At 46.8% G+C, this 70,283-nt stretch overlaps 2 protein-coding genes, 1 long non-coding RNA gene and 2 pseudogenes across 9 annotated transcripts; 3 read left to right on the top strand and 2 right to left on the bottom strand.

Moving 5' to 3' along the window:
- Positions 1 to 20,718: 20,718 nt before the first annotated feature.
- LOC112428765 (U6 spliceosomal RNA) lies at positions 20,719 to 20,811 on the top strand (annotated as a pseudogene).
- Positions 20,812 to 22,205: 1,394 nt separating this feature from the next.
- Positions 22,206 to 24,863, bottom strand: LOC139355464 (large ribosomal subunit protein mL42 pseudogene; annotated as a pseudogene).
- Positions 24,864 to 27,330: 2,467 nt separating this feature from the next.
- LOC139355465 (uncharacterized) lies at positions 27,331 to 45,751 on the top strand. The gene is made up of 3 exons (XR_011606146.1): positions 27,331 to 27,455; positions 44,509 to 44,678; positions 45,642 to 45,751. It is a non-coding gene; the product is annotated as an uncharacterized lncRNA (long non-coding RNA).
- Positions 45,752 to 45,878: 127 nt separating this feature from the next.
- Positions 45,879 to 59,987, bottom strand: CCDC32 (coiled-coil domain containing 32). Of its 5 annotated transcripts, XM_011759150.3 has the most exons (5): positions 59,656 to 59,987; positions 59,205 to 59,339; positions 57,070 to 57,325; positions 49,946 to 50,102; positions 45,879 to 46,852 (listed from the first exon to the last, which is right to left on the bottom strand). In XM_011759150.3, exons 2-5 carry the CDS (start codon positions 59,205 to 59,207, stop codon positions 46,696 to 46,698), a joined length of 573 nt encoding a protein of 190 aa, XP_011757452.1. In that variant the 5' UTR covers positions 59,208 to 59,339; positions 59,656 to 59,987; the 3' UTR covers positions 45,879 to 46,695. The 5 variants fall into 5 exon arrangements, with proteins under 5 accessions (XP_011757452.1, XP_011757489.1, XP_011757492.1 ...); XM_011759187.3 differs by lacking the exon at positions 59,205 to 59,339 and having other exon boundaries at positions 57,070 to 57,320; XM_011759190.3 differs by lacking the exon at positions 59,205 to 59,339 and having other exon boundaries at positions 59,841 to 59,985.
- A 4,180-nt stretch (positions 59,988 to 64,167) lies between these two features.
- LOC105492155 (RNA pseudouridine synthase domain containing 2) lies at positions 64,168 to 70,004 on the top strand. 3 transcript variants are annotated; one of them, XM_071067092.1, is made up of 3 exons: positions 64,168 to 64,557; positions 67,452 to 67,748; positions 69,070 to 70,004. In XM_071067092.1, exons 1-3 carry the CDS (start codon positions 64,198 to 64,200, stop codon positions 69,802 to 69,804), a joined length of 1,392 nt encoding a protein of 463 aa, XP_070923193.1. In that variant the 5' UTR covers positions 64,168 to 64,197; the 3' UTR covers positions 69,805 to 70,004. The 3 variants fall into 3 exon arrangements, with proteins under 3 accessions (XP_070923193.1, XP_070923192.1, XP_011757441.2); XM_071067091.1 differs by having other exon boundaries at positions 64,168 to 64,620; XM_011759139.2 differs by having other exon boundaries at positions 64,168 to 64,803.
- Positions 70,005 to 70,283: the final 279 nt, after the last annotated feature.

Raw genomic sequence — 70,283 nt, 5'->3', positions numbered from 1 at the left:
TCTCCTCTTTCCTTGGTTTCCGCTATAAGCCTTCAGTAAAATCCACCTGTGCAAGTGGATTCTTTTGGGAGGGGTGAGAGAATTGGTAAACCCTGCTTCGAGGATACCATAGGGAGGAATGTAGGTTGCAAAACACCCACATCTGAGTTACTTCTGTAATGTGCTTTGCACAGTCCTAGGTTCAGGGTATGTGCGTAATAAGTGACAGACATTTTACGTCGTGTTGTATGTGTGCACACATTCTGGTAAAAACTTGCCTCACTCCACGCCGCAGCCTCATGTCAGCGGCCCAGTACGAGTGTTTCTATGACAACCATGGCGTCTCTGCGCCTTCAAGGTGGGCGCTTGTGAATGGGGATGTGGGTATAGTGGGTTCCAGTTCCGCCTCGCCAGTAGACCAGCAAATCCTCCCTCTTTTGGAGGCAAATTATTCTCTTCCACTCGCCACTTAGCTTCACGCTGGTCGTAGGCGCCGGGCAGTGAGCCGTGTCTCCGCTCTCCTGTCCCGCAGCGGCCGCGCAGGTCCAGGGCCCACTCCAGAGGACCTGGCCACGGTGGCTTCTCACCCCTGCCGATAACAGGCCCCTGTGCGCTCCGCTTGACTCCAGCGCGGCCCCAAGCTCCCAGGCGGGCCGGGGGCGTCCTCACTGCGCGTCCTCTGCTCATGGCTCTGGCCTCACGCCTCAAGCCGCCGCGTGAGAGCCGAGGAGCGCGCAGGGGCAGGTTCCCTGGCCGGACGCTCCCTCCCCAGGGCCCCGGTCCGGGTCAAGGTCTCGGCTCTGCCCGTCCGCAGCGCCGCCCCCTGGCGCGGAGCCCTCGGGAACGTGCTGGCCGCCCCAGCGCCGACCTCGCGCAGCCGGTTCCGCCGCTGCCGCCAGGGCGGAGACTGGCTGCCCGCTTGGACCCGGCGGCAGGGCGGAGCGGAGGCCTCGGGCTGGGCGGCCGCGCGGTGCGGGCTTGTATGTGCCTTCCATCTCGGCCCGTGGGGCCTGCGCTCTGCCTGATCGGACGGAAAAGAACGTTTTAGATTGGAGTTTTAAGACTACTCTCCCGATGCCGCTTGAACTGGGTACAGGCGTGTGTAAAAACAGGGTCACAGGCTCAGTGCGTTTAGTGGTGATGCAACTGTGGCTGAGCGCCAAGCCTCTGGCAGGCGACGCCCCGGCAGGCAGCCCTCCAAACCCACAGAGGAGTGTGACCCCTCCCCATGTCTGCATCCCACCCGCCTCTGCCCTCCTCTCTGCTCCTCAAACCTCTACTTTGGGGATAAGTATTAACTCTCCTGGCTCTAACTCATCCCACCTGATGAATGTCCCTCAAGGATCTGGGGTTGCCCTACACGTGTTTGGGCCCTCTTTTTTCGGGCTTCTAGCTTTAGCCATAGACCTTGGTCTTTGTCCTACTTTCTCCTCCACCTCACCATCACCCTGTTTTCCCTGTGACCCAATCTCTTTCCAACGCCCCTGTCCCTTCATCAGCCCCAATCCTGATGCCTGAGCAACTTCATTAAAAGTAACTACCATCCACCATCAGCCCAGGATCACTCAGCTCCTTCAGCTGTAACCCTAGAATTCAACTCTCACAGCCATCCTCGCCTTCATTTTTTAGACTTCACAATTCTGTGGTTATTTCTGGCTCTCTATTCCCCATGCTCACTAATCTCCATCCTTAACATGCCCCCACATGCTGACCTCCAACTTTTTTGTCTTCATGGTCCCTGACTCAGACCTTCCCTCCTGAGTGGGGCCCCCACTTCCCTTGAATCTGGGATCACTGGCCCAGCCCAGCACAGAATCTTCTGATGTTGGCCTGATGGAGTTTGTGTGTCCTGCTGGTGTCCACATGTTGAGACTCCAGCTGCTGCCCTGCTCCGGGCCCCAACCCTGGCCTGCATCCTCATGTGTGCTCCCAAACCTGCCAGCCACAGTCCACAGAACACATTCCAGCTCCTGCTGCTTCTGCCGAAGGAATTAGAATCCCATTTCTTTTTTTCTTTTTTTTTTTTTTTTTGAGACGGAGTCTCGCTCTGTCGCCCAGGCTGGAGTGCAGTGGCCAGATCTCCGCTCACTGCAAGCTCCGCCTCCCGGGTTCCCGCCATTCTCCTGCCTCAGCCTCCCGAGTAGCTGGGACTACAGGCGCCCGCCACCTCGCCTGGCTAGTTTTTATTTTTTAGTAGAGACGGGGTTTCACCATGTTAGCCAGGATGGTCTCGATCTCCTGACCTCGTGATCCGCCCGTCTCGGCCTCCTAAAGTGCTGGGATTACAGGCTTGAGCCACCGCGCCCGGCCCCATTTCTTTTTTTCTTCTGGTCTTTTTTTTTTTTTGAGACAGTCTTGCTCTGACACCCAGGCTGGAGTGCAGTGGTACCATCTCGGCTCACTGCAACTTCTGCCTGCTGAGTTCAAGCAATTCTCATGCCTCAGCCTCCCAAGTAGGTGGAATTACAGGTGGGTGCCACCATGCCCAACTAAATTTTTTTTGTATTTTTACTAGAGACGAGGTTTCACCATGTTGGCCAGGCTGGTCTCAAACTCCTGGCCTCAACTGATCAGCCCATCTCAGCCCCTGAAAGTGCTAGCATTACAGGTGTGAGCCACTGCACCTAGCTGGAACCCCATTTCTTTTTTTTTTTTTTTTTTTTTTTTTTTGAGACGGAGTCTCACTCTGTCGCCCGGGCTGGAGTACAGTGGCCGGATCTCAGCTCACTGCAAGCTCCGCCTCCCGGGTTTACGTCATTCTCCTGCCTCAGCCTCCCGAGTAGCTGGGACTATAGGCGCCCGCCACCTCGCCCGGCTAGTTTTTTGTATTTTTTTAGTAGAGACGGGGTTTCACTGTGTTAGCCAGGATGGTCTTGATCTCCTGGCCTCGTGATCCGCCCGTCTCGGCCTCCCAAAGTGCTGGGATTACAGGCTTGAGCCACCACGCCCGGCCGGAACCCCATTTCTTAATCTCATCTGCCATTAAGGGTCCTGCATCCTCCTGGGTCCTCCTGGGACAGAAGTTTTACTAGCCTTCATGGTGAAGGAGGAGCAGCGCTTAGCCTCATCCTTCCTCCTGGCACACCCAGGGGTGCTATTGGGTCAGCCAAACATACCCCCAAGAATTGGTATAGGAAACAAAGGCTGGTTTGATCTTTGGAGTCTTGGCTGCTCCTGTTTCCTAAAATTGATAGTGACTACATCGTCACTCTCTGAGTACCTACTGAGTATAGTAAGGGACTCTCAGAAGGAGAAAGCATTGTCCTCTCTCCTGGCTTAACTAAATCCTACCCCTTCCATCAAGGCCCAAGTCCTACACATTGAGGGCTTAATTAGAGCCTGCCTTTATCTCTCGCTGTGGTCTTCTCTGTCATTGCTGTTTCCAGAAAGAGACAGTGATGTCAACTCTCTCCCTCTGGTCAGCTCTGGAGCACCAGCCACATCTTAAGCTGGACAGCCAGTCACATGCCAAGGGAGGCTGGGCTTCCATTTCCAGGGGCTCTCAGGGTGTGTGTTGTGGATATGTGCCCAAGAAGGTGTGTGTTCATGGCTCTCTTCTGCCCCAGGAGGCCTCCGCGGAGTTGTTCTTGGCCCATCGCTGAGGACACGCTGTGTCCTGCCTGCCTCTGGATTCTGGATGAGAGCAGGAGTCTATCGTGTTGGGAATTCACACTAAAATACTGCTTCCCACATTTGAGGATTTCTTGCACCATGAAAGACTTTGGAGGGAGGGGCCAACAGGGGATGGCTAACTTTTTACTTAGCCAAGCAAGTTCATTCAAAATAATTACTATTGGCTAGATGCGGTGGCTCGCGCCTATAATCCCAGCACTTTGGGAGGCCAAGGTGGGCGGATCACTTGAGGTCAGGAGTTCGAGACCAGCCTGGGCAACATGGTGAAACCCTGTCTCTACTAAAAATACAAAAATTAGCTGGACGTGGTGTCACGTGCCTGAAATCCCAGCTACTTGGGAGGCTGAGGCACGAAGAATTGTTTGAACTGGGGAGGCGGAGGTTGCAGTGAGCTGAGATCCTGCCACTGCACTCTAGCCTAGGCAACAGAGCGAGACTCCATCTCAAAACAAAACAAAAAACCACCATCTACTATCCTATCAGTTAATAAATAAACAGACTTTATAATTCCAAAAATATGGAAATGACATCATTTTAGGATTAATTTACTTTTTTTAACTTTTTGTTTTAGAATAATTTCACACATAAAATTTGCTACAATAGTACCATGAACTCCTATATACTCTTCACCCAGATTCACCAATTGCTAATGTTTTGCTATATTAGGTTTATGAGTTTCTGGTTTTTTAAATTTTTTTTGAGACAGAGTCGCACTCTGTCACCCAGGCTGGAGTGCAGTGGCTCAATCTCGGCTCACTGCCACCTCTGTCTCCCGAGTTCAAGCAATTCTGCTTCAGCCTCCCAAGTAGCTGGGATTACAGGTGTATACCACCATGCCTAGCTATTTTTGTATTTTGAGTAGAGACAGGGTTTCACTATGTTGGCCAAGCTGGTCTGGAACTCCTGAACTCAAATGATCTATTGCCTTGGCCTCCAAAAGTGCAGGGATTGTAGGCATGAGCTACGGTGCTCAGTCTTGGTTTACAATTCTCTCTTTCTGCATTCACACACACAGAGAAAGAGAACACACGTACAAGACAGAATACTCTCTGTTTATATAAATTACTGAATTATTTGAGAGTAAATTATAAACATTGTACCTCTTTACCCTGAAATACTTATGTACTATTACCAAAACCAGGAAACTTAATATCACTGATATAAAATTATAATCTACATAACTGATTAAAATTTTGCCAATTATCCTAATAATGTCCCCTCTCCCTCCCCCTGCTGCTACTTCTCTCTCTTCTCCCCTTCTCCCCCTCTCCACCCTCCTTTTCTTCCTCCTTCTCTACACTCTCTTTCTCCTCTTTTTCTTTTCTTTTTCCTCTTCTAGGCATTGCTTTCTCTGGCCCAGGATCCACTCTAGGATCACACGTTGCTTTTGGTTGTCATGTCTCTTCAGTTTCCTTCAATCTGTTGACAGTTTCCTCAGGTTTTCTTTAGTCTTTCATGACATTGACGTTTGTGTATATGAAAAGTATAGACCTGTTATTGAGTAGAGGGTCCCTCAGTTGGAGTTTGTCTGATGTTTGCTCATGGTTACACTCAGGTAATGTGTTTTTGCCAGCATACCACAGAAATGATATGTCATGACATCAGAAGGCATATGACATTGGTTTGTCCTATTTAAGAGATGTTAACTTTGCTCTCTTAGTTAAAAGGGTGGCCACCAGATTTCTCCACTGTCAAATTACTATTTTTCCCTTTGTAATTAGTAAATAATTTAAGTGGATTAATAAGTCTTTTAAAGGAAATAAAATCTTCATTTTACATCTTCCTAAGTGAGTCTTTTTTTTTTCTTTTTCTTTTTTTTTTTTTTTTTTTTGAGATGGAGTCTCGCACTTTTGCCCGGGCTCGAGTGCAATGGTGTGATCTCGGCTTGCTGCAACCTCCACCTCCCAGGTTCACACGATTCTCCTGCCTCAGCCTCCCGAGTAGCTGGGATTACAGGCGTACCCCACCACACCTGACTAATTTTTTGTATTTTTAGTAGAGATGGGGTTTCACTGTGTTGGCGAGACTGGTCTTGAACTCCTGACCTTGTGATCCGCCCGCCTCAGCCTCCCAAAGTGTTAGGATTACAGGCGTGAGCCACCACGCCCAGCCAATAAGTCTTTTAAAGGAAAAAAGGCTTTTTGAAAAATTTATAACATAATCGTTATTTTGGACTGACTCTTAAAAACCCTGGCACGAGGATGTGAGCAAATTACTCATTTATCTATCAAATCCTTGAGTACTGCATGTGCCAGGTACTGCTCCAGACCCTGCCTTCTCCATCTAACTCCCTCTTTAGTCATCCTGGACAGACTGGCCCCAGGCTTGGGTCCCCAAAGCCATTTCTTGAGCTGCTTGAAGGCAGGAACTGATATAGAGACACAGCTGCTTGAAGGCAGGAGCTGATACGGGTAGTGGTTCTGGAATCTAGGGTACTCAGAGTGTAACAAGGAGACCTGCTCTCAACTCTATGGATACAGCAAGGCTCTTCTGTGATGAAAGAAATAATATTGCTGTCATATGTGTTTGTATTTTAATTAACTTTCTCTGAGTTACACTGTAGTAACAAATAACCCAAAACTCTCAGCGGCTTACAATAATAAGGATTTATTTCTTACACACATTTTATGTCGGCTGTGGTCATTGATGGTTCTGCTCTGTGTTGTCCTCTCCATTCTGGGATCTGGGCAGAAGACATAGCCTCTGTTTGGAACATGTCATCCTCATGGCAGAGGGAAAAGGAAAGTGATAGAAGTCTGTCATAGTTCTTAAGCCTTCTGCAGGAAAAAGCATTGTCATTTCCACTTATATTTATTGGCCAACGCAAGTCGTGTGACCATGCCCACCATTAATGGGACAGTGAAGTGTATTCCTCCTAAAAAGGAGTGTTGCAAGTCACATAGCAAAAGGAGAGGATTGTATAATCACCTCACAGGAAAGGATAGAATAAATCAGAACCAATAATGCAACCAACTATGGTAGAATTCTTTTTTTTTTTAATTGAAACAGAGAGTTTCGCTCTTGTTGCCCAGGCTGGAGTGCAGTGGTGCGATCTCGGCTCACTGCAACCTCTGCCTCCCAGGTTCAAGTGATTCCCCTGACTTAGCCTTCCGAGTAGCTGGAATTATAGGCACCCGCCACCACGCCCGGCTAAGTTTTTGTATTTTTAGTAGAGACGGGGTTTTATCATGTTGGCCACGCTGGTCTTGAACTCCTGACCTCAGGTGATCCACCCGCCTCAGCATCCCAAAGTGCTGGGATAACAGGCGTGAGCCACCGCACCCAGCTGGTATAATTATTTTATACAGGTTCTGTGGACCAACCTTCCAATTTACAGAAAACAGAAAGGACCAGAGGAACAAGTTAAACAACACGATGAAGAAACAGTCAATCCAAAATGTGGAACATTCTGTAAGAAAGCTGGCCCGGAGTCTTCAAAAAGACAATGTTACAGAAAAAGAAAGAAGTGACTCTTTCAGCTTAAAGGATACAACAATTCATAAACTTGGATTGAATCTGATTTTTAAAAATCTGTAATTAGGGACAATTGGGTAAAATGTTCTATAAACTAAATATTAAATGATATTAGATAATTATTGTTAACTTTTTAGATGCGATAATGGTTTGTAGTTATGTAGGGGAATGTCCCTCTTTTAGGAGATACATGCAAATATATTCAAAGGTGAAGTGACAACATTTGCAATTTACTTTCAAAAGGTTAAGCAAAAAAGTATTCATGGACGGGCCAGGTGGCTCATGCCTATAATCCCAGCACTTTGAGAGGCGGAGGCAGGCAGATCACCTGAGGTCGGGAGTTTGAGACCACCTGACCAACGTGGAGAAACCCTGTCTATACTAAAAATACAAAATTAGCTGGGCGTGGTAGCGCATGCCTGAAATCCCAGCTCCTCGGAAGGCTGAGATGGGAGAGTCGCTTGAACCCAGGAGGTGGAGGTTGCGGTGAGCCGAGATTGCGCCATTGCACTCCAGCCTGGGCAATAAGAGAGAAACTCCGCCTCAAAAAAAAAAAAAAAAAAAAAAAAAAAAATTTCATATATAAAGAGAGAGAGCAAAGTTTTATAATGCTTAAAATGTTGAAGCTTGGTGGAGAGTGGAGGGGTGTTAATACTATTCTTTCAAATTTGCTGCTTTTGAAATTCATAAAAATAAAAACAAGTAGGAGGGAAAGTATATAGGTGTAGGGTGTAGTTGTAATTTATAAAAATAAAGCGTCTTGAGTTCTGTGGCCTCACATGTGTAATCCCAGCACTTTGGGAGTCTGAGGTGGGCGGATCGGATCACGAGGTCAGGAGGTAAAGACCAGCCTGACTGGCCGGTTGCGGTGGCTCACACCTGTAATCCCAGCACTTTGGGAGGCCGAGGCGGGCGGATCATGAGGTCAGGAGATCGAGACCATCCTGGCGAACACGGTGAAACCCCGTCTCTACTAAAAATACAAAAAAATTAGCCGGGCGTGGTGGCGGGCGCCTGTAGTCCCAGCTTCTAGGGAGACTGAGGCAGGAGAATGGCGTGAACCCAGGAGGCAGCGGAGCTTGCAGTGAGCGGAGATCGCGCCATTGCACTCCAGCCTGGGTAACAGAGCGAGACTCCGTCTAAAAAAAAAAAAAAAAAAAAAAGACCAGCCTGACCAACATGGTGAAACCCTGTCTCTACTAAAAATACAAAAACTAGCCAGGCATGGTGGTGGGCGCCTATAATTCCACTACTAAGGAGGCTGAGACAGGAGAATCCCTGGAACCTGGGAGGCAGAGGTTGCAGTGAGCCAATATCGCGCCATTGCACTCCAGCCTGGGCAACAGAGCGAGACTGGGTCTCAAAAAATAAATAAATAAATAAATAAATAAATAAATAAATAAATAAAGCTCACTTTAAAACGTTTCTACATTTATCTTAAAGGAACATGAGGAGGATGGCCGGGCGCGGTGGCTCAAGCCTGTAATCCCAGCACTTTGGGAGGCCGAGATGGGTGAATCACGAGGTCAGGAGATCGAGACCATCCTGGCTAACACATTGAAACCCCGTCTCTACTAAAAAAAATACAAAAAACTAGCCGGGTGACGTGGCGGGCGCCTGTAGTCCCAGCTACTCGGGAGGCTGAGGCAGGAGAATGTCGTAAACCCGGGAGGTGGAGCTTGCAGTGAGCTGAGATCCGGCCACTGCACTCCAGCCTGGGCGACAGAGCCAGACTCCGTCTCAAAAAAAAAAAAAAAAAAAGGAACATGAGGAGGAAAAAAAGTTATTTTAAAAAAGAATAAAATGTTTCTGAACTTACAGTATTTTTAAACTCATTATAATTTTCTCTATTTGTTTAATCTCCACTAACATGAGAAAGCCCTTAATTTTTATTTTATTTTATCTTAATTTTTTTAGAGACAAGGTCTCACTCTGTCACCTAGGCTGGAGTGCAGTGCCACGAATCACAGCTCACTGTAGCCTCGAACTCTCAGCACTTTGGGAGGCTGAGGCAGGAGGATTGCTTGAGCCCAGGAATTCGAGGCTGTAGTGAGCTATGATCAACTGCACTCCAGTCTGGATGACAAAGTGAGACCCTGTCTCAAAAAAATTAAATAAGATAGAAAGCCTCCTAATTCAGCCTTTCTAGAAAGTCTTTTTTTTTTTTTTTTTTTTTTGTGAGACGGAGTCTTGCTCTGTGGCCCAGGCTGGAGTGCAGTGGCCAGATCTCAGCTCACTGCAAGCTCCGCCTCCCGGGTTCCCGCCATTCTCCTGCCTCAGCCTCCCGAGTAGCTGGGACCACAGGCGCCGCCACCTCGCCCGGCTAATTTTTTGTGTTTTTAGTAGAGACGGGGGGTTTCACCGTGTTAGCCAGGATGGTCTCGATCTCCTGACCTTGTGATCCGCCCGTCTCCGCCTCCCAAAGTGCTGGGATTACAGGCTTGAGCCACCTTGCCCGGCCGAAAGTCTTAACTAATATATTGTATTATATGAAACACCTTACAAACTTCATATCCACTTTGTCTTGGGAATTTCACTAAGAAAATTACCGTGGATTTCTGTAAAGATTCAGCAACAAGGAAGTGCATCCCAGCATTATTTACTTCAGTGAAAAAAATGGGTATAATTTAAATGTTCCAACAATAATAAACTATGGCCCAGTCACCCAAAGATAGGAGTACAATACAGCCATCAAAAATGAAGTTGTGGGCTGGGCATGGTGGCTCTTTCCTGTAATCCCAGCATTTTGGGAGGCTGAGGTGGATGGATCATTTGAGGCCAGGAGTTTGAGACCAGCCTGAGCAACATGGCGAAACCCCGTCTCTAGAAAAAATACAAAAATTAACCAGGGGCGGTGGTGCATGCCTGTAATCCCAGCTAACTCAGGAGGCTGAGGTGGGAGGATTGCTTGAGCCCAGAAGTGAGCCAAGATCGCGCCACTGCACTCCAGCCTGGGCGACTGAGCGAGACTCCGTCTCAAAAAAAAAAAAAAAGAAAAAGAAAAAAACATAAAAATGGTATTTGAAGGAAGGCTACTGAATTACCAAATATTTTCTTCTGAAGAACATGAAGGAGCCCCCCTTGTGGGTGCCCGGACCCTTAATCAGAGCTGAGACCAATCGGAGCCGCAAGGTGGCAGTGCTGCTCGCTGAGGCTGCCCTTGGGCTGAGCTTGGGCCAGCCCCTCGCCCGGAGAGTGCCCCCTCCCCCAGCTTCCCTTTTACCCCAACACACACGGACACCCCCTGAAAGAAGAGACAACCTGGTGTGCACAGCTGCCCCGCCCCTCTCTGCACCTAAGTCGAGGGTGACAGGGGAGTGGAGACAACAAATTGAGAATGTCCTTTCCTTGGAGGAAACTGGGAGGCTTCCCCTAACAACTTTTGTCTCTAGATGTGGCTCCAGCTGCCAGATATTTGTGTGTGTGTGTGTGTGTGTGTGTGTGTGTGTGTGTTCTGCATATTTTGCTTATTATATCATTTTTCTTGGATGTTGTGTACTTGTTTTAATGTTTAGAACCTGTTCATTTATTTCAGGACAGTATGTACAGAACACAATGTTGAAGAAAATACATTTACTTTGTACCCAATTCTATGCATATTTTCTTCTGCTTTTCAGTCCACACATTGTTCAACATATTGGAATTCCTTTCTATACCTGCTTTGAAGCAGAATCAATGCACTATACTGATATAATTTCAGCAAATAACTCAACTACTGACTGAATGCATAAATGGCATCATTTTGCATTCTGGTCTGTAGGCTTATAATAAAAGTACTTCATCTACAAAGCAACAATGCAACTTTATTTATAAAATCATTTTCCAATTAAGAAAATACTCAGTAGTTTATAAAAGTGGACATTTGCATAATCTTTTTCATAATTCATGGAATTGTTTAAAGTGTAAAATTCACTGTTTTTTAGTATATTCACAGAGTTCTACAACATCATCACAATCAATTTTAGAATACAATTGAATCTTGAACAACGTGGAGGTTAGGGCTACCAGCCTCCCTGCAGCTAAAAATCCATGTATAACTTTTGACTCCCCCAGAGCTTAACTACTAATAGCCTACTGTTTACCAGAAGCCTTACCGATAACATAAACAGTTGATTAACACATATTTTGTATGCTGTATGTATTATACTCTTACAATGAAGTAAGCTAGAGAAAATAAATGCTATCAGAAAAATCATAAGAAAGAAAAAATATGTTTACTATTCATTAAGTGGAAGTGGATCATCATAAAGATCTTCATCCTTGTCATCTTCATGTTGAGTAGGCTGAGGAGGAGGAAGAAGAGGAGGAGGAGGAGGAGGAAAAGGGGTTGGTCTTGCTGTCTTGGGGTGTCACAGTCAGAAGAAACTTCGTCTGTCAGTGGACCAGTGCAGTTCAAACCTGTGTTGTTCAGGGGTCAACTGTATTTTCATCACCCCCAAAAAATAAACCCTATATCCATTAGCAGTCACTCCTCACTTTCCCCTGTGTATTTGCCTATTCTAGACATTGCGTATAGATGGGATTATATAACGCGTGGTCTTTTGTGACGCTTTTCTCACTTGGCATAATGTTTTCAAGGTTCATCCATGTTGTAGCATGTATCAGTACTTCATTCCTTTGTAGTGCCAAATAATATTCCATTGTATGGAGTTTTATTTATCCATCTATCAATGGATGGATATTTGGGTTATTTCCACTTTGGGCTACTATGAATAATACTGCTATGAATATTCATATACAAGTGTCTGTGTGGGATATACCTGGGAGTGGAATTGCCACATCATATGACTGTTTTCCAAAGTGGATGCACCATTGTACGTTCCCACTAACAATGTATCAGGGTTCCAGTTTCTCTACATCCTAGCAGGTTCTTGTTATTGTCTGTCTTTTTGATAAGAGCTATCCTAATGAGTGTTAAGTGTATCTCATTGTAGTTTTGATTTGCATTTCCATGATGGCTAGTGGCCATTTCCATATCTTCTTTGGAGTGATGTCTGTTCAGATCCTTTGCCCATTTTTTAATTGGGTTGTCATTTTATGATTGAGTTGTTAAAGTTCTTCATAAATTCTAGATAGCAGTCCCTTCAGGTATCTGATTTGCAAATATTTTATGCCATTCTGTGAGCTGTCTTTTCACCTTCCTGGTGGTGGTCTTTGAAACACCAAAATTTATAATTGTGATAAAGTCCAGTTTATCTATTTTTTTCTTTTGTCACTTGTGCTCTTGCCTATCCCAAGGTCACAAATATTATTCCTATGTTTTCTTCCTATATTTCTTCTAAGAAATATATGGTTTCTCCAAAGTAATGTGGGTTACAAAAAAACAAAAAAAAAAGAATAAAAGAAATATATGGCATGTAGGGTGTCAGATGGGGTCTAACTTCATTCCTTTGCAATTGGATATCCAGTCGTCCCAGCACCATTTGTTAAAAATACCATTTTTTCTCCATTCAATTGTCTTGGCACTCTTGTTGGAAATCAATTAATCATAAATGTAAGGGTATATTTCTGGACTCACAATTCTATTCTATTGCTTTATGTCTATCCTTATGCCAGTACCACACTGTCTTGATTACTACGGTTTTATAGGAAGTTTTGAAATTAGGAAGTGTGAGCCCTCCAACTTTGTTCTTCTCTTTCAAGACTGTTTTGGCTATTGTGGATTCCTGGAATTTCTATATGAATTTTAGAATCAGCTTGTCAATTTCTACCAAAAAAATCCACTGTGATTTTGCTATAGATTGCATGGAATCTGTAGATCATTTTGGGGAAAACTGGCGTCTTAACCATGTTACGTCTTCTGATCCATGAACATAGGATGGTTTTCCATTAATTTAGGTGTACACCTGTTTTTTAAATGTTACTGGGCAGGGAGCTAAAATATCAGATGGTTCTATTTATTTTCAAACAGTTGGGTACCTTGAGTAAAGCCCGTTAAGCATGTAGATGCCACTCAGCAAAACCTGAGGAGGACAGTCCCTACCTTTGCAGTACAGACAGTTGCTCAGCATAACTCAGAGGTGCTGCCACAAGCTGCTGGTTTTCTTTTCTTTTCTTTTCTTTTCTTTTTTTGAGACGGAGTCTCACTCTGTTGCCCAGGCTGGAGTGCAGTGGTGCAATCTTGGCTCACTGCAAGCTCCGCCTCCCGGGTTCATGCCATTCTCCTGCCTCAGCCTCCGGAGTAGTGAGACTACAGGCGCCCGCCAGCCTCCACGCCCGGCTAATTTTTTATATTTTTAGTAGAGACGGGGTTTCACGGTGTTAGCCAGGATGGTCTCAATCTCCTGACCTCGTAATTCACCCGCCTGGGCCTCCCAAAGTGCTGGGATTACAGGCGTGAGCCACTGCCCCCGGCCTTTCTTTTCTTTTCTTTTTTTTGAAATGGAGTTTCGCTCTTGTCGCCCAGACTGAAGTGCAGTGGTGCGATCTCACACATTGCAACTTCTGTCTCCCGGGTTCAAGTGATTCTCCCGCCTCAGCCTCCCGAGTAGCAGGGATTACAGGCGTATGCCACCATGCCTGGCTAATTTTTATATTTTTAGTAGAGATGGAGTTTTCACCATGTTAGTCAGGCTGGTCTTGAACTCCTGACCTCACTTAGGTGATCCACCCGCCTTGGCCTCCCAAAGTGCTGGGATTACAGGAGTGAGGCACTGCACCTGGGCAGCTGCTGGTTATCTGCTACAAGAAAAGGTGGGTAAGGGCTGGGCACGGTGGCTCACGTCTGTAATCCTAGCACTTTGGGAAGCTGAGGCAGGCGGATCACCTGAGGTCAGAAGTTCAAGACCAGCCTGACCAACATGGAGAAACCCTGTCTCCACTAAAAATACAAAATTAGCCAGGCGTAGTGGCACATGCGTGTAATCCTAGCTACTCAGGAGGCTGAGGCAGGAGAATTGGCTGAAACCGGGAGGCGGAGGTTGCGGTGAGCCGAAATCCTGCCATTGCACTCTAGCTGGGCAACGAGAGTGAAACTCCATCTCAAAAAAAAAAAAAAAAAAAAGGAAAAAGTGGGTAAGTCTCTCTGAATTTATTTTCCTTACCTGTAAAAAGGAAACAACCATAATTACCTCAACTACTTAGTAAAATTGTGTTGAACAAATTTTTTGAATTATAAAAACAGATAGGTAAACAATAGTTTATTAAATAGGACATAAAAAGGGTCAATAGGCCGGGCGCGGTGGCTCAAGCCTGTAATCCCAGCACTTTGGGAGGCCGAGACGGGTGGATCATGAGGTCAGGAGATCGAGACCATCCTGGCTAACACATTGAAACCCCATCTCTACTAAAAAATACAAAAAACTAGCCGGGCGAGGTGGCAGGCGCCTGTAGTCCCAGCTACTCAGGAGGCTGAGGCAGGAGAATGGCGTAAACCCGGGAGGTGGAGCTTGCAGTGAGCTGAGATCCGGCCACTGCACCCCAGCCTGGGCGACAGAGCAAGACTCCGTCTCAAAAAAAAAAAAAAAAAAAAAAAAGGGTCAATAAACAAATGAAAATATCTCAATATCAGTAGCCAACTGAGAAATGCAAATTAAAGCCACAGTGAAATACACACCCACCAGAATGGCTAAACTTAAAAAGACTGATACTATCAAGTCCTGACAAACACATGGAACAATTAGAACTCTCATTCATTGCTGGTGGGAGTGTTAAATGGGACAACCACTTTAGAAAACATATTGGCAGTTTTTAAAAATAAAACTAACAGACATAACAGTAGTTCCATTTTGTGGTATTTACCCAAGATAAATGAAAATGTATATTCACAGAAAAGCTGTACATGAATGTTCATAGCTGTTTTATTCACAATAGCCAAAAACTGGAAACAAATATCAGTTGACAGGAGAATGGATAAATAAATTGTAGTATATCCAGAACAATTAAAGACAGGTCAATACTTTAAAAGAACAAATTATTGATACACATAACATGCATAATCTTAAAAATATTATGTTGAGTGAAAAAAGCCAGACACAAAAGAGTATGTACTGTGTAACTGGATTTATGTAAAATTCTAGAATGGACAAAGCTAAGCTATAGGGACAGCAGATCAGTGGTTGCCTGGGGCTTGTGGGGGTGGGGCAATTGGCTGCAAAGAGGCATGAGAGAACTTTCTGGAATGATGGAAAGGCTCTGTCTTCGTTGGAGTGGTGGTTACATGGGTGTATACCTTTGGAAAACTTCATCAAGCTGTTTTTTTTTTTTTTTTTTTTTTTTTTTTTGGAGACTGGGTCTTGTTCTGTTGCCCAGTTTTTCTATAGCCTCGACCTCCTGGGCTCAAGCAATCCTCCTGCCTCAGCCTCCTGTGTAGCTATGATTACAGGCATATGCCACTATGCCCAGCTATTTTTTAAATTTTTTGTAGAGGCAGAGTCACACTGCGTTGCCCAGGTTGGTCTCCAACTCCTGGGGCTCAAGCAGTCCCCTCACTCAGTCTCCCAAAGTGCTGGGATTACAAGCATGAGCTGCCATGCCCAACCAATCTGTTCTTTTTTTTTTTTTTTTTTTGAGATGGAGTCTCACTCTATTGCCCAGGCTGGAGTGCAGTGGCATGATCTCGACTCACTGCAACCTCTACCACCCAGGTTCAAGCAATTCTTCCTCAGCCTCCCGAGTAGCTCGGATTACAGGCCCCTGCCACTGCGCCCAGCTAATTTTTTTGTATTTTTAGTTGAGACAGGGTTTCATCATCTTGGCCAGGCTTGTCTTGAACTCCTGACCTCATAATCCACTTGCCTTGGACTCCCAAAGTGGTGGGATTACAGGTGTGAGCCGCTGCGCCTGGCCAAATTTTGTAATTGTAAATTTAGATGGGGTTTCACCATGTTGGCCAGGCTAGTCTCAAACTCCTGACTTTAGGTAATGCGCCCGCCTCAGCCTCCCAAAGTGCTGGGATTACAGGCATGAGCCACCGTGCCCAGCTGAGCCCTCTTCTTCTAAAGCCTCCCCAAACTACGTTATGTGTCCTAAATTTTGAAAAAGTCCTAAATATTCTAAAGCCACACTCTTTTAGACTTATTTCCAAGACCTCAGGGAGGCCTGCCAGTCCTTCTCAGGCCACCGTAACCGACCTGAAGTGTCCTCTTACCCAGAGCTCAGCTTTTTTGACCTCACCCTGACAGGCCACTGGGACCTTGCCCGCTCCTCAGAGTTGACCCTGCCTGATACCCCTTGTTTCTCCCTTAAGTTTTGAGTGCAGAGACCCAGGACATTCAGTGCTCAGGGAATACTGGGTGGCTCTGGCCTGGGTTCTCCAAGCCTTAGAAGCCACCTGCCCACAATTTCTGGTCCACCCAAGGCCCGGGCCCTTGGGAGCTCATACTTTGGTGTCTCTCCTTAGATATAAATAAAATAGTGTCAATAATTACATATCTATGTCCTTGGCTTTTTTTTTTCTCTCTCCATGACCTGCAAGTCTCCCTGGATGGTGGCTGGGGTGGTTAGGCTCTACTGTTGTTTCCCACCGGGAGTGCGGACGAAAGGCCTCTTGAACACCTGTGAGCTGCCTGGTGCCTGCGTGGGCCCACTGCAGCCTCGCTTCACACAGCGCAGGCTGTGTAGATCAGAGCCAGAGAAAGTTAAAGCTGCTCATGAACTAGGGATAAGCACCATTGACAGTGGTCACTGTCCTTCCGAACATTTTTTTCATGAAAATATGTGGGCTTGTTTATAAGTGTGTGTTGGGGGGTCATTTGTTTTTAACAGGCTGGGCTCATGCTCTTTCAGCTCAATAAATATTTATTGATTAGTTACTATATGCCAGGTACTGTTTTATATAACTGAAAATAATACTGTAACTTGTTTTTGCTTAAAAGCATAAAATCTTTCCACATCAGTACATAATGATCTCCATCATTATTATTAACAGTCACGTAGTATTCCATAGCATGGCAGTATCACAACTCTAGAATTTAACTAGTTTTAGACATTCAGATTGTCTCCATGTACTTTTCCATTACAAATAATGCTGCAGTGAATGCCTTTGTCATATGACCTTGTGCACATTTGTAATACTGACATTCGTAAATATTTCTAATACACTCCTTTAAGGGAAACTGCTTAATTAGAGCAAGTGTACTGGCTGGGCGTGGTGGCTCACACCTGTAATCCCAGCATTTTCAGAGGCTGAGGCTGGCAGATTATCTAAGGTTAGGAGTTCAAGACAAGCCTGGCTAACATGGCGAAACCCCATCTCTACTAAAGGTACAAAAATTAGCTGGTGGCATTTGGCTGTAGTCCTGGCTCCTCAGGAGGCTGAGGAGGCGGAGGTTGCAGTGAGTGCCACTGCACTCCAGCCTGGGTGACAAAGTGAGACTCAGACTCATAAAAATAATAATAATAAAATAAAGTAAATATGCTGATTATTTTATTTTATTTTATTTTATTTTTTGAGACAGGGTCTTGTCAGAGCAGCAGTACACCCAGACAACAGCAGTACAGGGATGTGATCTCAGCTCACTGCAACCTCTGCCTCCCAGGTTCAAATGATCCTGCCATCTCAGCCTTATAAGTAGCTGGGATTATAGGTGCAGGCCACCATGCCCAGCTAATTTTTGTATTTTTAGTAGAGACACGGTTTCACCATGTTGCCTAGGCTGGTCTTGAACTGCTTTTTTTTTTTTTGCTTTTTTTTTTTTTCCTTTTGCTGCATAGTCTCACTCTGTTACCTAGGCTAGATTGCAGTGGCACAATCTCAGCTCACTGCAACCTCCGCCTCCCGGGTTCAAGCATTTCTCCTGCCTCAGCTTCCCGAGTAGCAGGAACTACAGATGTGGGCCACCACACCTGTCTAATTTTTATATTTTTAGTAGAGACAGAGTTTCACCATGTTGCCCAAGCTGATCTTGAACTCCTGATCTCAAGCGATCCACCTGCCTTGGCCTCCCGAAGTGCTGGGATTACAGGTGAGAGCCACCGCACCCCACCGAATGTTCTTAAATGTTGTACATAGATGCTATGGTTTGAATATTTGTACCCTCCAAAACGCTTGTTAAACTTAATCCCCAGTGTGGCAGTATTGGGAGGTGGGGCCTTTAAGAGGTGATTGGGGCCGGGCGCAGTGGCTCAAGCCTGTAATCCCAGCACTTTGGGAGGCCGAGACGGGCAGATCACGAGGTCAGGAGATTGAGACCATCCTGGCTAACACGGTGAAACCCCCCGTCTCTACTAAAAAAACACAAAAAACTAGCCAGGCGTGGTGGCGGACGCCTGTAGTCCCAGCTACTCAGGAGGCTGAGGCAGGAGAATGGCGTAAACCCGGGAGGCGGAGCTTGCAGTGAGATCGCGCCCCTGCACTCCAGCCTGGGCGACAGAGTGAGACTCCGTCTCAAAAAAAAAAAAAAAAGGTGATTGGATAATGAGGGCTCTGCTCTCACAGATGAGTTCTTTCATTCATAAATTCATTGATTAATGGGTTACTATGGGAGGGGAGCTGGTGGCTTTGTAAGAAGAGGAAGAGAGACCTGAGCTAGTACAGGAGCGTGCTCAGCCCGCCTCAGCGTGTGGTGCTGTGCTCTGCCCTTGGATGCTGCAGAGAGTTCTGACCAGCAAGAAGGCTCTCTCTGGATACAGCCCCTTGACCTCGGACTTCTCAGCCTCCATAAGAGTAAGAAATACGCTTCTTTTTGTTATAAATTGCTCAGTTTTAGATAATTCTCTTATAAGCAACAGAAAACAGACTAAGATACTGGGTATCGAGATTGTACCCATTCATTCTGCTACTACTAGTGTACAAGAGGGCCCTTTCCCCTACTCCCTGTGGCCTATCTTCCCTAATTTTGTCAATTTGATAGATAAAAATGGGCAATAATCTTTTCAGCAGAAATCAGCCTCAGCAGTCGATACTGACTGAGCAGTTTACAACCTTCAGCACAGGGCACTTCTAGAGTGTAAACTGAGAGAGGCGAAGCTCTGGCCACTCTCATGGGGGAAGATTTGGATTTGGCTAACACTTGTGCCGTCCGTCATGTACGTTCACACACTTGGTCTTCTTTCTCCCTCATAACCACCTTCTAAGGTAAATATCATTGTCTCATTTTTTCAGATGAGGAAACAGGCCCAGAGAGACTAACTTCCCTAAAAGTTAAGAAGTAACAGCCCGGGGTAAGGGGAGTCTGAGAGTGAAGGGAAGAGTAGCAGAGGCAAGGCCATCATTAACCCTGGAATTTGTGTGGAGCCAGGGCTGGGTCTCAAGGCCAGGCCAGACCAAGGGAGGAGTGGAGGAGGAAATGATATGAAATTCTTTGCCATGGGCTGCAGACTGTGGAATCTGTTTTGCCTGTGCTGAGGGCTTGTCCTGGTTGGGCATGAGGTAGAGGCTGCAAAGAGTCCAGAGCCCTCAAATCCAGGGAGGGGAAGGCCCCAGGTCTGGTAATGCAGAAGGCCTGAGGAGAGAGTGGGCAGGGATGTTACCCTGCTGACGTCGGAGGTGTGTAGGAGTTGATTATACGGAGCAGGCCTTGTTCACAAGCGAATGGGGAACTTCTTCCATCCTCCTAGCTGGCCTGCCCAAAGCCCTTAGCACAGATCCCATTTCTCAAAAAACTATTAAAAAAAAAGAAAAAGAAAAAGGAGGCCGGGCGCGGTGGCTCAAGCCTGTAATCCCAGCACTTTAGGAGGCCGAGACGGGCGGATCACGAGGTCAGGAGATTGAGACCATCCTGGCTAACACGGTGAAACCCCGTCTCTACTAAAAATACAAAAAACTAGCCGGGCGAGGTGCTACTCGGGAGTCCCAGCTACTCGGGAGACTAAGGCAGGAGAATGGCGTAAACCCCGGAGGCGGAGCTTGCAGTGAGCTGAGATCCGGCCACTGTACTCCAACCTGGGCGGCAGAGCAAGACTCCGTCTCAAAAAAAAAAAAAAAAAAAGAAAAAGGAAAGAAAAGTAAAAGAAAACCCCTAAACAGTCCTCTTTGCATAATGGTGGCTCTGAGCCTGGGAGTTCCAAGGACAGACTTGTGTCTCATCACCTCTGGCTCCAGCATGTGCTAAGTGGTCCTCAGCGCTCAGCATTCTGAAGAAATATTTTCAGCAGTCTCTGGGTGGGGACCCAGTAGGCAGCTAAGTGCCTTTCTCTGGAGATTCTGTTCCCCAGTGAAGGTCAGCTCAAGTGGACAGGCTTCCAGGGTCACAGAAACCTCTGTGGACCCACACGTACAGGAGAAGCAGCCGCTCTGCAGGGGTGGCTTCATCTCAGCCCCTTTTCCCACACAACCTTGGTGCACAATATGCTACTCTGTGCCAGGGGTCTTAAAGGGAAGCTTAACACATGGCGGCATCACTGGAGTGGTGATTTGCCAGTGTTTTCAGATGACAGAGGGCCAAAGAATACAGAAAAGGGCCTTGCATCCTGAACCTGGTGAAATTGTGGCCCAGGATCACAGGAAAAGAACACACATTTCCTCAGCCTTTTTAAATGAGAAAATGGTACAAATAATGGAAACTCTATTCTTTGGTTGGTTATGTGTTTATTCTTAGGAAATGCATTTATATGCAGAGAGAAAAAGAGGGAGAGAGAGAGCAAGCACGTGCAAATGTGGTAACATCAGTGAATCTGGGTAAAGAGTATTTGGAAATTCCTGGTACATTCAACTTTTCTGTAAATTTGAAATTGTATCAGAATAAAAAGCAAGTATTCTCTTCCTCAGTGCATGCACTAAAATTGGAACATACAGAGATTCGCACGGCCCCTGCGCAAGGATGATCAGATGGTTTGGATGTTTTGTCCCTTCCAAATCTCATGTTAAAGTGTGACCTCAGGCCGGGCGTGGTGGCTCACGCCTGTAATCCCAGCACTTTGGGAGGCTGAGGTGGGTGGATCACCTGAGGTCAGGAGTTCGAGACCAGCCTGGCCAACATGGTGAAACTCCATCTCTACTAAAAATACAAAAACTGGGTCAGGTGTGGTGGCACATACCTGTCATCCCAGCTACTCGAGAGGCTGAGGCAGGAGAATCACTTGAACCTGGGAGGTGGAGGTTGCAGTGAGCAAAGATTATGCCACTGCACTCCAGCCTGGGCAACAAGAGCGAAACTCCATCACACACACAAAAAAAGTGACCTCCAATGTTGGAGGTGGGCCTAATGGGAGATATCTGGGTCGTGGGAACGGCTGCCTCATGAATGGCTTGGTGCTGTCCTCATGGTAGTGAGTGAGCTGTCACTCTGAGTTCACGTGAGCTCTCTCTCTCTCTCTCTGGTTGTTTAAAAGAGCCTGGCACCTGCTCTCTCCCGCTTTCTCTCTCTCTCTCTCCCTCCTGCTTGGTCCCTCTCTTGCCATGTGACACACTGGGTCTGCTTTGCCTTCCACCATGATTGTAAGCTTCCTGAGGCCTCACCAGCAGCAGATGCTCGTGCCATGCTTCTCATACAGCCTGCAGAACCATGAGCCAAATCAACCACTTTCCTTTATATATAAATTGCCCAGTCTCACTCAGGTCTTCCGTTTTTTTGTGTGTGTGTTTTTTTTGTTGTTTTTTTTGAGACAGAGTCTCACTCTGTCACCCAGGCACAGTCTCGGAACACTGCAACATCTGACTCCCAAGCTCAAGTCATCCTCCCACCTTAGCTTCCTGGGTAGCTGGGATTACAAGCGTGTGCCACCATGCCCGGCTAATTTTTGTATTTTTTGTAGAGACAGGTTTTGCCATGTTGCCCAGACTGGTCTTGAACTCCTGAGCTCAAGCGATCCACCCATCTCGGCCTTCAAAAGTGCTGGGTATGCAGGCATGGGCCACCGCGCCTGGCCAGACATTCCTTTAGAGCAATGCAAAGTGGACTGATACAGATGACATGCAAATTTGTGAAGTGTTCCATATTTTTTACTACATGTTCTCATTTATAAGTGGGAGCTAAATAATGTGAACACATGAACATAGAGTGTGGAATAGTAGACACTGGAGACTTGGGAGGGTAGGAGGGTGGGAGGTGGGTGAAGGATGGGAAATCAGGGGGTACAATGTGCATTATTTAGATGATGGCTACACTAAAAGCCCAGATTTCACCACTGTGTAATATATCTATGTAATAAAACTCCACCTGTATCCCTTAAATTTATATATTTTATATATGTATTTTTTTTTTTTTTTTTGAGACAGAGTCTCACTCTGTTGCCCAGGCTAGAGTGCAGTGGTGGGATCTCGGCTCACTGCAACCTCTGGCTCCTGGATTCAAGTGATTCTCCTGCCTCAGCCTCCTGAGTAGCTGGGATTACAGGTGGGAGCCACCATGCCTGGCCAAATTTATATTTTTAAAAAGTAACAAAAAGATTTACAAAAACCAGAGGAGCATTTTTAGGTAAATTAATCTTCATTCCCACAAGACTAGCACAAGAATGGGTTTACATTTTGCATAGATTTTGATTTTTGTTGTTGTTGTTTGAGACAGGGTCTTGCTCTGTCACCAAGGCTGGAATGCAGAGGCATGATCACCGCTCACTGCGGCCTCAACCTCCTGAGCTCAAGCAGTCCTCCTACCTCAGCCTCCCAAGTAGCTGGCACCACAGGCACATATCACCATGCTTGGCTAATTTTTTTTTAGAGATGGGGTCTATGTTGCTCAGGCTGCTCTCAAACTCCTGACTCAAGCAGTCCACCCACCTCAGCCTCCTAAAGATTTTGTGGGTTTTTTTTTAAATATGAAAAGATATGTTATTATTATTATTAGTGCATATACCACATTGCACTTTCTCCAATGGCAAATGAGGCAGAGGGTAATATTTCTCTTTAATTCCCTAAGAACCTCAATATCATCTGTCTTCTGGAGGATTCAGTTTCTTCTGACATCTGTGATATTGTCCACGAAGATACCAACTGTACTTAGTATAAATAACATTTTGCTAAGTTGTTCTATTAGGGGTTCTCGCTCAAGGTGTTCACTTTTTTCTTCTCTAGTTTTCAGCTCTTGACCGTGTGTTTCTTCATTATTATACACAGGATCTGGTCAAGGGATAGATTTTGTGCGTTCATATGGATGTCTGTAGAAGGATAGTAACATACTATTGTCCTGGCATCAGTTGTCAAAGCAAAGTCTACTTTGCAACTGTAGTCATCTGGAAAAGTGGAGTATGTAGATTTATGGCAAACATAAGGCTCCATTTTGGATTGAAAATAAATGTTTCCAGATAGTTCCCTTTGATATCACCCATCTTACTGCTGCTACTGCCATGTAGCAAGATGCTTATCAGGTAGTATGAAAAAAGATGCTTCAAAGAGAATCTGCTTTTAAAATCTGCTTCTGGGCACATCAGTTTTCATCCCTGCTTAACAGCTCCTCACCATGAGCCCATCATCTTCTCTCTTTATTTTTGCATAGATCTTAAATTATTTTTACTCAGTTGTAATCATGGACAAATTTGTAGTCTGCTTTTTTTCACCTAACATTAGTTATAAACTGTTTTCCATACTGCTGCATATTCTTTGTAATTATCATTTTAATGATTTATAATTTAATTTTTTTACTTGATTTTTTTTTTTTGAAAGAGAGAGTCTCACTCTGTCACCCAGGCTGGAATGCAGTGGCATGATCACAGCTCACTGCAGCCTTGACTTCCCGGATTCAGTTGATCCTCCCACCCCAGGCTGGCGCATGCCACCAGGCCTGGCTAATTTTTTTGTATTTTTTATGGAGGGGGGTTTCACCATGTGGCCCAGGCTGGTCTCAAACTCCTGTGCTCAAGCAATCCTCCTGCCTCAGCCTCTCAAAGTGTTGGGATTACAGGCATGAGCCATCGCACCTAGCCAATTTATAATACTATATATCATAATTTATATTCTCCTGTTGGTGGACATGTAAGAGGAAGAGGATACTGGTTCATCATGAGCTCTGTACCAGGTGCTGCCCACCGCAGGCTATATATGGGCATCATCTTGTTTGACCCTCATGATCCTGCTATGCCCCAGGCTCTGTTCTAGTTTTGGGAACACATCAGCAAATTAAATAGACAAAATGGAACTTACATTCTAGTAGGGGTCGTGGTCGGCGGGAGATGTACAATCAAAAGTATACATAATGCTGAAGAATTAAATGTGGAAGGAGTTTAAATTTTGAAAGTTTGCTATACATACTTTTCCTGCATTATTATTATTATTTTATTTATTCACTTATTTTAAGATGGAGTCTCCCTCTGTTGCCCAGTGCAGTGGCGTAGAGTGCAGTGGCGTGATCTCAGCTCACTGCAACCTCTGCCTCCTGGGTTCAAGTGATTCTCCTGCCTCAGCTTCCTGAGTAGCTGGGACTACAGGCGTGCACTACCACACCCGGCTAATTTTTGTGTTTTTAGTAGAGATGGGGTTTCACCATATTGGCCAGGCTGGTCTCGAACTGCTGACCTTGTAATCCACCCACCTCAGTCTCCCAAAGTGCTGGGATTACAGGCGTGAGCCACTATGCCTGGCCATTGTCCCCCATTATTATAAAGAGTTTTCAGCACGTTTTTTAAAAAGGATATGCATAATAAATAAAAAAGTATATATTATATTATAAGATGCCAAATAATATGGAAAAACAGCAGAATAAGGAGAGTAACAAGTGCAGGAGGAGGAGTGTTTTCATTTGAAATAGAGTAGTTGGGGTAGACCACACCGAGAACGTTTGAGCAAAGACTTGGAGGAGATGAAAGCAATCCCTGAATAACACATGAACAAATCAAATGACTTTTTCAATACATTCTAACTATGCCGTTAGGAAGCAGGCATTAGAAGGGCTAAGATCCCACGAGGGGCTGGTGAAACTTGTATATATCTACATCATTGGCTAAAATATAAATCAGCCCAGTTCTTTTGTTTTTTTTTTTTTTTTTTTTTTTTTTTTGAGACGGAGTCTCACGCTGTTGCCCAGGCTGGAGTGCAGTGGCGCGATCTCGGCTCACTGCAAGCTCCGCCTCCCGGGTTCTCGCCATTCTCCTGCCTCAGCCTCCTGAGTAGCTGGGACTACAGGCGCCCGCCACCGCGCCCGGCTAATTTTTTGTATTTTTTTTTAGTAGAGACGGGGTTTCACTGTGGTCTCAATCTCCTGACCTTGTGATCCGCCCGCCTCGGCCTCCCAAAGTGCTGGGATTACAGGCTTGAGCCACCGCGCCCGGCCAGCCCAGTTCTTTTGTGAAGCATTATGTCAATTCACACAGCCATTTAAAATATTAATGTCTTTTGACCTGGTAATCCCACTCCTGGGAATTTGTCCTAAGGAAATTTTTGCAAAGAGGAGAAAAGGCTCTATGTGGAAAGATCACTGCAGCAGTATCCATTTGTCTTAGTCAGGTCTAACCTTAGTCAGGTTTATTTCTCACAGTTCCGAGGTTGGAGTCTGAGATTTGGGGACCAGCAGGGTCCAGTTCTGGGAGAAAGCCCTCTTCTGGGTCTCCAGCTGTATTAGCCCATTCTCATGCTGCTATAAGAACATACCGGAGACTGGGTAATTTATAAAGGAAAGAGGTTTAATTGGCTCACAGTTCGGCATGGCTGCGGAGGCCTCAGGAAACTTACATTCATGGCAGAAGGGGAAGCAAATACGTTCTTCTTCACAGGGCAGCAGGAAGGAGAAGAATGAGAGCCAGTTGAAGGGGGAAGCCCCTTCTAAAACCATCAGATCTCGTGAGAACTTACTATCACAAGAATAGCATGGGGAAAACCGCCCCCATGATTCAATTACCTCTCACTGGGTCCTTCCCACCACATGTGAGGATTGTGGGAACTACAATTCAAGATGAGACTTGGGTTGGGATGCAGCCAAACCATATCACCAACTGTCAACTTCTCATTGTATCCTCACGTGGCAGAAGAGAACTAGCTAGGTCTCTGGCCCCTTTTTGTAAGGGCACTAATCCCATTGATAAAGGGTCCACACTCATGACATAATTACCTCCCCAAAGTTCCACCTCAGGATTAGTGTTTCAACATGTATATTTTAGAGGGACACAAACACACAGTCCATTGCACCATCAAAGTGAGGAAGTGATGGATTCAGAATTGTCTGGGAGTCAGGTGTTGGGGTCTGAAGGTTTGACTCTATGATCTGCCACTTGGTATCTGTGTGGTCTTGGGTTTAGTGACTTGATCTTCCTGAGCCCATGCCTGCCGTGATGGAAGGAAGGAAATCAGTTTGGGAAAGTCCTGGGGGACGAGACTGTGAAGGGTCTTGACTGCTAAGCCAATGATTCCAGGCTCTGTGCAGTCAGCAGGAGAATCATTACAGGTATTTGATTAGAGCTGTGCATCAGGAAGATTAACTTGACGGTGGCATATAAGATGAATGGAACAGGGGAGAATGCAGAGGTGGGGAGGCCACTTAGGAGGCTTCTGCAGTAGTCTACATGAGAGGCAATGACTAATTAAATGAAACAGCCCAAATTGTATGAGCACCTCATGGGTGATGAGCCATTATAAATCTCCAGCCTCCCCATAGCATCTGTCTTAAAGTCTGCACTGAACAGAAATATTACAGAATAATGCTTTATATTTCTTTCTTTTTTCTTTTTCTTTTTTTTTTTTTTTTTGAGACGGAGTCTCGCTGTGTCACCCAGGCTGGAGTGCAGTGGCCGGATCTCAGCTCACTGCAAGCTCCGCCTCCCGGGTTTTTACGCCATTCTCCTGCCTCAGCCTCCTGAGTAGCCGGGACTACAGGCGCCCGCCACCTCGCCCGGCTAGTTTTTCGTATTTTTTAGTAGAGACGGGGTTTCACCGTGTTAGCCAGGATGGTCTCGAACTCCTGACCTCGTGATCCGCCCGTCTCGGCCTCCCAAAGTTCTGGGATTACAGGCTTGAGCCACCGCGCCCGGCCAATGCTTTATATTTCTAACCCTTTGCAGTTCAAAAAGTGCTTTTATGAGCATTATCTCATTTGATCTAGGCTGTTTACAAATTGATATTTTGAAGGAGTTTTTCCAGATATTGAAATTGGGCCTATAGATTTATAGTTTTCAAGGCTCGCCCCTTCTATCCTCCTCTACTCAGCTTCCTTTTGCTCAGTCTTCAGGCACTTCATGGTTCTTTATTCCTTTTCACAACCAAAAAAAAAAAAAAAAAAAAAAAAGTGCATGCTGAACAACACACCAGGCTCCTTGCTAGGTCACTCCAAAAGCAGGGAAGTCATCAGTGTGCGGGATTTGAGCACATTTGGTTTATTTAATCATTCGTTCATCTTTCTCTGATCACAGTGGAGTTTCACGTGTTCCACCATATGCTGTCCCTGAAATGCTCTGCACACACCAGTAAGAGCCCACGAGGGGTCCTAGCCTTTACCTTCCCTCCTTGTCTGCCAGGATTGAAGGAGGAAATCAGGTTGGGAAAGTCCTGTGGGACCAGATTGTGGAGGAGCTTGACTGCTAAGCCAAGGACTCCAGGCTCTATGCTGTCAGCAAGAGAAACATTACAGGTATTTGATCAGAGTTGCGCATGAGGAAGGTTAATCCAGCAGTGACTCCCTCCAGCTTCTGCCCTTCCCCAGTCTTGCGGTTGGGGGGAGTGTCTTTTGCTGGATTTCCCCAAAGAGGTCCCAAGTCACACAGACACAATTCAGGAGACACAGGACTAGCGATCACCCAGGAGGCCTGCAGCCTGGGTCTCCACTGTGATTGAGGCTTCCTAACTCTGGCTTTTGGGCTTCCAGAGGCACTAATGAGCAGGGCTGAGCAGTAATTAAGACTGTGCTGTGTTCCACATCACGCAGCACAGCTGCAGCTGCCGGGAGGAAGGGGAAGGAGAGAAGACAGGGAAGATGCCTTTAGCCCTCTCTTCCCACTCTGAACCCACTTGCTGTCCAGGCTCTTCAGTGCAGCAAGGGGGTTTGGTAAAGCCATGGGATAATGGAACAGCTACAGGAGATGGATGCCCAGGGCTGGGGAAATAGTGTTCAGACACCAGCCAGCTGTTGCTGCTCCATTCTGCATCCCAGGTGGGGTGCCAATGGGCCAAGCCATGGTTGTCTCAGAGGTGAGGACCCCCTGTCTTGCAACCAGCCTGGCACTACAGGCCCTGCAGCAGGAGGGGGCTGTGATCTGGCCAGGGGGAGCCAGGTGGAGGGCGAGTATGACACATGCAGTTATGAGTCTGGGACTTTCTCTGGCTCACATCCCAGAACAGGGGCCTCTCTTGGTGAGGGGCCACTGCAAGAACAAATACTCAATGAGCAACACAGAGCCAAGCGCTGGAGGTTCACAGGTCACACTACGAGCCAGTTCATTCCACAGAACACACTCTCCAGTGGAGAGGTGGAGGTCAAAACAGAGTCATGACTGCTACGATGGTGATGAGAAAAAGTTCCATGGGGCCACCTAGCGTAGACTGAGGACAGCTTCACTTATATGGTGGCACTTGAGCTGAACCTTGAAGTAGAAGAGGGATTCACCAGAAAATATGGTTTTGGCAAAGGGAATAGAGAACAAAGGCAGTTGGCATGAGATAGTTGGCTGCCAGGAGACGTGGTGGGCCTGGCCCAGAGCATGAGTGGAGTGAGAAGGGAAGGAGTCTAGGGAAAGGAACCTAGAGAATCCAGAATTCTAAAGGACCACCAGAGGCTCCAGGCGGGGCAAGAGCGACTAACAGGATGACCCACCTTCCCCAACTTACACCATCTCAGGCACTGGGCAGATGCTCTGTGACTTTATCGGGATCCTTGGGGAGTGGTGCCAGCCCCAGGTACTGAGCTGGAGGGGGGATCACAGAGGACTCAAGGAGGAAAGGCAGCTGGAGGGAAGGGGCTTGGGTGGAACAAAAGAGGAGGGGGCTTGGCCCTGGGCTCTCATCCACTCCTGAAGCCCATCCAGGGAAACAGTGAACAGTGAATGATGCAGTGCCTGTGTCCCAAGATCCCAGCCTTGTGTGGGGCCATCGGGTCACCAGAAGCCTTCCTGTCTCCTGCCCATTGCTCTGGGGGCCACAGGTACCTGAAGGTTTCCAGAACCCAGGGAAGAGGCCGGAGGTTCAGTCATAGCTCTATAGGAACAGAACTAGAGTGATGACTAGCTCCCAAAATACATAACCCTTATTTTGAGCTTCACAATACATGTCAGTCAGAGAAAGAAAGGTTCAAGTCTCAAAAATGCTGGATCTTGGCTGGGCGCGGTGGCTCACGCCTGCAATCCCAGCACTTTGGGAGGCTAAGGCAGGCAGATCACTTGAGGTCAGGAGTTCAAGACCAGCCTGACCAACGTGGTGAAACCCCGTCTCTACTAAAAATAGAAAAATTAGCCAGGCATGGCAGTGGGCACCTGTAATCTCAGCTACTGGGGAGGCTGAGGCAGGAGAATTGCTTGAACCTGGGAGGTGGAGGTTGCAGTGAGCCGAGATGGTGCCACTGCACTCCAGGCTAGGTGACAGAGTGAGATTCAAAGTCTCGGCACGGTGGCTCAAGCCTGTAATCCCAGCACTTTGGGAGGCCGAGACGGGCGGATCACGAGGTCAGGAGATCGAGAGCATCCTGGCTAACACGGTGAAACCCCGTCTCTACTAAAAAAAATACAAAAAACTAGCCGGGCGAGGTGGCGGGCACCTGTAGTCCCAGCTACTCGGGAGACTGAGGCAGGAGAATGGCGTAAACCCAGGAGGCGGAGCTTGCAGTGAGCTGAGATCCGGCCACTGCACTCCAGCCTGGGCGACAGAGCGAGACTCCGTCTCAAAAAAAAAAAAAAAAAACAAATATATGTAATCAGCACTTGTTTCAAATAGTCTTTTAGCAGCATGCTAACTTATGACTACAAGGTCTGCGGTCCCCTCTCCTGCCAAGTGTCCCCTTCCCCTGTTCGAGCGGCTCGAAGGCAGTCCTCCAAGGGGATTCGGGGTTGTACTCCCGTATAAAAGAAAGCCTGTGGTGCTGCTGTGTTAAGTTACCCACCTGTTAGCTGGTGAGCGCCCCCTTCATGTCTTTCCTGAAGGTGGATTTTCAGTAAATAAGAAGACCACATTTTTTATTCTGAGGCTGTGGTCTTGTTTTCCATAGCAGTATGTCCCAGAAAGTTCGAGATCTCTTGCATGGCCATGATTTGAAAGTCTGGAAATGGGATCCACCGGTAAGCTGTGTTCTCCATGGAATTCACCCGAGGCTGCCCTGCACCCCTCTCCTCTCCCTCGGGGTCACAGGGCATCTGTGGGTGCCTCCTCCTATTGCCTGTATGTCCTCCCCAATAGGAGAAAGACAGGGCATAGAGGGAAATGAGTCTCTTTCACTGGTTCGAATTAGGGAGAAGCCTGTCAGTCCAAGCCCCCCTCACATTCAGGCAACGGCCAATCCGGCTTCCTTTCCTCCGACCTGGCGGGCATGGGAAGCAACTGTGGAGGAATTTCAGAGCTGGGGGAAGCAGAGGGAGGATAGGAATGCCTTTATTTTCTTTGAACTTTTCCATTTATAATATTTCTATTTTTAAAAGAATAATTTGGTTATTTTTCATTTAGCATATTTTCCTTAGAGCAATAAAGGCTTTTGCAATATGGAAAAGGTGACATTTGATCTGAAGGAGTCTGGGGGAGCTCTGAGTATAGGGAACCGACCATTCATACCCGCCCATGAGCGCTGCTGCCTGGGGGCCTGAGGTGTAGGTCGGCTCACCGCCAGCGACCTGCCTGTGACCAGCCTGTCCCTCTTCCCATGGGTTCTCTAGCTGGCTCTGCCTAAAGCCTGTCTGTCTCGCCAACTCTCCCACTTCTCAGCTTCTCCCTTTCTTCATTCAGCCCGGCCCAGAAGCCCTGAGGGCTGGGCCAGAGAGAAGCAGTTGTTGCTGTTTTTTCCCAGCTCCCGCTCAAACCTGACACCCACAGAAAGGTCAAGCCCACGTGGTTCTGCACATCCCTGCCTGGCCAGCCCTGGCTGTTACCATGACGACTGCTGGGCTGGAAATGTCCTTCGCCACCTCCACTCAGCACACTGGTGACTGTCCCACGCCCCATCCTCAGAAAAGCTGCTCCTGCCAGGGGTTCTGGAGTTACAGGGCCTTTGGGAATAAGACAGACCGACGGAGACCAGGAAGATGGACAGATACAGTCAGAGGCACACACACTAACAGAGTCAAAGAGACAGGCATAGTGCGACAGGAGAGTGCGAAGGTGCGAGGAAGTGAGGTGGCGACACAGCCTCAGCCGCGCAAGACTGCAGGAAAAATAAAGCAAAGTGGGGCCTGAGACAGAGACAAGAGACAAAGGGAGGCACGGGGGACGCGGGGGCCCGTGGCGCCACAGCGAGAGGCCAGACAGAGGAAGAGACAACAGGCAGAGGCCAGGGCAGTCAGCTCTCCCATCCCAGGGAATTTCCTTGCCCAGTAGGTCTCTCTTGGCCTCATCCTCTCTGAGATGTCAGGCAGGGTCTGTCTGAGTTGATTTGCTGTCCAGGCTGTTCCTCTGGCTGGACAACATTTGCCACCTTAAGAGGGGCCCTCCCCTAATAACAGTGATTGTTATTTTGTTGACACACACACACACACACACCCTGCTCCTTGCCCATGATTCCATGTCACCCCAAACTCATCATAAATACCTTCGCAGCCTCACTTCACCCAGGCGTTGGAACATTGAGCAGGGTTGATTTTCAAATTGTGGCAAAATCTAGGAAATAAGCGTGAACCTCAGAGATGATGAAGCCCCTAGAGGATAATGAACGGGCAAGAGGAGGGAAAAGACAGACTGAACAGTGAGTACCAGACAAGAGTGTGGGGGCAAGAGGGTGGGAGAAGGGATCAGGAAAGAGAGAGGCGGGCTCAGAGCTCTGACCAGGGCAAGCCAGAGGAGCGGTAACGGGAGGGCTGGGCCAACTCGATTAGCCTTCGGGGCCTGGCAGGGAACCCTGCCTCCAACATCAGTGCCATGATTTCCCATCTTTGAGGTGTCTCCCAGGCTTTGAGGGAGGCTTCTCAAGGTCTTTGAATTCTTGGTCGTTCTTAGCATTTTCTTTTTTCTTTTTCTTTTTCTTTTTTTTGAGGTGGAGTCTCACTCTGTTGCCCACGCTGGAGTGCAATGGTGTGATCTTGGCTCACTGCAACCTCCGCCTCCCAGGTTCAAGTCATTCTCCTCCCTCAGCTTCCTGAGTCGCTGGGATTACTGGCGCCTGCCACCATGCCTGGCTAATTGTTTTTGTATTTTTAGTGGAGATGGGGTTTCACCATGCTGACCAGGCTGGTCTCGAACTCCTGACCTCAGGTGATCCACCCGCCTTGGCCTCCCAAAGTGCTGGGATTACAGGTGTGAGCCACCGTGCCCAGACCAGCATTTTCTTCTTAGAAAATGACAAGGCTGTTGGCCGGGCGTGGTGGCTCACACCTGTAATCCCAGCACTTTGGGAGGCCAAGGCGGCTGCATCACGAGGTCAGGAGATCGAGACCATCCTGGCCAACATGATGAAACCCTGTCTCTACTAAAAATACAAAAAATTAGCCGGGCGTGGTGGCAGGTGCCTGTAGTCCTAGCTACTCAGGAGGCTCAGGCAGGAGAATGGCGTGAACCCGGGAGGTGGAGCTTGCAGTGAGCTGAGATCGTGCCACTGCACTCCAGCCTGGGTGACACAGCGAGACTCCGTCTCAAAAAAAAAAAAAAGAAAATGATTAGGCTGTCAACACAGGAAACTCTGGGGCCAGGTCAGTCTCTCACCTGTCCTAACCTTGACCACAGTGTAGAAGGACGGTAGAGTCAGTGCCCTTAATGTCACCATGTTCCAAGGTCACATGAGTGTTGAACAGGTGCCAGCCTGAAGCACCGATTGCCCTGGTGCCGTCCGTCCAGAGAGCCCAGTGAGAAGGTGGGCCAAGAAAGAATACTTGAACCTAAGAGAGCTGTGGGTGGACATTCAGAGTAGGCTGGGCTGAACTCGCCCCGGGAAGAACCACTTCCCACACTGGGCCACAAAGGCCAAAATGTCAAAACCAAGGGTCCTGCACAGCCCTGGAAGGTGGATCCCGGCCTGGGCGGGAAAGGGATTGTGCCATATGCTCACGCGCTGCCTCACATCCCTCCAGCCCATTTCCGTGACCAGTTGCAGTTGCAGCGGATGCTTCTGGTACACGCTCAGTTTCCCACCTCTCTCCTTCTCTGCATGAAGTTTTTCTCAGCCCCTGCAGGGCCGCCTGAAAGTGGCAGGGGCTTAATACCTCCAAAGAGCAAACCTCAACCAATGAAGGATGGGCATTGGTGGAACTATAACCCAGATGTCCCCCGTCAGTCAGTGGCAAAATTCTGAGCTGTAATCTTTTTTTTTTTTTTTTGAGATGGAGTCTCGCTCTGTCACCCAGGCTGGAGTACCGTGGCTCCATCTCAGCTCACTGCAACCTCCACCTCCCAGGTTCAATTAATTCTCCTGTCTCATCCTCCCAAGTAGCTGGGGCTATGGGCGCACACTACCATACCCAGCTAATTTTTTTTTTTTTTTTTTTTTTTTTTTTTTTTTTGAGACGGAGTCTCACTCTGTCGCCCGGGCTGGAGTACAGTGGCCGGATCTCAGCTCACTGCAAGCTCCGCCTCCCGGGTTTACATCATTCTCCTGCCTCAGCCTCCCGAGTAGCTGGGACTATAGGCGCCCGCCACCTCGCCCGGCTAGTTTTTTGTATTTTTTTAGTAGAGACGGGGTTTCACTGTGTTAGCCAGGATGGTCTCGATCTCCTGGCCTCGTGATCCGCCCGTCTCGGCCTCCCAAAGTGCTGGGATTACAGGCTTGAGCCACCGCGCCATTTTTGTATTTTTAGTAGAGACATGGTTTTGCCACGTTGGCCAGACTAGTCTTGAACTCCTGACCTCAGGTGATCCACCCACCTCAGCCTTCTAAAGTGCTAGGATTACAGGCGTGAGCCACTGCGCTCAGCCTGAGGCGTCATCTTTATGTCTCCTCAGAGTGATCCCAGGGTGACAGCCCTAACTACCCACAGTGGACCTACTCAACACAGGGAGCTATCTCATTCTCCTCACTCCCTCACTCTTGCTCACCCTCTAAAATCAGCCACCTACGTACAGGCCCTTGTCTCATGATACACATTCAGAGAACATAAAACAGCACAAGAGCGATCTTCTTTTTGTCATCTTCCAGCCCGAGTCTCTCCCTCATGGTTGGGCTAAGATAAGAACTGTGGGAGGGCTCTGCCTCTGAACACTGATTGGCAGGTGATCAGGTGTTTGTCATTATTATCTAGGAAGGAGAAAGAACTCACCAGCTCTCCCTCCCAAATGCTTGGGAGACCAGGGCTGACTTACCAGCAGCAGGCCCCCATAGGTCCCCAGTGGCCAACCACAGATTTTCATAACTGGAAAGGACCTTAGGGGTGACCTGATCCAACTTTCTACACAGTGCAGGAATCCCCTTTACAACCTCTCTGACATCCACTTACACACCTCCAGTGACAGAGAATTACTATCTTCTACAAGGCCACCCTGTTGTTGAACAGCTATTAGAAAGTTCTTAACACTGAATGGTAATTGGTCTTCCTGAAACTCCCTGCCATTGGTCCTAGTTTGTCCTTTGTACTTCAGTGTCTCAGCTTTCTACCCAATACTCCTCCAAATATTTTAAAGCCAACCGGGTCTCTCTTAAATCTCTTTTCTATGGAAAACAATCTTATTGTCTTGTCCTGTCTTCAAATGACTCGATCTTCTGAGCCTGCTCACCCTGGACCCCTCCTCTAGGGAGCATTGCAGTTTGTCGATGTTCCTCTGTAGGAAAAGACCCTGTTGCGTGGCAAGAGTGGCAACATCTTGAAGCAAAACTGCCATATGACTGATGTTTGACTCCTGCATACATCAGCCTCCCAGGCTCAAGCTATCCTCCTCAAGGCATTCCCGTGGCAAGGTCAAGAAACAATGCCTGGGCCGGGCATGGTGGCTCACGCCTATAATCCCAGCACTTTGGGAGGCCAAGGTGGGTGGATCACCTGAGGTCAGGAGTTCGAGACTAGCCTGACCAATGTGGTGAAACCCCGTCTCTACTAAAAATACAAAAAGTAGCCAGGCATGGTGACAGGCACCTGTAATCCCAGCTACTTGGGAGGCTGAGGCAGGAGAATCACTTGAACCCAGGAGGCGGAGGTTGCAGTGAGCCAAGATCGTGTACTGCACCCCAGCCTGGGCGACAAGAGAGAAACTCCATCTCAAAAATAAATAAATAAAAGAAACAATGTCTGTAACACAGATAACCCCTCATAAAGAAATGATGCCGGGCCAGGTGGGGTGGCTCATGCCTGTAATCCCAACACTTTGGGAGGCCAAGGTAGGAGGATTGCTTGAGCCCAGGAGTATGAGACCGGCCTGGGCAACATAGTGAGATTTCTTTTCTTTTTCTTTTTTTTTTTTTTTTGAGACGGAGTCTCGCTCTGCCGCCTGGGCTGGAGTGCAGTGGCCGGATCTCAGCTCACTGCAAGCTCCGCCTCCCAGGTTTACGCCATTCTCCTGCCTCAGCCTCCTGAGTAGCTGGGACTACAGGCGCCTGCCACCTCGCCCGGCTAGTTTTTTGTATTTTTTAGTACAGACGGGGTTTCACCATGTTAGCCAGGATGGTCTCGATCTCCTGACCTCGTGATCCGCCCGTCTCGGCCTCCCAAAGTGCTGGAATTACAGGCTTGAGCCACCACGCCCGGCTCTTTTCTTAAAAAAAATAAAATAAAATAAAATATTAGCCAGGCGTGTAGTCCCAGCAAACTCAGGAGGCTGAGGAGGGAGGATAGCTTGAGCCTGGGAGGTTGAGGCTGCAGTAAGCTGTGATAATGCCATTACACTCTAGCCTGGGTGACAGTCAGACTCTGTCTAAAAAAAAAAAGAAAATGGAAAAGAACGAGAAAAAAGGAAAGAACGCCTATAGCATAAATAACCCCTCATAAAGATGCTTATCTGACCTCCCCAGTGGTCATGAAACTTTATACAATAAAGTCTGAGGTGTGACCAGCTGCACATGTTTTCCCCTAAAAGCTTGCTATGTAAAGGATATTTTCTGGAGGGTGGGCATGGAAATCCACCACCTCATGACCACCCAAGGTATGGCTTCTGTGTATAAGTTGCTATTAAGTATTTCTTTCTGAGAGACTAGATTCTGTTAGCCTCTTTTTTTTTTTTTTTTTTTTTTTTTTTTTGAGACGGAGCCTCAGTCTGTCGCCTAGGCTGCAGTACAGCGGCATGATCTCGGCTCACTGCAACCTCTGCCTCCCGGGTTCAAGAGATGCTTCTGCCTCAGCCTCCTAAGTATCTGGGATTACAGGTGCACACCACCATACCCAGCTAATTTTTGTATTTTTAGTAGAAACGGAGTTTCACCATATTGGCCAGGCTGGTCTCAAACTCCTGACCTTGTGATCCACCCGCCTCAGCCTCCCAAAGTGCTGGGATTACAGGTATGAACCACTGCGCCCGGCCTTGTCAGCCTCTTTCTTTGGCCCCTCAGCTCTCTTGGCCTTTAGGGGTAGGTTTGCATAGACCTGCTCGCTGCAGAACATCCTCTTACATTGTGGTGCCCAGATGATGCTTTCAGAGAGGCATGACCAGTGCAGAATATATTTTTACACTACTGTGTCCCAAGTACATTTCCACTATTGATTCCTAGAATTATAACTTTTTTTTAGCAACACATAACACTGCTGACGCCATTGAACTGTTAAGACACTGAACTCCTGTTTGGGGTTTTCCATACCACTTTCCCCTTTCTTCAGCCAACAGCAATCCTCTTTCACTTCCCATTCTTATATGGTTCTGGTGGGACTGTTAACCACAGTATCCTGTACACTTACTCATAGATCTTGCCCTTGTCATAGTCACTGCTCCAATGACGAGCATGTGACCCAGGCCAAGCCAATCTGAATCCTTCCCCTGGAATTTATTTATTTATTTGAGACATGATCTTGCTCTGTCACCCAGGATAGAGTGCAGTAAGGCAATCATAGCTCACTGCAGCCTCAACCTCCTGGGCTCAAGCAGTCCTCCCACCTCAGCATCCCGAGTAGCTGGACTACAGGCATGCGGTACCATGCCAGGCTAATTTTTAAATTTTTTGTAGAGACGGGGTCTCTGTGTGTTGCCCAGGCTGGTCTCAAACTCCTGGGCTCAAGTGATCCTCCCACCTTGGCCTCCCAAAGTGCTGGGATTATTAAGCCTAAACCACTGTGCTGAGCCCCCTGGGATCTATTAGATGGGGTTGGAAAGTGTTCTTTCCTCTAGAGTTCCTAAACTGGAATGATGTCTGCCCAGAGCTCCCTGTGCTATACGAACACACACAGATAGTCAACAGTGGGAGGAAGAGAGGCTACAGATACTGCTGGAGTCCTGGGGTCCAGCTAACTGAAGCCAGCTCTGTATATCTTAGGCTAGAATTGAGTCTGGCTTGGATTTCTTTTTTTTTTTTTTTTTTTTTTTTTTTGCAATAGCCTTGGAAAACTTTCCAGAGTCTGGCTTCTTGGCTTCTGTCACTAGAACTTTGTCCCATCACTCTAGTCTATAGAAAAATTTTAGAATTGTTATTCTGTTATTTAATCAATTACCTACTCTTCTCACTTTTGATAAGGTTACCTTCTATTCACTCAGCCAAATCATTGATAAAAATGTTGAGTTGAACACAGGAAAAAGAAACCAACAACATGTCAGCTTATCAATAAAAGAGTTTACCTTTGGGATGACTGTTTCAACAACTGTGAGTCTCCTCTACCATACTCTTACCCAACGTACACTCCGCATCCTGTCTGCCTTGATCAGGCACCATGCTAAAGACCACACTGCACCTTGGCATTTTGCTGAGCCAATAGTTGATGGTCTCATCCCCAAAGGATATAAGATTAAAGAACCAAAACTGGTCCTGGAGATACCTATTCTTTAAAATGCCCATAAACTCTCAGTAACCTATCTCCTTTCTTGTGCACACACACACACACACACACACACAGAGTCCCTCTTATCACCCACCTCCACCTTTGCTTCCTCCCTCCCTACTTATCTCACCTGCTAAAGAAGTAATTTTTAAAAGTGGATTAGGTAAACATGAAGGGAGGAGAGAGTCTGTTTGGGAAAAGAAAACCTTTAGAGCAATGTGTGACACAACAATTGGGACAGAGGAGGTGGAGAGAATGGGGGGAGATGAACATCTCTCTGCCACACATTGACTAATGGGAACAGTACATTGAGGGCTCAGGAAAGGCTGAGGCTGGAGGCCAGGAAATCCAGGAGCAGAGGCCCACTACTGCTCCACTTTGGCCTGTAGGAGGTGGTATGGGGTACCAGCAGAGAGCACAGGCGCCAGAGAGCTAGGCTTGGCTCTCCATCCTGGCACCACCACCAGCTAACCACCCACTGCTAACTGCTGAGAGCCTGAAGCTCCCAAGACAGACACTCAGGTGCCACACTTCCCTCCACTCAGTGACCAAGCCCCAGTGGTTCTCCTTACAAATGCTCCCATATCCACTTCTCTCTAGTCTTGCTGCCATACCTCATTCATGTAACTATCATCTCTTCAAAGATTTATTCTGCTCCATTCTCTCTCTCTTTACCTTCTGAGACTGGAATCACACGTATATTAGACTGTTATTGTCCCTCAGCTCTTAAAGGTTTTGCTTTGTTTTGCTTTCCCCCTATCCCAGTTTCTTTTCCCCCATCCCAGTTTCTCTTTGTGTTTTAGGGTTCAGATAATTTTTATTGACCAGTTCAAGTTCACTGGTTCTTCACCTATGCCTACCTACTGAAAAGCCTGTGGAAGCAATTCATCTCTAATATCATGTTTTTTATTTCTAGCATTTCCATTTGACTTTTCCTTTTTCTTTCTTTTTTTTTTTCCTGAGACAGTGTCTCACCCTGTCACCCAGGCTGGAGGGCAGTGGCATGATCTTGGCTCACTGCAACCTCTGCCTCCTGGGTTCAAGTGATTCTCTTGCCTCAGCCTCCCAAGTAACTGGGACTACAGGCATGAGCCACTATGCCTGGCTAATTTCTGGATTTTTTGGTGAGATAGGGTCTCATGTTGCCCAGGCTGATCTCAAACTCATGTGCTCATGTGCTCCTCCTGCCTTGGCCTCCCCAAGTGCTGGTATTACAGGCATGAGCCACGACGCCCAGCCCCATTTCACTTTCTCTTAGTTTCCATGTCTCTGCCAAAATTCCCTGTCTGTTCATGCAAGTTGCCCACCTTTCCCCACTAGACCCCATAGTAATTGTAATTATTTTAAGTCCCTCTGCGATAGTTCCAACATCTGCGTCATCAGTGAGTCTGGTTGTGTTGATTCATCTTCTGATAATGGATTGGGTGGTTTTCTTCTTGCCGTTTTGTGTGTTTTGCTATTTTATATTTTATTTTATTATTATTATTTTATTTTGAGACGGAGTCTTGCTCTGTTGCCCAGGCTGGAGTGCAGTGGGGCCATCTCAACTCACCGCAACCTCACCCTCCCATGTTCAAGTGCTTCTCCTGCCTCAGCCTCTGGAGTAGCTGGGACTACAGGCACATGCCACCAATGCCTGGCTAATTTTTGTATTTTTAGTAGAGATGGGGTTTCACCATGTTGACCAGGCTGGTCTCAAACTCCTAACCTCAGGTCATCCACCTGTCTCGGCCTCCCAAAGTGCTAGGATTACAGGTGTGAGCCATAGTGCCCAACCTGTGTTTTGCAGTTTTTTAACTGAATGCCCATGGTGTATGGAACCGCAGAGACTGAGCTAAATAGTATCTGTGTCTGGGAGTGAGGCTGCCTCGTCTGTCAGCCCCACTGACAGAAGGTTGAGTCTGGTGGGTTGGTCTGGGGAGTTGAGTCAGTCTTGTTAGGAACTGGACAGGATTTGGGTTTGGTTGTACTCTCATTACCTTCAGTGCACCCCAGTTCCTCTAGTGGTGGGCTGCTTAGAGTGGGGACTGGGGTGTCAGGGCTTCCTCAGTGCTGCTGTCCCACACCCAGCTTTTCAGCCGGTAAGAGACATCCGTTGCTTGTGATCTGGTGCCAGGCTCAGGCAGGGCAGGGCAGGGTTGATTCTGTTACCCTGGCCCAGCTTCAGTCTTAAATAGGTCCTAGGTACCTGAGCTTCAGCAGTGGGACTTTCTCAGTGTTTCTGTCCCTCTTCCCTATGGCAGCCAAACTCTGCCTTATATGTGGTTCATCTAGGATTAGCCAAAGTTCTTGCCTTCCCCACAACAGAGTGGACCTTCACTTGACTCTTCAGCCCAGGACAGTTTCCTGCTTCTGCTCCTGGGTAGGGGTTTCTGCTTCTAGTCCCAGGAGCAATGGGTCTTTGCCTGTTCAAGAAGGGCAAGAAGGTTTTGACACCTCACCAAAAGCAGATAAGTTTTGCTTTTATTCCTCCCACTGAAGCAAATGTTTGTTACCCTCCGCCGAGGCTTAAGGCTTTTGCTTAAAGGGGAGGACTGTGGAAGTTGAGGTTTTTTGCCTTCCACCAGCCTTGATCAACCTCTGTACGCATGAATCACCAAGGAAGAACAGTCCCTCCATTTCCTGCCCTGCTCCCACTTTTCCCCATGAACCCCAGGGGAGGCCTATAGAAAAAAGGTTGCCTTTGCATGCACTCCCATGTCTAGAATCCTATTCAGCTATTCTATACTAACATGTTAGACCACATGTGGACTTCACAAATTTGTTAACATTTTTATTGGTTTTTTTCTTACCCACTTGTAAGACAGCCACATCTTTGTCAAAGTTGAAACAGTCGATGTGTCACACTCTCTCCTTCTATTTCCTCTCACTCCTATTCATTTCTATGGACTCAGCTCCCTTAACACTATCTCTCTTTTATTTGGTTGCTTTGTGACCTTGGCTTTCTGATGGGCTCAAGAAAAGTTATGATTTTATACCTGCTTTTTCACATTGTTAGGACGGAAGGGGCATTTTCTTGCAGTATTCTACATCCTAAATGGAAAAAGTTCTCAAGTACTATCATCTCTATCTTAGACAACTGCAACCACCTCACAGCTGGATTCTTGCGTCCAATTTTGCCCCTCTCCCTACTGTAGCCAGCATAAGTATTAAATTCTGCAACCATCGCAGACTAGAGGGGACTGCAAAATAAAATACTTTAAAATTAGCTACTTAAAACCTGAAACTTAGCTTATGGTGCATTGGTTATCTATTGCTGAGTAACAAATCCACCCAAAACTTAGTGGTTTAAAACATGACATTTATTTTGCTCATGAATGTGCAGGGCTTTGCAGGAACAGTTTGTCTCTGTACCACCTGGTGTCACTTGGGACATTAAAAGCTGGGGGATGAAATCATTTGACTTACTTATATGTCTGATGCCTGGGGTGGGAAGACTCAAACAGCTGGGACTCCCTGGGCTTCTCTATCTCTGTGGCCGACTTCGTACATGCCAGCTCAGAACTACCAAGGAGCATGCTGAGAGAGAGAGAGAGACCCCAGGTGGAGTGCTTTTATGACCTTGCCTCAGAAGTCCCGTTATTTGTGCTGTACTCTATTAGCAAGGCAGTTACATAGGTCTGCCCAGGTTCAAAGGGAGGGAATATTGACCGAAGATCTCAGTGGAGGAGTGTCCACATCACACTGGAACATGAATGAGTGGGATGGGATACACTGATTTGGCCATCTTTGGAAAATACAGTCTGCCATACATGATTCTACTTGTTCTGTAATAGTGAAAAAATAACAACACAAATTGAAGTAGAAAATAAAAACAAAGAGGCCGGGCGCGGTGGCTCAAGCCTGTAATCCCAGCACTTTGGGAGGCCGAGATGGGCGGATCACGAGGTCAGGAGATCGAGACCATCCTGACTAACACGGTGAAACCCCGTCTCTACTAAAAAATACAAAAAAAAAAAACTAGCCGGGCGAGATGGCGAGCGCCTGTAGTCCCAGCTACTCGGGAGGCTGAGGCAGGAGAATGACGTAAACCCAGGAGGCGGAGCTTGCAGTGAGCTGAGATCCGGCCACTGCACTCCAGCCTGGGCGACAGAGCGAGACTCTGTCTCAAAAAAAAAAAAAAAAAAGAAAAACAAAGAAAAACCATTTCGCATAGACATGTATCGCTGCCAAGTGTGAATAACTTGTCCACCCACAATCCCTTTAATTATGGCATACCCATGGCAGCCATAACCTTCTAGATGTAAATCTTATTTTGTCACTGCCCTTTTTTTTTTTTTTTTTTTTTTGAGACGGAGTCTAGCTCTGTCGCCCAGGCTGGAGTGCAGTGGCCGGATCTCAGCTCACTGCAAGCTCCGCCTCCGGGGTTTACGCCATTCTCCTGCCTCAGCCTCCCAAGTAGCTGGGACTACAGGCGCCCGCCACCTCGCCCGGCTAGTTTTTTGTCTTTTTAGTAGAGACGGGGTTTCACCGTGTTAGCCAGGATGGTCTCGATCTCCTGACCTCGTGATCCACCCGTCTTGGCCTCCCAAAGTGCTAGGATTACAGGCTTGAGCCACCGCGCCCGGCCAATCACTGCCCCTCTTAAAATCAGTCCTTCCTGTTCTCCCACAATAAACTCCAAACTCCTTAACATGGTTTATAAAACTCTTCACACCTGGCCTTGTTTAGTAATTTCCACCCTTACCTCTTGTCTGGCCCTCCTTTGTTCTTTGTGCTCCAGCTACACTGAACTACCTTCCATCTTCCAAGTTCCGTTTTGCCTTAGGCCTTTGTACATGCTGTTTTCGTCGTCTGGGACTGTTCTTGGTCCCCATGCTCTTACTCTTCTATTTCCTCTCACTCCCATTCATTTCTATGGACTCAGCTCCCCTAACACAGCCTCTCTCCTACCCCACCCCAAATGGTCTAGGGCTCTCACATCTCCATCCCACGTGCTCTCAAAGCACCTTGTGCTTACACCCTCCACAGAATTAATGAGGTAGCTCTAATCCCCCCTCCATCATTCTATGTGGGAAGATGCCATTCTGCTTTATTTAACACCATGCATAGTGCCTGGAACATGGCAGGGGCTCAACAAATATTGGTTAGATGAATGAATCTCTGCCTTAAATAACCTATTTCTGGGTTCAAGTAAACGGTCCTCACACCCACCTAACATCCCAATGGCAGTATCCTATCTTGAGTCTTATAACTAAAGTAGGGCCAAAGCTGGTTGGGATAATTTAGAATTTTCAAGACAACCTTGCCTGCTTCATGTGGCTGGGGCTATTCTCAGCCTTGGAGGACTCCTTCCAAAACAGGGCCAGGGAGAGGCTCCAGGGCTTCCGTCTTCCAGCAATGGTTCTGGTGGGCAGGTCTGCCTGGAAGGGTGCACCTCGGCCACAGCTGGCGGGACGTTTGTTTACTTGCTTTGCCTACAGCCAGGGCCTATTTCTGCATCAGGTATTGGATGCATGCCTGTGTCACTCTAGTGAGGATCTCGCCAGGCACTGAGTGATGAGCACGTGTGCTGGGAGAGAACAGCGGCAGTCCCTTAGGTTATCTGCCTGGCTGCAGCCCAGCCTTCTCTGGGTGTACCAAGTCATTACGGCTTGGCCCCTGTTGGTGATTACCCTCCCTTGGCTCTAAGGCTTAGCACTAAATATTGCTCCATTTGCTCTAACTTGCTGCCTATTTCACTAAGGAGGAAGAAGGAAGAAAGTTGGGGGTGATAAGTAAGACTCTCTACCAACTTATAAATCTTACTGGGTTGAGGAAGCCCTAACTGGAGTTCAGGGCCCTGGAGTTTTCAGGGTCAAAGGAAACAGATGAGCATTTTGGGCCAATACTATTTTTTCCTGTGGTTAGTCCCATTACTAAAAAGGAACTGGAACATGAAGAGGTCACGTGACTTATTTATGACCATTCAGTAAGCCACAAGACAGATAAAAGACAGCACTCAAAAGACTCTCAGTTTCCAATGTAGTGCCACTTCACTAGCCTAAGATAAATCTATATTAACAAGTTAGCTTTGGGAGCTAGTGTCAAATTTGGTTTTGGTAAATGGAACATGGCAGGGGCTCAACAAATATTGGTTAGATAAATGAATCTCTGCCTTAAATAACCTATTTCTGGGTTCAAGTAAACAGCCCTCGCACAGACCTAACATCCCAAAGGCAATATCCTGTCTTGAGTCTTATAACTGAAGTAGGGCCAAAGCTGGTTGGGCTCTTTTTTTTTAGGCTTTTTTTGGAGCCATTGTTTAAGCTGTCACCTCTAAATCAATTAAGAAACTATAGCTACAACTCACTGGGTTCCCTTCCGTGGAGTCATGCAGAGCCCCTCTCACACCGCACCCAGGTTTACACATGGGCTAGAAACCATTCAACTTACAACTCCGTTTCAGTTCCTCTAAAGCAATTCTCCACCCTCTCATATTCCGATTTCTGTTTCTGAGGTAGAAAATGGGAAGTAGGGAAAAGGCAAAGCTAGAACCTTGCCTGAATGACAGAAACACTATTTTCAGGTATAGAAATATTCTCTTACCGTCCTATGATCTGCACTTTGGGAGAGTGTTTTGAGACCTCATTTTTTTTTTCTTATATTGTTGTTTCTGAGGAAGAATAATTTTTGTTTGTTTATCATCCAAGGAGAAGAAAAAATTTAATTTCTCTTTCTTTAAAAAATCCATCCTGAAAGCCATCACTCTTGGAGTGGAGTGAGGCCTGGCGTCTGAACTCCAGGTGGAGATGGCAGCCTGCAAGCCTGGACCAGAGCTGGATGACCGTCAGTACTCTGGCTTCCTCAACGTGCCCAGGGGCCACAGAGAGCCACTCTCTGTGTCACACGTATCCTGCCAATAGAATGCTGTAAGAATAAAGCTACTAAATCTACTAATAAAGGTGTTAACCCAGCCAGGACAACATGGCAAAATCCCATCACTACAAAAAATATAAAAAATTAGCCGGGCGTGGTGGTGTGCACCTGTAGTCCCAGATACTCGGGAGCCTCAGGCAGGATCACCTGAGCCCAGGAGGTCAAGACTGTGGTGAACTGAGACCATGCCACTGCCCTCCAGCCCTGGTGATAGAGTGAGACCCTGTCTCAAAAAAAAAGAAAAAGTTTAACCATTAGTCAATGGAAAGAGAGGAAAGGGCCAGGCATGGTGGCTTGCACCTGTAATCCCAGCACTTTGGGAGGCCAAGGTGGAAGGATAGCTTGAGCCCAGATGTTTGAGACTAACCTAAGCAAAATAATGTGACCCTGTCTCTATAAAAAAATTTTTTTTAATTAGCCAGGCATAGTGGCACATGCCTATAGTCCCAGCTACTCAGGAGAAGCTAAGCCAGAAGGATGGATTGAGCCTGGGAGGTTGAGGCTGTAGTGAGCCATGACCATCACTATATTCCAGCTTGGGTGACAGACTGAGGGGACCTTGTCTCAGAAAAACAAAAAAAATAAGGAAAAAAGAGGAAAGTATATTTGAATATTACAATAAAAATATTCGTATCACTAAGCAAGTATATGGAACAATCTAATTGGTTCCTGTCTTTTCGGGCAAGGCAAATACTTGATTTAGAAATGAGCAAACAGTAGCTGGGTGTGGTGGCTTGCACCTCTAATTCCAACTACTCAGGAGGCTGAGGTGGGACGATCACCTGAGCTCAGGAGTTTGAGGTTACAGTGAACTATATGATTGTACCACTGCACTGCAGCCTGGGCAACAAAGTGAGACCCTGCCTTAGGAAAAAAAAAAAAAAAAAAAGCAAATGTTCTCAGAAGATTGATTGATTTATTCTATTTTTTCTTTTGGCTCCTCTCTGGATCTGAAGATTTTTACAGCCACCCTACTGATCATTAGGGATTTGTAAACTATTACCCAGGAAGAAGGCCCATGGAGCAAAGGCCTCAGAACACCAAAGTCTGGACTGTCTGAGGGCACATGCTAATAACGGGAGTGTGGCAAAGGTGGCCAGCTCCCGTGGCTTGGCATGCATTAGTCTTTACCTCCTGCTGCCTGGAACATCCCTCCGGGAGGAATCGAGTCAACAGCACCACAGACACTGCTATTCCGTTGAGAAAAGTTTTACATGGACAACATATACTGATCATGAACACGATAAACAGGGAGGGAACCTCGGGCTCAGCCAGGAAAGCTGCCACAAGGAAGATGTTTGGAACCATCCAGGAGTAGTGTCAAACACTAACACCATATTTACAAGTCTAATTTGGAACCTGGCCCTTTTTAAGTGCAGGAGGAAGTTGGAGGAGAAGCCATGCATGAAATAAAAAATATATATACACAGACATAAACACCCACATTTTCACACTTCTTTTCTCCGCAAGGAACAAATGAGAGAAAGAAGGCCAGCCTCTCTCTCTGGAGTCTGTACACTTACTACAGATTTGTTAGCGAAGCCCCAGATGGGGCTTGGATTCAAGGAGCAGACTTCACTCTTACTGGCCCCACTCACCTGTGACAGTTCACCAAGGGAATGCTTGGGACACAAGCATGAATGTCCAGAAAAGGCAAGAAAATATATGGCTCACTTAACTTACACATTACACATGAGGGGCCTCAGTTTCTCCAAGTACTTTCACATTCGATCCTTAGCAGACTTCTAATCTGCAGTGACAGAGCTCAGTCAAGCTGAGACACAGAGGAAAGCAGCATTTTGATCCAGCGTGCACTGGGTCAGTCACTTCACCCAAGACAGTCACACATGCCAGCCCCAAGTAAGTCCCTGGGGGCTTGCAGCTGTTTTCTTTGTGGAGTGAAATTTGGGTTTTTTCCCTCAGTGGATTTCTCCCTGCTGCTGCCGCTGAGCTCCACGCTGCTCCCTCTGGACCCGAGACAGCTGCTCCACGTGTGTGAGTGTGTGTAATTTACTGTTCTGCTGCTGCTGGTTTGTCCCCGGCTGCTGGCTCGTCCTTGGCCACTGGCTTCTCAACCTGTGACTCTGGAGGAATCAGATACTGGACCTCCTCTGTGCTGACGGCTACTTTATCCGGCTGCAGCCACCTCTTGAAATGTTCCAAGGTGCTATGAAAGGGCAGAAGAAAAGGGTGGCTGTGTCAGACCTCACTGATTAATTACTTAATGATTATCTCAGTTACTCAAACACTACCTTCCCGCCCACCAGCAATTTCTTCCTACAGTTGTTTTTCACTGCTAACCTGGGGAGTACAAGGATACTTCTATGGCAGCTGTGCATCCTGGCAGCTCTGCGCATAATTTACCCCATAGTGGGCACTTTGGCTACAGGCAGCAGTAGGCCCCCTTCGAATGCAGAGCCTCTGAAGGCTTGATGAGAACCGCTGAAGAGTGTATGCCTTAGTCCTAAAGACCTAAAGATAGGTCTTTTTTCACTCAAAACAGGAGAGGAAAAAAATTGTCAAGGGGAAGAAACACTCAAATAAATACCAAATTATTACTGAGGCAAAAATCTGAGTATCTTTTACCTCTTATAGCTGAGGCAGTCTGGGACTCAATTATAGCACTTACTTGCACTCAGTGATTTTTTTTGTTGTTTTTTCTTTTTGTGGGTTTGTTTGTTTATTTCATCCTATAGCAAGTCCCTAAGATAAAAACATCTGAGCAGCAAATATTCCCCACAAGAGACTGACCACTATGCCAGAGGGCTCTCTTTTTGTCTGGATCTATAGGGAGAGTAGAGATGTAATTGTCAAGCTCAAGGTCCCCTACCAACCTTCCTTACAGGACCCTGTACCCTAAAGCTATTAGACATTCACAGTACAATATAAATGACTAGAAATAATGTAAGCCTTATTCAATGCTCCTCAATAGCACAAAGTCTCAACCCAAGAAAGAATACCGTAACAGCAGATTTTAGGCCTCTCTTGGTGTATGGGGGAATTATGTTTTGGACAGCTGGATTTCTCAGCCCATTACTCCCTTGCCAAAAGCATACCACAAGGAGGATCACCTACCTGGCCCTCACATACGTGAAGACCTATACAACCCCATTATAAAATGGCCTCTGTTTAAAAGATAAACTTTGAAGAACTAGTGTTTCCTGGTGTTTTTTTCTGGACAATGATAGAGAGAAACATTCCCACAGATGTAGGCTCTGGGGAAAAATCTAAATGTCAGAGGGCAATGAGAGCAGCTGACTGACTCTAGTGCTCACAGGTCAGGGGAATCAGGTGTGACACAGCATTTAATCTTCATTTACCACACATTTCATAGAATTGTTCAAATTATTTCCATAGAGAAGGGAAAATCCACATTGTTTTACATATTGATAAATACATAGGAACATGCTGATCTGATTTCAGAGAAAGAGGATTTCTACTTGAGAATGACACGGGAGAAAGTTTCTTTTCTTCTCAGAGCTGGAGAGAAGGGAGGCATTCAGGGGGAGAGAGAATATAAGTAAATACAAAATTATCAGTGGGTCAGGAGTCTGCATCTTCAAATCTCCTATGTTTGGAGCAATTTAAGACTTAATTAGGTCGGACCTTTAGAGATAGAAAAGAGCAAAATGTATATGATTTCCTGAACCCTCAGAGGACAGTTGGCCTGACCTTAGATGCTACACTGATTTTGAAGCATCTAGAGGCATGCTCATTCAGCATTTGAGATAATGTAAGTGAAAGTATTTTGCAAATTTGCAAGTAAATGTACATATGAAGTTTTATTCACATACTGTCCTGATTTCAGCAGCAGTACTTCTGACATGATGGGACTCTGAACACCAATGTCCATATGTTGCAAACCTATGGACAAACCCTAAGACCTTTTGTTAAAATTCAATTTTTTACTCCCCCCATTGATTTTTACTTTGAATAATTTCTTACTAACTCTAAAATTCTGTTAGAAAGGATAACATTAGTAACACTTCTATAGTGCTTGCCATGTGCTAGGCATTGTTCCATACCCTTTACATATAGTAACTTGTTTAACCCTCATAACAACTTACGAGGTAAGAGCTGGTTGCTCCCATTTCACAGATCAAGAAACTGAGGCACACACAGGTCACTTACCCAAGAACATACAACCAGTAAGTGGCAGAGCCGATTTCCTGAGTGTCGAGCCCCATTCCTCCTCACTGGGGCAGGGCAGCATGTCCTCTCTACCTCTCTATCTTTCTGCATCTAAATTACTTGCATCTAAACTACTTTCTGCATCTAAACTACTGTTCAAGTCCTGCCTCCCTCTATGGCAAAACACCAAAGCCAGGAGGGAGCTCAGCGGTCTCTCAATTCCCAAAGCACGTTCTGTCACTTCTACTAAACTGGCCCTTCTCTTATTACTGCCTGGTATTGTTACATATATTTGTCATCTGCCCGCAAGTAGTTTTGAGGACAAAAACAAATAGGTCTAAAACTTCCTTATACCATTCCCTCCATGATGCCAAAGCACAGTGCTATCACACAATGGATGCTTAATCCATTCATTCATTTAGTCTACATAAATTCATTCAGTGGCTACAATCTGACAAAAATTCTGTAAGGCAGGCCGAGTGCAGTGGCTCATACTTGTAATCCCAGCACTTTGTGAGGCCAAGGCAGGCATATCACCTGAGGTCAGAAGTTCAAGACCAGCCTGGCCAACATGGTGAAACCCCATCTCTACTAAAAATACAAAAATTAGCTAGGTATGGTGGCACACGCCTGTAGTCCCAGCTACTCAGGAAGCTGAGGCACAAGAATTGCTGGAACCCAGTAGGCAGAGATTGCAGTGCGCCAAGATCGTGCCAATGTACTCCAGCCTGGGCAACAGAGCAAGATTCCATCTCAAAAAAAAAAAAAAAAAAAAAATTTGTGGGGCAGTGGAAATTCAGAGGTAAGAAGAGAGCATTCCAGAAAATAATCTCTCTGAAGAGTAAATGGTTTTTCCTTTTGTTACAGTAACATGTTTTCCAAACCTCATGAGAAACAATTCAAAAACATAAGAGAGATTGATTAATTACTACTTTCTCAAGTCACTGCATACTTAAAAATGAACACAATGGTTTATCCTTAACTCTATTCATATGTGACCAACATGTAGCTGCAGTATTTGCCTTTTGGCAAAGAAGTCTGTTCTTAAAAATCTACTGCTGGGCTAAAAACAAGTAGAACAACTACATAAAGGCTGATTTCAGCTGGGACTAGATGGGGAATCGATTACCTCTCATCAGAATCAAGTCCATCCACAAAGAACTCTGAAGCTAACTTCTCCTGGAGGAACCGATCCCAGCATTCCTTCTTGGCTTGGGCCAGAGTTCGAAGCATGTCCTTGGAAGTCACTTCCTGATTTAAACCTTTGATTCTTCTTAGCTTCTTCTCTACAGAGAGAAGTAGAGCTTAATAAGGAAAATGAGTATGACATGAAATTTTAACTAAATCTAAAACTCAAAATACCAACTTAAAAAAATCTCTGATGAGGACATCCACACTCCCTGCCAAAGAGGTCATTTTTTAAGGACAGATAAAAGGGAATTGAACAGTCTTCTTTTTTCCTTCACAAAGTCCTCACCCTGCATTGTATCAAATAAATGTTTAACCCGAGAAAAGGGAAAAGCCATAGGTTCTCATAAATAAATCAATGGCATGTTTTCTTTGAAATCACATAAGCCCAGCAGGTATCTCTCTAAGGAATGGTTGTTTTCCCTGGTTTGACATGTGTATACTACTGTCTTTTTTCAACTCCTTGAAAATAATCTGTCAGGAGTAAGTGGTTTTTCTTTTTGTTACAGTAACATGAAGTGGTTTCCAAATCTCATGAGAAAGAATTAGAGAAAATGATGAAAGATCCAACAGTTAATTAGGTATTAAAATTGACTTGATGAGAATTCAATAAGAGACCTTTAAAATCTCTATGTGTGATTAAATTCTTGATAAAAAGAATCTCCCAATATTTTTAAACTTGCTCAACTTGTGGCCTGGATGTTGGAGTCTAACAAAAACAAATGTCTTCTAATCCCATGACAGTGCTCCATATGGCTTCTTGATGATAGAGGTTAAATTACTCTTGTTTGCATTTTAACTCTAATTGTCTAACAGATTTCCCCTTTTGAAGAATGCAAGAAAGGACATCACCATTTACCGTCTGCCTTAATTTAGTTTTGCCTTCAACTATAAGTACATAGGTAAATGATGGCATGGTGGGGTGGTGAACATCAAGCTTAGAGCCAATAGAAACTATGATTTGCAGTTCTGTTTTCATTTCTAAAAAAGTCACATCAGCTAACACCCACTGATCAAAACAAATACCTTTTGTTCCTGTTATTACCACCGTGAACTCAACCATGTTAAAAAAACCCTGCAGTTGATAAATGTTAAATATTTGCAGGGTTTGTTTTCTCCTTGAGGATATAAAAAGGGTTATCCAGGCCGGGCCTGGTGGCTCAAGCCTGTAATCCCAGCACTTTGGGAGGCCGAGACGGGCGGATCACGAGGTCAGGAGATCGAGACCATCCTGGCGAACACGGTGAAACCCCGTCTCTACTAAAAAAATACAAAAAACTAGCCGGGCGAGGTGGCGGGCGCCTGTAGTCCCAGCTACACAGGAGGCTGAGGCAGGAGAATGGCGTAAACCCGGGAGGCGGAGCTTGCAGTGAGCTGAGATCCGGCCACTGCGCTCCAGCCCCGGCGACAGAGCGAGACTCCGTCTCAAAAAAAAAAAAAAAAAAAAAAAAAAAGGGTTATCCATAGCATACATTTAAGTTTTTAATTACTGCTGTTATCAGTGGATTCTCTTTGATATAAGTTATTTAGCAATAAAAACAATCTTCATATTGTCTGGCCTCAGTTGTCAAGGTGGAAGGTACTCTTTTGGGCCGGAAAAGGTCCTCCCCTCTCTAAGTATGCTGAGTCCCTGGTCAGGTGTGATTTCAACAGGGCAGGCAGAAACAAGCACTAACACATCCCTGTCTGCCGCTGTCTCCCAGTCCGTGCCATAGGCAACAGAAATGACTCTTATTTTCTTCAGAGATAAAAACTTCTTTTTTTTTTTGAGACAGAGTCTCGCTATCACCCAGGCTGGAGTGCAGTGGCCGGATCTCAGCTCACTGCAAGCTCCGCTTCCCGGCTTTATGCCATTCTCCTGCCTCAGCCTCCCGAGTAGCTGGGACTACAGGCGCCCGCCACCTCGCCCAGCTAGTTTTTTGTATTTTTTAGTAGAGACAGGGTTTCACCGTGTTAGCCAGGATGATCTTGATCTCCTGACCTCGTGATCCGCCCGTCTCGGCCTCCCAAAGTGCTGGGATTACAGGCTTGAGCCACCTCGCCCGGCCCGAAAACTTCTTAACTGACTTTAGAAAAGATCATTAACTTTCCAAGCCAGTCTTCACTAATCAGAATCATCACTGTCTTCATTAAACTTTTTCTTTCTTTTTTTTTTTTTTTGAGATGGAGTCTCGCTCTGTCACCCGGGCTGGGGTATAGTAGCATGATCTCACTCAGCTCACTGCAAGCTCCGCCTCCTGGGTTCAAGGGATTCTCCTGCCTCAGGCTCCCAAGTAGCTGAGATTACAGGTGCACACCATCACACCTGGCTAATATTTGTATTTTCAGTAGAGACAGGGTTTTGTCATGTTGGCCAGGATGGTCTTGAACTCCTGACCTCATGTGATCTGCCCGCCTCGGCGTCCTGAAGTGCTCTCTCTCTTTCTCTTCCTCTGTCTCTTTTTCAACAAGGTCTTGCTCAGTCACCCAGGCTGGAGTGCAGTGGCATGATCACAGCTCACTGTAACCTCGAACAACTACTAGGCTCAAGCAATCCTCTCACCTCAGCCCCCTGAGTAGCTGAGATTACAGGCATCTACCACTTCAGGCTAATTTTTAAAAATATTTTTGTAAAGACAGTCTCACTATGTTCCCCAGGCTGGTCTCAAACTCTTGGCCTACATGTGATCCTCCCACCTCGGCCTCTCAGAGCGCTGGGATCATAGGTGTGAGCCACCATGCCTGACTTTCATGAAAGTTTCTTAGAAGCCCTCGTCGTTGCCAGGCGCGGTGGCTCAAGCCTGTAATCCCAGCACTTTGGAAGGCCGAGACGGGCGGATCACGAGGTCAGGAGATCGAGACCATCCTGGCTAACACGGTGAAACCCCGTCTCTACTAAAAATACAAGAAAATTAGCTGGGCGAGGTGGCGGGCGCCTGTAGTCCCAGCTACTCGGGAGGCTGAGGCAGGAGAATGGTGTGAACCCGGGGAGGCGGAGCTTGCAGTGAGCCGAGATCGTGCCACTGCACTCCAGCCTGGGGCACAGAGCAAGACTCCGTCTCAAAAAAAAAAAAAAAAAAAAAAAAGGAAGCCCTCGTCATAGAGCACCAACAAGCCAAGGGATCTGGTTCTTTAGCTTTATCCGATTGCTGCCTCTTCTCCTTATCATCATTAAACAGATGCTTTGGTTACCACATACAGAATTTTCATCCCCTAGGCCATGGCTGCAAGCATTGCTATCCTATCTTTGGTGGCTTCCTGGCAAATTTCACATTACTCCCTATCTTTCTATCACTCCACCTATGTTTTTCTCATATCTTCTTCCTCCAGTACATCATTAACAAAATCCCTTTTGTTTTCGCAAGATATTTCTTAGCTATTATGCAAGCTCTCTTCTGACTCTTCTTTCCGTCTTTCCTCAGAAGCTCCTTCTACCTGAATTGCCTTTCCTTCCTCAAAAAATTATTCCCACGTTTGCAACTGATCTTCGACAAAGCATACAACAACATAAATTGGGGAAAGGACACCCTATTTAACAAACGGTTCTGGGAAAACTGGCTAGCCACGTATAGAAGAATAAAACTAGATCCCTGTCTCTCACCTTATACAAAAATCAACTCAAGATGAATATGACTTGAAATCTCCAAAATTCTAAAAGAAAACCTAGGAAAAACTCTTCCAGATATTGGCCTAGGCAAAGATTTTTTTTTTTTTTTTTTGAGACGGAGTCTCGCTCTGTCACCCAGGCTGAAGTGCAGTGGTACTATCTCGGCTCACTGCAACCTCTGCCTCCCAGGTTCAAGCGATTCTCCTGTCTCAGCCTCCGGAGTAGCTGGGACTACAGGCGTGCGCCACCACGCCCAGCTAATTTTTGTATTTTTAGTAGAGATGGGGTTTCACCATGTTGGCCAGGATGGTCTTGATCTCTTGACGTTGTGATCCACCTGCCTTGGTCTCCCAAAGTGCTGGGATTAAAGGCGTGAGCCACTGCGCCCAGCCTAGGCAAAAAATTTATGACTAAGATCCCAAAAGTAAATGCAACAAAAACAAAAATAATAAATGGGATCTAATTAAACTAAAAAGCTTCTGTACAGCAAAAGAAATAATCATCAGCATAAACAGACAACCCATGGAATGGGAGAAAGTATTTGCAAACTATGTATCTAACAAAGGACTAAAATCCAGATTCTACAAGGTGCTCAAACGAATCAGAAAGAAAAAAACAAATAATCCCATCAAAAAGTGGGCAAATGACGTGAATAGACATTTCTCAATGGGATTTGAGAAGATATACAAATGGCTAACAAACATGAAAAAATGCTCAGAATCACTAATCATCAGGAAAATGCAAGTCAAAATGATGAGATACTACCTTACCCCAGCCGGAATGGCCACTATTAAAAAGTCAAAAAACAATAGATGTTGACATGGATGTGGTAAAAAGAGAATCCTCATACACTGCTGATGGGAATGTAAATCAGTACAACCTCTATGGAAAACATAGGGCGATTTCTCAAAGAACTAAGAGTAGATCTACCATTTGATCCAGCAATCCCACTACAAGGTGTTTACCCAAAGGAAAAGAAGTCATTATATCAAAAAGACACCTGCACACATGTTTCACAATTCATAATTGCAAAGATACGGAAGCAACCTAAGTGCCCATCGAGCAATGAGTGGATAAAGAAAATATGGAATATATACACCATAGAAGACTACTCAGCCATAAGAAAGAATAAAATAATGTCTTCTGCAGCAACTTAGACGGAGCTGGAGGCCATTATCCTCTAAGTGAAGTAACTCAGGAATGGAAAACAAAATGCCATACGTTCTCACTTATAAGTGGGAGCTAAGCTATGGGTACACAAAGGTACACAAAGTGGTATATTGGCCAGGCACTGGCCACACCTGTAATCCTAGCACTTTGGGAGGCAGAGGCGGGTGGATCACGAGGTCAGGAGTTCGAGACCACCCTGACCAACATGGTGAAACTCTGTCTCTACTAAAAACACAAAAATTAGCCAAGCGTGGTGGCAGGCGCCTGTAATCCTAGCTACTGAGGAGGCTGAGGCAGCAGAACTGCTTGAACCCATGGGACGGAGGTTGCAGTGAGCCGAGATCGTGCCACTGCACTCCAGCCTGGGCGACAGAATAAGACTCGGTCTCAAAAAAAAAAAAAAAAAAACCAAAAAACGACAAAGTGGTGTACTGGACTTTGGAGATTCAGAAGTGGGGAGGTTTGGAGAGGAGTGAAAGATAAAAAACTACACATTGGATACAATGTCCACTACTTGGGTGATGGGTGCACTAAAATCTCAGACTTCGCCACTATACAATTAATCCACATAGCCAAAAACCGCTTGTACAGCAAAAGCTATTGAAGTAAAAAAATTAGGGCCAAGCGCGGTGGCTCACGCCTGTAATCCCAGCACTTTGGGAGGCCAAGGTGGGCCTTACTCCCAGGTTTGGTTTCGTGAAACATGGATGGATCTCATGGTTGTTCCACAATAAAAGGATATTACAATTCTAAAGACTGCCCAACACTGCCCTAGACTGATATTTCCTTTTCTCCTAGCATGGGACAATTTGAATCTCTTTCCTGTGTTTGGAATCTCTCTAGATACTTATACTATGGCCACAGGACAGGGTACTGAAAATGTGTTCAGGAAATATTTTTAAAATAAAATGGCTAACAAGAGGCAGAATGAATCTTATGTCAATGTGCTCCCATTCTCAACAATCAATCAATTTATTACGTTTTTCAAACTCTAGCATCAGAAATCACATTTAGCCCTGGGGCCATCACATTTTCTTGCAGGATGGCATAAGGTTTAACACTTTTATTATTTGAATATATGGGCAACCAACAGAAGGCAAGAGGGTTCTACAGAATGCCAAGAAATCAAACGGCATTTAGATGAACTGGTCAGAAGCAGGAAGTGACAAAAACTGTTTTAAGAGCTGCTCGGCTAGTGGCGGTGGCTCATGCCTGTAATCCCAGAGCTTTGGGAGGCTGAGGTGGGTGGATCACCTGAGGTCAGGCATTTCAGACCAGCCTAGCCAACATGGTGAAATGAAACCCCATCTCTACTAAAAATACAAAAAATTGGCCGGGCGCGGTGGCTCAAGCCTGTAATCCCAGCACTTTGGGAGGCCGAGACGGGTGGATCACGAGGTCAGGAGATCGAGACCATCCTGGTGAACACAGTGAAACCCCGTCTCTACTAAAACTACAAAAAACTAGCCGGGCGAGGTGGCGGGCGCCTGTAGTCCCAGCTACTCGGGAGGCTGAGGCAGGAGAATGGCGTGAACCCGGGAGGCGGAGCTTGCAGTGAGCTGAGATCAGGCCACTGCACTCCAGCCTGGGCGACAGAGCGAGACTCCGTCTCAAAAAAAAAAAAAAAAAAAAAAAAAAAATTAGCCGGGTGTTGTGCCAGGCGCCTGTAATCCCAGCTACTCAGGAGGCTGAGGCAGGAAAATCGCTTGAACCCGGGAGGCGGAGGTTGCCGTGAGCTAAGATCGCATCATTGCACTCCAGCCTGGGCAACAAGAGTGAAAGTCTCAAAATATTAAAAACAAAAAACAAAAACAAGAGAAAAAGATCTGTTCAAGGAAAACGGGGCTGCTTCCCAACAGCCAGCTTGAAACATCCCTTGGAATTATATCTGACAGATACATGTGACAGGAATAACAACAACACAAAAGGGTAGGAAACTGGCGCGGTGGCTCAAGCCTGTAATCCCAACACTTTGGGAGGCTGAGGCAGGCGGATCACAAGGTCAGGAGATTGAGACCATCCTGGCTAATATGGTGAAACCCCGTCTCTACTAAAAATACAAAAAATTAGCCGGGCGTGGCGGCAGGCGCCTGTAGTCCCAGCTACTGGGGAGGCTGAGGCAGGAGAATGGCGTGAACCCGGGAGGCGGAGCTTGCAGTGAGCCGAGATCACACCACTGCACTCCAGCCTGGGTGACAGAGCGAGATTCCGTCTCAAAAAAAAAAAAAAAAGAAAAGAAAAAAAAGAACAGGAAACCAAGTTTGATGTAACAGAACTTCAATATGCTTACCTAGAGCCGTCAAACTTACCTAGAGATGCTAAATACACTTCTGAATCCTGCAAGGGAGCCCAAGGCTTTACAGCTGGCTGGACGGCAAAGTCAGCCACCTCCCTCTGGCCTTCACCTTCAGGGTAAGAATCCACAAAGGAGTCTGAGAAGGAATTGTTGGCACCATCTTCTTGGTCAGCATTTGGCAGACAGGAACAAATTTCAGCCCAGAGATCCTGGCCAGATCTTGTGGCTGTAGAGTCAGCGCTCTCAAACATTTTCATTTGGAATCTGTGCTATAAAACAGAAGCTCAAGTGAGTAAGAACTGGCTTTAAGAATACAGCATAAGGTTGGGCACAGTGGTTCACGCTTGTAATCCCAACACCTTGGGAAGCTGAGACAGGCAGATAATTTGAGGCCAGCAGTTCGAGACCAGCCTGGGAAACACGGCAAAATCCCATCTATACTAAAAATACAAAAATTAGACAGGTGTGGTGGCACATGCCTGTAGTCCCAGCTACTCCAGAGGCTGAGGAAGGAGGATCACCTGAGCCCAGGAGATAGAGGCTGCAGTGAGTGGTGATCACGCCACTGCACTCCAGCCTGGGTGACACTGCGAGACCCTGTCTCATAAATAAATAAACAAAATAAAAATAAAAATGGAATTCCTAGGCCGGGCGCGGTGGCTCACGCCTGTAATCCCAGCACTTTGGGAGGCCGAGGCGGGCGGATCACAAGGTCAGGAGATCGAGACCATCCTGGCTAACACTGTGAAACCCCGTCTCTACTAAAAATGCAAAAAATTAGCCGGGCGAGGCGGCGGGCGCCTGTAGTCCCAGCTACTCGGGAGGCTGAGGCAGGAGAATGGCGTGAACCCGGGAGGCGGAGCTTGCAGTGAGCCGAGATCGTGCCACTGCACTCCAGCCTGGGCAACTAAGCGAGACTCTGTCTCAAAAAAAAAAAAAAAAAAAAGGAATTCCTGGCCAGGTGCAGTGGCTCACGCCTGTAATCCCAGCACTTTGGGAGGCCGAGGCGGGCGGATCAGGAGGTCAGGAGATCGAGACCATCCTAGCTAACACAGTGAAACCCCGTCTCTACTAAAAATACAAAAAATTAGCCGGGCGTGGTGGCGAGTGCCTTTAGTCCCAGTTACTCGGGAGGCTGTGGCAGGAGAATGGCCTGAATCCGAGAGGCAGAGCTTGCAGTGAACCGAGATCCCGCCACTGCACTCTAGCCTGGGCGACAAAGCGAGACTCCGTCTCAAAAAAAAAAAAAAAAAAAAGGAATTCCTACAAGCCATACACAAAAGGCAGATACTGTCATTCCGCTTATATAAGGTACCTGAGTAGTCAAATTCATACATACAGAAAATAGGATGGTGGGAGCTGGGAGGTAGAAAGAATGGGGAGTTACTGTTTAATGGGTACACAGTTTCAGTTTGAGAAAATGAAAAAGTTCTGGAGATGCATGGTGGTTATGGTTGCACAACAATATGACCACTGAATCATACACACAAAAATAGTTAAAATGGTCAATTTTGGCCGGGCGTGGTGGCTGACGCTTGTAATCCCAGCACTTTGGGAGGCTGAGGCTGGTGGATCACGAGTTCAGGAGATGGAGACCATCCTGGCTAACACGGTGAAACCCCATCTCTACTAAAACTACAAAAAAAAAAAAAAAAAAAAAAAAATTAGCCAGGCGTGGTGGCGGGCGCCTGTAGTCCCAGCTACACGGGAGGCTGAGGCAGGAGAATGGCGTGAACCCAGGGGGCGGAGCTTGCAGTGAGCCACTGCAAGCTCAGTTTTATGCTGCATGTTAATTTTATGCTACATGTATTTTAACACACACACAAACACACGAATCTCTAGGGCATTTCCAGTGTGGACAACCAACCTGCATTTTTCTCCAAAGATCTCCAAAATGCAACAGTTCTATCCCCAGTCAATTAAATTCTTTTTTCTTTTTTTTGTTTTTTTTTTTTTTTTGAGACTGAGTCTCGCTCTGTCGCCCAGGCTGTAGTGCAGTGGCGCTACAGATGAAGATCCTGGTTGGTAAAAAGTGCCTGTCAGAGAGTACTGTCACAATGCAAGGGCTATGTTGCTCAGCGCATGCAGTTCAGCCATATGCCTCACGTTCTTATTTTAACATAAACACTGAAAGGTAGGTATTCTCACCATTTTACAGATGAAAAAACAGGTTCAGAAGGGTAACTTGCTCCAGGGCACATTATTGATAATGTGGGGAATCCTTGAATGGAAACCAGATCTGTACTGCTCCAGAATCCATGTTTTTATCAAATACTATCCTGCCTGTTTGGAAAATATAACGAAATCAGCCCAAGCAAGGGCAGGTAGGAAAAGCTATAACTATCTAGGCATATAGTATAGGCTGACACCTTCTTTCAAGAGGGCTTAGAGATCAGGAAGGCTGCCTGAGGCAAGGTCTGAATAAAGCCAGGAGACAGAGCACAGCCAGCGTAAAGGCCGGAAGTAAAAGGGACAGATATGCGACGGCGGTCCTGGGTGAACTGATGTCTAGGGCTACAGTGAACCCCCAACCCGAAGTCGTCTGAAGCCACCCAAAACCAAAACTTTGTTCACACCAGGGTCCCGCATGGCCCCTTACCCCAGGGCAAGGCGTCCAGAACCGCGCAGGAAATTCCGGAGTCCAGATCCCAGGCCTCAGTCGCTCAGGTCTCTAGGGCTGTCTGGACGGGATGAATCAGGTCCCAAGGCCTCTATGTGGTATTCCAGGGCCGGGTCAGAGTGGGAGATCCAAAACGCTGGGCACCCCAGCCCCTCCTCACTTACCGCAACAGCTGCCCAGTAAACGCTTGGCTCAGCTCTGTGGCCTGCAGCCAGGAGGAAATCGGGAGGGGCGGAGTCACCTAGTGACGGAGCCCAGGAGTCCTCCAACTACCTTCCCACCCGACGATGTTCTGTGCGTCGATTGGTCGAGAAGAGTTCAGCGGGGTGAAGAAGTGAGGAGCAGCAAGAGGCGAACGGTGGGCGGGGCTCTGGTTGCCGGGAAACGGTGAAGTCACGTGCCCCGAGCATTGCCCCTCCTCCCCTCCCGAGGGCCGGGTTGATTCCTTATAGATCCAGGGTTCCAGTCCCTGCTTGGATAGGGAAGTCCAGTTTCCAAGACTTTTGACTTTTCCTGGTCGCCAGAGCCAGTTCACCTCCTCCACAATTCTCTCTGCCGGTGTTTTGTCTTCTAAAAATTTCACCCCTTCGTTACTCAAGTTAGAGCACTTCCGCGGCTCTTTCCTTACTCTCCCAGGAGACCCATGTCTCATTCATCAAATTATGAAGCTTTCCTTTATTCATTTAGTCAGTAGATACCAAGTTCCTGCTGTGTTCTAAGCATTGTGTTAAGCGTGAATTTAAGACACATGTAACTTGGTATAAGTCCTGGAGATCCTTACAGCTTAGTAATGTAGGAAGGGGGTCCGCCATGGAGGCATGAAAGTTTACAAATAACAGTAAACAGTTATAGACGGCCGGGCGCGGTGACTTACGCCTGTAATCCCAGTATTCTGGGCGGCCGAGGCGGGTGGATCACCTGAGGTCAGGAGTTCGACACCAGCCTGGGTGAAATATGGTGAAACCCTGTCTCTACTAAAAATAGAAAAATAAACTGGGCGTGGTGGCACGTGCCTGGAATCCTAGCTACTCGGGAGACTGAGGCAGGAGAATCGCTTGAACCCAGGAGGCAGAGATTGCAGTGAGCCAAGATCGCGCCACTGCATTCCAGCCTGGGCAACAGAGCAAGAGTCTGCCTCAAAAAAAAAAAAAAAAAAAAAAGAGGTTATACAGTATATGATGGAAGTGTGGCCAGAGTACATAAAGGAGACAGTGGTCATGAGAAGTGTGTGTCAGAATGCTTTATTGTTGTTGTTAAAGGAGACGACCTTTGGTATCCTTCAGGGGATGGATACCAGCTTGTTCATTGAGATACAACCCCTCCCCATCCCCAACTTCCAGGGTCAACACCAGTTACTCTCTGCCAAGAAACATGTGATGAAAGACATCAGCCAACCATCAGCAGAAGTAACTTGGCTGAGGAAATAGTTTTCACTCCAGCCTGGGTGACAGAGCAAGACTCCGTCTCAAAAAAAAAAAAGAAAAAGAAAAAGAAAACAACAACAACAAAAACAACACAGTGTTAGGATTACAGATGTGAGCCACTGCGCCCAGTTAAAATCAAATTTAAAATTCAGTTTCTGGCCAGGCTCGGTGGCTCACGTCTGTAATCTCAGAATTTGGGGAGACTGAGGGGGGTGTGGATCACCTGAGGTCAGGAGTTCGAGACCAGCCTGGCCAATATGGTGAAACCCTGTCTCTACTAAAAATACAAAAATTAACTGGGCGTGGTGGCACATGCCTATAATCCCAGCTACTCAGGAGGCTGAGGCAGGGGAGAATTACTTGAACCCAGGAGGCGGAGGTTGCACCACCACGCCTAGCCTGTAATCCTAACACTTTAGGAGGCCAAGGTAGATGGATTGTTTGAGCCCAGTTTGAGGCCACCCTAGGCAATGTGGCAAAACCTCGTCTCTACTAAAAATACAAAAAATTAGCCGGTCATGGTGGCACATGTCTGTCGTCTCAGCTACTAGGGAGGCTGAAGTGGGAGAATCACTTCAGTTTGGGAAGTCGAGGCTGCAGTGAGCCAAGATCATGCCACTGCACTCCAGCCTGGGTGATGGGAGTGAGATCTTGTCTCAAAACTTTTTAAAATTTTAATTAATTTAAATTTAATTAGCCACATGCAGCTATTGTACAGCACATGGCTAATGGTGACCCTATTGTATACCACAGGATTGAAGAATATTAAGTAGTTCACAAAACCTCAAGGTGGGTGGAGAGTCAGGCTTTATCTCTGTACAGCCAGGAACAGTATCTAAACCTCACTGAGAGACTGCTCAGGGAACACCCCCATGGTCACTGAACATATATAGCTGGCATTATTTATTGATTAGGCACTTGACACAAGAACCTCCCCTACTGTTGGCCTCCCAGATTAGATGCCTCCAATGCTACCTTGTTAGACATGGATTTGACATTGGGCCTGCTTCCAGGGTTGTGTGCCTCTGAACCAAAGCCTCTGTCTAAGAGATAGAGCCCAGGTCAAATGCCTATGTCCAAGCTGGCAGAGAGTGTGAGAAGGCTCTGGCTTCTACCTCTTGGGGGCAGTAATGTAATGTGAGAAATTCCCCACCAAAAACAAAGGTTTTCAGAAGATGCTGGATGTTTATAGAATATGACAAATGTCTACTCTACATGGTCTATTCTAGTGCTTCTCAAGCTTTAATATGCAGAAAAATCACCTGGGGATCATGTTAAAGTGCAGATTCTCATTTAGTAGGTCAGAAGGGGAGGAGGAACAAGATTCTGCTGTTTTCTGTCTCCACAGTTTTGCCAGGCACTAGTTCGAGTATTTTACTTGAATTAACTGATTTAATTCTCCCACCCCAATCCTATGGAACAAAGAGGCTAGCTAAGAATACATACTTTCTTTTGGATAAGGTTCTGCTCTCAGTGTAAATATCTTAATGAGATGACACATTTGAGAGATGATGTCCCTCCTGTGAAGTAGTTTTGCTCTAATATACCCCACAATCAATGGAAAATTCTACCTCTTATTTCTGGAGGTGGTCAGGAATCAGACTTTTCAGCATACGGAGTTCTGCAGCTGTGAATACCTCAGCTGCAGTCCCTCAGTTAGTTTAGTGAGACTGATGACTTGAAGAAGGAATTTAGCTAAAAAAGATTTCCCTTTCTCCTCTCCAGAATACAAATGCCTAGGACAAGAATTACACTGTGTCCTTTTTGTTTGTTTTTGTTTTTATTTTTTGGCAAACTAACATTGAAATGCCTCCTTATTTGGAAGAATCCCACTCTGGATATCAAAGAGGGTTAGATTCTTGGCCGGGCGTGGTGGCTTATGCCTGTAATCCCAGCACTAATAATATAAAAATTAGCCGGGTGTGGTGGCGGGCGCCTGTAGTCCCAGCCACTCGGGAGGCTGAGGCAGAAGAATAGCTTGAACCCGGAAGGCTGAGATTGCAATGAGCCGAGAAGGTGCCACTGCACTCCAGCCTGGGCAACAGAGCAAGACTCCGTCTCAAAAAAAAAAAAAAAAGAGGGTTAGATTCTTCCATCTCCAGGCACCCTGGAAGTGAGGGCTTAGACCAGTGAGGTTTGGCTGATGGAAGTCCTCCCCTGCAGGACTCTGAACGCTGGGAGAGGGACACAGAGACACAGGGAGATTTAGGGGTCTCCAAGGGGTGGCAGGGTTGCAGAAAAAGGGTCCTTTGGCACAACATAGTGTCTTGTGTCTATTGCATCCCAAATGGGTTTCTTCCCTGACATGCCTGAAGCCAGGCTCTCAAAAGGCTTGGTTTCCTTTCATTTGGCCCTTTTTCTGAGCCTATTCTCCAGTTATCTTGTGAATTCTATGAGGCACTAATATTATTTCCATAATTCCCTCTCTGATTAAGTTAACCAGAGTTGGTTTATTTTGCACTTAAGAACCCTCGCAATATATCCTCTGATCTATTTGCAGTTTTAATCTCAGGATGGAAGCATATGGGAGGCGAATGGGGATCCCTAATCCTTCTCATGCTGTTAGGGGGAAACAGGTGTGAACACATTGCTTCTGGGGTGGGCTCGTGTGTGTTTTAAATACATACATAACAATCTTACTGAGATATAAGTCACATACTATAATATTGACCCTTTAAAAATACACAATACAGTGAGTTTTAGTATATTCGCAGAGCTTAGCAATCTTTATTCTGATTGTTAGTTTTTGTTTTGTCTTAAATAAAGCTCCTTTCAAGAGTTTCTCCAGACCCAAGGAATTACTCGGAATCTACACGACCTTCTCCTGCCGTGGCCTTACACGGAGCAATTCCAAGGGTTTCCTTTATAAATAACGTCGTATCTCCCTAATAGGAAGACGTCTGAGTAAGGTCACTTTTGGTGAGACATTTACAATCTCTCAACTCTACGCTCAATTCACCTAATTTAACTCGAGTACCTCAACTCAATTCGCTCACTCACCGAAGACCCCGCCTCGGGACTGGGCCTCCCTGATTCGCTGGGGCCGAGTGACGTCCTCAGATTGCGACTCTGGGAGTGGAGTGGGGGCCGCGTGGTTATGTGGCTGGGCGGCCGCGGATGGCTCGGGGTTCTCGGACATTGGCGCTGCGACCTTCGGCGCCCTAGCTTTGCCAGGATTTGGAGTAGCTTTAAGGGCCCAATGGCAGAAACACTGTCTACCCAGGTTGGGACAGCGGGCGGGCTGACGGCTCCGCATCAGCAAAACGGTGACGCTGGTGGCGACGCGAGGGTTGAGCCGTCCCCGGGGTCCCCGAAGCCGGCTGGCCGGGAAGTGGAGCCGGCCCCAGTAGGCGGGGAGTATCCCTCGGCTGCAGCCCCGGGCCCGGGCAAGCGTAAGAAGCGACGGGGCGCAACCGGGGAGCGTGTCGTGCCGCCCCCGAAGAAGCGGCGGACAGGGGTGAGCTTCGGAGATGAGCACTTTAAAGAAACCAGTTATTACTTCGAGGGCGGCCTGCGTAAGGTGCGGCCCTATTACTTTGACTTCCAGACCTACTGCAAAGGTCGCTGGGTGGGCCACAGCTTGCTGCACGTCTTCAGCACCGAGTTCCGAGCTCAGCCCCTGGCCTACTACGAGGCTGCGGTCCAGGCGGGCCGCCTGCACCTCAACGAGAAGCCGGTGCAGGACCTCAACATCGTGCTCAAGGTGGAGTCCTGATGGGGCTGGCCAGAAGCGGGAGAGGAAAAGGGGCAGGGTTTTTTGTTTTTGTTTTTGTTTTTTTGTTTTTTTGTTTTTGAGACGGGGTCTCGCTCTCACCCAGGCTGGAGTGCAGTGGCCTGATCTCAGCTCACTGCAAGCTCCGCCTCCCGGGTTTATGCCATTCTCCTGCCTCAGCCTCCCGAGTAGCTGGGACTACAGGCGCCCGCCACCTCGCCCGGCTAGTTTTTTGTATTTTTTAGTAGAGACGGGGTTTCACCGGGTTCGCCAGGATGGTCTCGATCTCCTGACCTTGTGATCCGCCCGTCTCGGCCTCCCAAAGTGCTGGGATTACAGGCTTGAGCCACCGCGCCCGGCCTGTTGTTATGTTTTTTAGGCTTAGTGAGGCATAGGTAGTTGATTAAAATCACGTCAATTCTAGACTGCGCGCGGTGGCTCACGCCTGTAATCCCAGCACTATGGGAGGCCGAGGCGGGTGGATCACGAGGTCAGGACATCGAGACCATCCTGCCTAACATGGTGAAACCCCCTCTCTACTAAAAATACAAAAAAATTAGCCGGAAATGGTGGCGGGCGCCTGTAGTCCCAGCTACTCTGGAGGCTGAGGCAGGAGAATGGCGTGAATCCGGGAGGCGGAGCTTGCAGTGAGCCGAGATCGTGCCACTGTGCTCCAGCCTAGGTAACAGATCGAGACTCTGTCTCAAAAAAAGAAGAAAAAAAAAATCATGGCAATTCTAAAGCGTTCTCGCTTTCAATTGGAACACTTATTTAGCCCGCGTTTCCCACCTCCGCAAGTGGACAGCGGCTCTGTGCTTCAGGAGTCAGCCTGTTTATCCTCTTTCTCAAGGCAGCTTCCTTGTTTCCAAGGGACAGAAGTTGGAATTCTCATAATTCCTTTAAACACCGTCTTGTGGCAAGGGCACTGATCACTTTACCCTGCGTTGTAAATCTCCGTGCAAATAGTAATAATAGGGGCTGTCATTTATGTCTCTTTACTGTGTGCCGGGCACAAAGTTAAACATTGTATGTCCACTAACGTCTAATTCTAATGACAACCTTGTGAAGTAGGTATTGCTACTCCATTTTACCTCTGAGGAAACTAAGGAAACTCACAGGGGTAAGGCCACAAACAGTGATACTACCAAAGCCTGTGTTCCTGTAACTACTACTTAAACTATTTAACATAGAGCCTGATATGTTAACAGAATTGTGAGATGTCAGGGATAGAGACTAGAATTGTTTTTGTTTTTGTTTTTTTTTTTTTTTTTTTTTTTTGAGACGGAGTCTCACGCTGTTGCCCAGGCTGGAGTGCAGTGGCGCGATCTCGGCTCACTGCAAGCTCCGCCTCCTGGGTTCACGCCATTCTCCTGCCTCAGCCTCCTGAGTAGCTGGGACTACAGGCGCCCGCCACCGCGCCCGGCTAATTTTTTTTGTATTTTTAGTAGAGACGGGGTTTCACTGTGGTCTCCATCTCCTGACCTTGTGATCCGCCCACCTCGGCCTCCCAAAGTGCTGGGATTACAGGCTTGAGCCACCGCGCCCGGCCATGAGACTAGAATTGTTTAGCCCAGTGCTTTGACTCCTTTAAAATTCCATCACAGGTATGAGATACCAGACACCCCTGTCAGAAGTAACACTGTTTACCTGTCAGTAACACTGGTTTACCATGGTTGTGAGTGGAGAAAATGCGATTACAGCATTTGGGAAATGGATGGTTTTGGAGTAACTTGTTTCATTGATCAAGCGATTTGGGTCAATATATCATAAATTGATGAATTCCCTCTCCTATCCCAATTTCTAAAAGCACAGATCTGGTCTAACCCTCACATTCCACAGGAAACGAAGACCCAGAGAGGATAAATGACTTGCCCAAGAGCATGTCACAAGCCTGTGGCAAATCCTGGTCTACAGCCCATATCCCTGGACCTAAACCTTAGTTTTGTTTGTTCAAGATCGTGATCAGTGATGATTTATGAAGGTTTTTCCTCCATTAAAAAAATTTTACCTTTATTATTTTTATTTATTTATTTTTTGAGACAGAGTCTTGCTCTGTCGCCTAGGATGGAGTGCAGTGGCGCGATCTCAGCTCACTGCAAGCTCCGCCTCCCAGTTTCAAGCTATTCTCCTGCCTCAGCCTCCCAAGTAGCTGGGATTACAGGCGCCTGCCACCATGCCCGGCTAATTTTTGTGTTTTTAGTAGAGATGGGGTTTCACCGTGTTGGCCAGGATGGTCTTGATCTCTTGACCTTGTGATCCACGCACCTCAGCCTCCCAAAGTGCTGGGATTATAGGCGTGAGCCACTGTACCCGGCTAAAAAATTTTACTTTTAAAATACCTGTATTGTAGAGAAAATAACAATTAGCAAAACCAAAAAACATTCATAATCTCACCACCCAGAGATAACACAGTTAACATTTTTGTAGATGTCCTTCCAGTACTTTTTTCAATGCCAGTTATCTGCCTGTGTCTGTCTATACTTTTACAAAATGAGATCATACTCTGCACACTACTTTTCTGCCCAAGATATGCTTTCACCATTTTTCCATGTCAGTAAGGAACAGGGGAAGCTGGGTATGAAGTTGACTGATTACAGGCTGCGGTCCCTGGGCTGACTTATTACCTATGTCTTTGACAGGACAATGATTTCTTGCGGAACACAGTGCACAGGCATGAGCCACCAGTCACAGCAGAGCCCATTCGCCTGCTAGCTGAGAACGAAGATGTGGTGGTTGTAGACAAGCCTTCCTCCATTCCCGTTCACCCCTGTGGCCGCTTCCGACACAACACAGTTATCTTCATCCTAGGCAAGGAGCACCAACTGAAGGAGTTACACCCCTTGCATCGGCTTGACCGCCTTACCTCAGGGGTGCTTATGTTTGCCAAGACAGCTGCAGTCTCTGAGAGAATTCACGAGCAGGTTCGGGACCGGCAGGTGAGTCAGGCTTTTGTCTCCACAGGCCACTTCTTGGGCTCACGAATGCTCTGTATCAAAAGGGCATCACGGAGTTCTAAAGTGGTCCTTCATATTTATCTGGCAATCCTTCCTACCTTAAGGCAGGTCAACACCTAAAGTGCCAAACACAGGATATCTCATACGTTTCCAAAAAATCTTTAGAGATGGCATACACTGCCTCTCTTAGTAGTTTGCTATTTTGAAGCTGTAAGGTGCTGACAGGGCCAGGCATGGTGGCTCACACCTGTAATCCCAGCATTTTGGGAGGCTGAGGCAGGAGGACAGCTTGAGCCCAGGAGGTCGAGACCAGCCTGGGCAAAATAGGGAGACCCTGTCTCTACAAAAAAAAAAAAAAAAAAAAAAAAAAAACTTAGCTTGGCATGGTGGCACATGCCTGTGGTCCCAGCAACTTGGGAGGCTGAGGTAGGAGGATTGCTTGGCCATGGGAGGTTGTGGCTGCAGTGAGCCATGATCGTGTCAGTGCTCTCCAGCCTGAGCTATAGAGCAAGACTCTGTCTCAAAGAAATAAATTAACATAAGAAAATGCTGAGCAAGGCTTTTAAGATTATGGGAGAGCCTGCTTGGTGAAAAGATTCTAGATGTAGTTGGAAAAGGCTTGGGTAGAAGAGTTTAATGGTATTGATTGTTGTCCTGAGACTCGTAATTCTGAATCTGAATCATAATACATTTATTGAGTGCATACTCTATACCAGGCTTAGTATCAAGCACATTAGAGCCTAACTTACTGACTGCTTATCACAGCCCAATGAGGTAGTTGGTTTTCTTTTCTTTTTTTTTTTTTTTTTTTTTTTTTTGAGATGGAGTTTCGCTCTTGTTGCCCAGTCTGGAATGCAATGGTGCAATCCCGGCTCACTGCAACCTCCGCCTCCTGGGTTCAAGCAATTCTCCTGCCTCAGCCTCCCAGGTAGCTGGGATTACAGGCATGCGCCACCACGCCTGGTTAATTTTGTATTTTTTAGTAGAGACAGGGTTTCTCTATGTTGGTCAGGCTGGTCTCCAACTTTCGACCTCAGGTGATCCACCCGCCTCAGCCTCCCAAAGTGCTGGGATTACAGGTGTGAGCCACCACACCCAGCCGGTAAATGCTTTTCTAATTTCACATTTTCTAGATGAGTTAGTAAGATTTAGAGGTTAAGTAATGTACCCAAGATCACAAAACTGTCAAATGGTAGAATTGGAGTTTGAATCTTCTGAGACTGGTCCTTATCACTCCACAAAGGGTTTGGACTCCATGAATTTAGGCTTTGTACTGACTTTCTCCCTCTTCCCTCCTATGTAGCTGGAGAAGGAGTACGTGTGCCGGGTGGAAGGGGAGTTCCCCACTGAGGAAGTGACCTGTAAAGAACCCATCTTAGTGGTGTCTTACAAAGTAGGGGTGTGCCGTGTAGATACCCGGGGCAAGCCCTGTGAGACAGTGTTCCAGAGGCTAAGCTACAATGGCCAGTCCAGTGTGGTACGGTGCCGGCCACTCACAGGCCGCACACACCAGATTCGAGTCCACCTTCAGTTCTTGGGCCATCCCATTCTCAACGACCCCATCTACAACTCAGTTGCCTGGGGTCCCTCCCGAGGCCGGGGCGGCCGCATTCCCAAGACAGATGAGGAATTGCTGCGGGACCTGGTAGCAGAGCATCAGGCCAAACAGAGCCTGGATGTGCTAGATCTCTGTGAGGGTGATCTGTCCTCAGGACTCACAGACTCTACGGCCCCCTCCTCAGAGTTGGGCAAGGACAGCCTGGAAGAGTTGGCTGCAGCTGCCCAGAAGATGGAGGAAGTAGCTGAGGCAGCCCCTCAGAAGTTGGACACAATAGCCTTGGCACCAGAGAAGGCAGTTGAAACAGATGTCACGAATCAAGAGGCAGACTCACTCTGTGCAGAGTGCCGGCTGGTTCGACAGGATCCCTTGCCCAAAGACCTTGTGATGTTCCTACATGCCCTACGCTATAAAGGGCCAGGCTTTGAGTACTTTTCACCAATGCCTGCCTGGGCACAGGATGACTGGCAAAAAGACTGAGGGGTGTGGCCAATGGAGGGATTGCTTCTTGGGTTGTGACAAGGATGGGCTATAGGGCAAGGGTTGACCCCGTGGGCTGGTACTTGGGGTTTCTATAGGAGTGAGGTCGGGCTTCTGAAGAGACCTGCTCATACTTGCTACCTCCTTACAGTGGGAATTTGGAGATTTTTTGGTTTGTAAATATATCCCTTTTTCTAACATATTTTGTGTCTGGTTTTCTTCCTGCTTTTTTATTGATATAAAATTCACATAACATAAAATTAACCACTTTAACTGGCCAGGCACAGTGGCTCATGGCTATAATCCTAGTACTTTGGGAGGTAGAAGTGAAAGGATCATTGGAGTCCAGGAGTTCAAGGTTAAAGTGAACTGTGGGCCAGGCATGGTGGCTCACGCCTGTAATCCCAGCACTTTGGGAGGCCATGGTCAGGAGATAGAGACCATGGTGAAACCCCGTCTACTAAAAATACAAAAAAATT

This window comes from Macaca nemestrina, chromosome 7, assembly GCF_043159975.1.
Source record: "Macaca nemestrina isolate mMacNem1 chromosome 7, mMacNem.hap1, whole genome shotgun sequence".
NCBI lineage: Eukaryota > Metazoa > Chordata > Mammalia > Primates > Cercopithecidae > Macaca > Macaca nemestrina.
Note: the sequence above shows the minus strand (reverse complement) of the source record. Positions and strands in the feature narration are given on the sequence as shown.

Excerpts from the sequence above, each read along its gene's own strand:
- CCDC32 (XM_011759150.3), bottom strand. Across the intron at positions 50,103-57,069 it reads AGTGTATTTAGCATCTCTAG|AGAAGAAGCTAAGAAGAATC; the intron begins GTAAGTTTGACG and ends TTCTCTCTGTAG. Across the intron at positions 46,853-49,945 it reads GGACTTGATTCTGATGAGAG|CACCTTGGAACATTTCAAGA; the intron begins GTAATCGATTCC and ends GCCCTTTCATAG.
- LOC105492155 (XM_011759139.2), top strand. The coding sequence starts at position 64,198 with ATGTGGCTGGGCGGCCGCGGATGGCTCGGGGTTCTCGGACATTGGCGC. Across the intron at positions 64,804-67,451 it reads ACCTCAACATCGTGCTCAAG|GACAATGATTTCTTGCGGAA; the intron begins GTGGAGTCCTGA and ends TGTCTTTGACAG. Across the intron at positions 67,749-69,069 it reads AGCAGGTTCGGGACCGGCAG|CTGGAGAAGGAGTACGTGTG; the intron begins GTGAGTCAGGCT and ends CCTCCTATGTAG.